At 38.8% G+C, this 68,461-nt stretch overlaps 2 protein-coding genes across 2 annotated transcripts in view; both read right to left on the bottom strand.

Moving 5' to 3' along the window:
- Window positions 1-11,380: 11,380 nt before the first annotated feature.
- LOC128607324 (alpha-2-macroglobulin-like protein 1) lies at window positions 11,381-43,466 on the bottom strand. The gene is made up of 34 exons (XM_053624058.1): window positions 43,392-43,466; window positions 42,984-43,140; window positions 42,778-42,830; window positions 42,408-42,428; window positions 41,969-42,137; window positions 41,065-41,149; window positions 40,696-40,822; window positions 40,214-40,328; window positions 38,899-39,008; window positions 36,656-36,826; window positions 35,951-36,190; window positions 35,634-35,697; window positions 35,257-35,405; window positions 33,263-33,412; window positions 32,955-33,122; window positions 32,215-32,287; window positions 31,978-32,137; window positions 31,677-31,902; window positions 30,988-31,114; window positions 30,176-30,297; window positions 29,416-29,464; window positions 28,975-29,058; window positions 24,626-24,802; window positions 24,231-24,312; window positions 23,375-23,531; window positions 22,706-22,780; window positions 22,008-22,170; window positions 21,224-21,417; window positions 19,330-19,545; window positions 14,398-14,516; window positions 13,455-13,563; window positions 13,218-13,283; window positions 12,106-12,211; window positions 11,381-11,993 (listed from the first exon to the last, which is right to left on the bottom strand). Exons 1-34 carry the CDS (start codon window positions 43,437-43,439, stop codon window positions 11,953-11,955), a joined length of 4,173 nt encoding a protein of 1,390 aa, XP_053480033.1. The 5' UTR covers window positions 43,440-43,466; the 3' UTR covers window positions 11,381-11,952.
- Window positions 43,467-55,804: 12,338 nt separating this feature from the next.
- Window positions 55,805-68,461, bottom strand: part of LOC128607269 (alpha-2-macroglobulin-like protein 1) — a 33,499-nt gene continuing 20,842 nt past the window's right edge. The window contains exons 22-35 of the mRNA XM_053623943.1: window positions 68,415-68,461; window positions 67,976-68,059; window positions 66,819-66,995; window positions 64,830-64,911; window positions 63,976-64,132; window positions 62,885-62,959; window positions 62,078-62,240; window positions 61,301-61,494; window positions 60,322-60,537; window positions 60,093-60,211; window positions 57,300-57,408; window positions 57,063-57,128; window positions 55,957-56,062; window positions 55,805-55,845 (exon numbers count right to left, since the gene is read on the bottom strand). The exon at window positions 68,415-68,461 is cut by the window's right edge and continues 2 nt beyond it. Of these exons, the coding sequence (XP_053479918.1) occupies window positions 55,805-55,845; window positions 55,957-56,062; window positions 57,063-57,128; window positions 57,300-57,408; window positions 60,093-60,211; window positions 60,322-60,537; window positions 61,301-61,494; window positions 62,078-62,240; window positions 62,885-62,959; window positions 63,976-64,132; window positions 64,830-64,911; window positions 66,819-66,995; window positions 67,976-68,059; window positions 68,415-68,461 (1,636 nt within the window). The remainder of the gene's footprint in view (window positions 55,846-55,956; window positions 56,063-57,062; window positions 57,129-57,299; window positions 57,409-60,092; window positions 60,212-60,321; window positions 60,538-61,300; window positions 61,495-62,077; window positions 62,241-62,884; window positions 62,960-63,975; window positions 64,133-64,829; window positions 64,912-66,818; window positions 66,996-67,975; window positions 68,060-68,414) is intronic.

Raw genomic sequence — 68,461 nt, 5'->3', positions numbered from 1 at the left:
TTTTCTGTTCATTTCTTCCAATAATTTCCTAATTTTGTAAGTCAGATGTCCAGTATGGAGATAATGTTGGGTATGGTACAACTGTATTGTTAAAAAAAAAATCATTAAGAGAAAGAACATTACTGAGTAGTGAACACTCACTTAGCACACACTTTCAGCGTAGCCTGTGTGTCCAGGATGGTTATGACTGGAGGAAGTTGGACCGTCACTTCAAACGTGGGCAGAACTAAAAGAGACAATAAACGCAGTGCTAAAATACAGCTGCTAATTTGAATTGTGTTGTTTAGTAGGTGATAATTTAATTTACTCTATTCTCATTTACTTCTATTACTGTGTTCAACACAGTCATCAGATTTGACAAGGATTATTTCTAGAACCCAATCGTATGTCTCTAAATGTTTTACATGGAGCTTTATAACAGATTTACTGTACAATCTAGAAAAATGCAGTCACCGGCCAAATTGACCGTCCAAACACGCTCCTGGCTTTCACATCATTAATGTTTTTATATTTTAGATCGTTAATTGAAATAATTCATTATAAAGATTTGTATTATGCATAAAAGTTTTCACTGTTTTTTCTTTTTTATTCAACCATACAGTAAACCTCATCCACATAGATTTTCTATATTTTTCTTACCATCATAAAAATAAAGATTAGATATATTTGTATTCTAAGGACACTTATAAGATAAACTGAGCCTGACCGTAGTCCTTGACTTCAAAGGATTGTGTGATTGCTTCATTTTTCTGGCTCCGGACAGTGATGACATAAAATCCTTTTGTGGCCTCAGAGTTCAAGGGATATGACAGATCCACAAGACTGCCGTACGAGGGCACGTTCAGCCACTGACCAATGCGGTTCGAATTTGGGTCCTGAAATAAAATAAAAACAAAATACAATACTCTTAGTTCTCAGTCCTGAAAAGTGCCACAAATAAGGTCATGAGTTCAAAAACATCCATTAATGAGAATACCATGTTCAGTTTTTTTTTCCTTACAACCTTATAATAAGAGCAGCGTCAGAATAATAGTTATAAGATTTCTAATGCAAAAGCCTGTGAATGCACTTATTATTGTTTTAAAGACATAGCAAGTCATAAATACACAAAGTGCCCAGTTAATAAGTGTTGAATCTTTCACACATCACCGTACCTGCACTTCTATTGTCGGAAACTGAAACAATAAGAAAAGATAAAAGCAGGTTAAACATACAATGAGAGTATTTTTTAGTAATACATTTGATGAATCCTGTGATTTTCAAGTTCAGCAGTAGCTTGGACTTAGGTTTGGACTTAGATATTTTTTACTTAATACTTTAGGAAAACAAACTTATTCACCTTAATTTATTAAACTTAATATTGAGGAACTTTAAAACTAATTACTAATTAAAACTAATTAATGCAATGTTTGCTTTAAAATTGTTTGATTAATGCTTACAAAGCAAGACAGATATAACAGTTGATGAATATGATTTTTCTTGAAAGTCCTACTGTATATTTTTTTGTAGTATTTTAGAGAAATGGTAAAAGTTGTCGTACCGTCTGATTGTAGGTGAGGAAATTGGAATCCACAGAGACGATGCGGAACATCACTACAGAGAATAAAAGATAATATCTATAATGTTGTTGCATTCTGAAATTGATTTGGTTTTAAAACAGGGTTAAATAACTTAAGGGCGGCTATGGGGCAGGAACCGAGGAAAACAGAAGGCAGGAAGTGTGAAAATCCGTGTAGAGAGTGTTACCAGTTTGTCCTGGTTTGTAGATGGGTTTATCCGTCTGAATGATAATCAGAGAAGTCGGAGGTTTGATGAGGATCTTTGTTGTCTTGTTCAGGAATGTGCTTTCTCCATTTATCTGAATGTCAATAGACGCCACTGATTCCACGCTTACGACAGGAACCTGTTAATAACAAAACCGCAAAATCATAAGTAAATAGCAACTTTAGAAAACATTACACTATTATTTATTTATATCCATTGTTTTCAATATTATACAGCAAACCAGGCTTTAAATTGCAAAAATATCACAGTCAATATTTATAGCTTGTTTATTCATATGGCATATTACATTTCCATCAAATATCAACTTGGATATTCTTTAAATCAGAGGTGTTTTTCTGATTCTTCATCTGTTAATTAACAAACCTGAACTCATGTAAACATATTTAGAGGATCAAAATCAGCAGCTCTAGAAGATGGGAAACATTTAGACTCATCACTGGAGATAAGAATCCCTGCCTGTGAGGTGAGAAATGTTTTAAGATGGCGTCTGACCTGGAACAGGATACAGCGGTAGTATTCTTGTTTAATAGATGTTTCCTTCAGAAGCACCACTCTGTCACCATTAAGCTCCAGGTTCACGTCCAGTGAGACTTCTTTATAGGGGTTCACCGTGATACATAGCGTCTCTGTGGTGCCCCCTACAGCCTGGGAGGTCACGGCCAAGAGGTAAAAGCTATTGAAAAAAAAAGGGAAAATAGTTTTATTAGTTCCTACTTAGCGACACTCTGTCCTTTTGATGTTGACCATCCCTACAGTTTGTAGCAGCAATTGCACTCTATAAGCATATATAATATATAATAATATTACTGATAGCATATTTTGCACAGGACCACAGCAGTGACAGCATGTTAATCAAAGTGGCCTTTACACCAGACAGCATGTGAAGTCCTTATTTAAAATAAAAAAGTGTATTTTTGCATGACAATGCTGGAGGTTCTAGCTAGAAACACTACAAAATAAAATGTCCATGCTATAATTTCCGTGAATCCTAATAATCTAAACAGCACATGGGTGATTTTTAAGTGTGTACCCTACAACAGCAGTTACATATCCTCATATCTCTACTAATACCTGCTTTTGTGGTTTTGGAATTTTTTTTTTTTTTTTTTAAATGGTGGTGGTGGAGGGTCTGCTAAGAATTTTGAGCCCTTTAAATGGTGTTACTGATGGTGTTGAAAAAGGTTGATAAATCCTGCTTCACTTGCACTTTGTGATAAATATTTGCACATATTTTTAAACATCCTTCACTTAAGCATATTAAGCCTCATTGAATCCCTGCATCACTAATTCAGAATATCTCAAATGTAAACATTTATATTGTTACGGTACCTGGTTGGAGGCAAGCTCGGACGGGGACTGGAGTGCGAGGATCAGGTGGAAGGTGAAACACGGAAGACAGCAGGAGGTCAGGTGATGTTCAGATGTACACATTTATATTGTTTACCTATTTTCCTCACTTAAGGAATAGTCTTGGATAAACCTTTGTATAGAGCTGTAATTATGAGGTTTATTTTTTATTTTTTCATTTGCTAGAGTTGACCAATTCTCCATCAGCCTCTTAAAACAAACCTCAGTTTATTACTTTATGTTTTGAGCCATTCATCAATCGAGCTATTTTGAGGAAATCCCATTCATACAATATTAACAAACATATCAGTTGTACTATAAATCTCTTCATATTAAATATGCAAGGCTCTCAAATTAAATCTGAAAAGTATATTAAGATCTTACGTGGCTGTGGTGGTGGTCTGTGTAGTGGTCCTTGGAAAAAGCAAAAAAAAACTCCATAAACAACTCGGCGTCTGCTAAGAATTTTGAGCCCTTAAAATGGTGTTACTGATGGTGTTGAAAAAGGTTGAGAAATCCTGCTTCAGTTGTACAATAGATGGACTTTGTGATAAATATTTACACATATTTTTAAACATCCCTCACTTAAGCATTTTAAACCACATTGAATCCCTGTATCACTAATTCAGAATATCTCAAATGTAAACATTTATATTGTTACGATACCTGGTTGGAAGCAAGCTCGGACGGGGAATGCTCCTTGGAAAAAGAAAAAAAACTCCATAAACAACTCGGCGTCTGCTAAGAATTTTGAGCCCTTAAAATGGTGTTACTGATGGTGTTAAAAAAGGTTGAGAAATCCTGCTTCAGTTGTACTTTGTGATAGATATTCACAAAGTACAGGAGTGATATTCACAAAGTACAAAGTAGATGGACTTTGTGATAATTATTTGCACATATTTTTAAACATCCCTCACTTAAGTATATTAAGCCTCATTGAATCCCTGCATCACTAATTCAGAATATCTCAAATGTAAACATTTTATATTGTTATGGTACCTGGTTGGAGGCAGGTGAGGACTGCTGCTTGGAAAAAGCAAAAAAACTCCAAAAAGAACTTGAGAAAAGCCCATCCTGGAACAAAATCAGACACGATCAGACCGAATATGATGATCTGAGATCACTCGTGGTATTTATTGACCTCCGCCCCTCCCAAAAATGTTTATAGTGGGGTTAGATGCTTGCTGCTATCACCACACTCCTGTTTCGCTTCTCCTGACCTTGCCCCGTATGTTACGCTGACATGCCTCATCTTATCAGTCTAGACCTCAATAACACTAGCATTTCTATCGTTTTTATTCTCTTAAATAAAACACCATCCGATAAAAAGAAGTGATGTCCTCGCATCTGAACGTACAACACAGAACACTGGAATGATTTTTTATTCTTTAACACAGTTCATCCAGCACTACACTATACAATTTAGCTGAAGTCCTAGCCAGGGGACATATTTGGACCTGTAGCGGACATGTAGATTGGCAGCCTCACAGCTCCAGAGTCCTCAGTTTGACCCTGAGCTCAGGTTACTTTCTGTACAGAGTTTCACATGTTCTCTTCCTGTTGGTCTGGGTTTCCTCCAGGTTCTCTGGTTTCCTCCACCCCCAAAAAAACTTGCCAATAAATGGATTGGTGGCTCTACATTCCTCCTAGGTGTGAATGAGTGTGTTAATTTAATATGTGTGTTTGTATCCAGAACCTGTAAAACATAGCACACCTGCATTTTATATGGATCCAGCACCTCTGCAGCTGGATGTAGAGTCTCCCACAGAAATAATATCAAAACAAATAGTTTCAGTTTTTAATTCACTAAATGTGAAAAATGCTCAAATACTGCTGATAGTCAAAGCTTCTTTCACATAATGTAATCATATCAAGTTCTTAGGTCACCTAAATTCGTTGTCACGAAGCGAAGCCTACAGTCACATAGTGTCACGATTCCCCCTTGAAGCAGCGTGCTCTAAGCGCGAATGTGCGAGCACCTGCTTTTCCGTTGTTGACTGTAATGACATCTGGACACTTGTCTTTTGTTTATGTTTCTGTCTCCTCCCTGTTCTGTCATTGGCTGGGATTTCACGTGGGTCTGAATTGCTCTCAGCTGCTAGCGGTTTAGGCGCTGATCATGTCCGCATATATACCGCGCGCCTCCCAGCGCACAACGCGGAAGAGTAATACTTCAGAGTTAGTTTAGTCGTGGTCCATGTTTAGAGTTAGTTCGCGCTGGATTATCCGCTTCCAGTCCCTCGTCATAGTTCGTTTCTTGTTTTGTTTATCGACCCTGTTTTCCGTGACCACGACCTAGATTCCTGCCTTGCCCCGTGTATGCCTGTTTGCCAATCGCCTGACCTCTTGCATGTTTATGGATTACGTTTTGGATTTGTCTGCCTGTCTCTCTTTCAAATAAACAACTGTTCATCCTGCACTTGCATCCGTCCTCTCTCTGCTCCGTCACGATTCGTTACACATAGCATGCATTGTAGGGTGGGTCATGGTGAAAAGAAAGCTGTTATCATTACCAGCATTTTCTAAGAACACTAACAAAATACTAAAAAAGGCAAGAGTCCCAGAGAGCGAGCAGCAGCAGGTCATTGATAAAGCAGTTTGGTGACTATTCCCAAGACTCTCAGCATTAAATATTGTTGGCTACATGAGATACTGAAAGCACTTTTACATGTCTGTAAGTTCAAGAACTGTGACCTTTCGCGTCCTTCTGACCTGCCGGACCACTACTCTTAGTGTTCTGGGACCAGCAGATATACAAATTAAGAACTATATTTATGTGTTATTATTTTTCCCTCCTACATTTTAGAATAATAATAATAAAGCCATCAAAACTCTGGAATAACACAAATGGAACTATGGGAATTATGTTGTGATTAAAAATCCAAAATAAATCAAAATATTTTCATATTTTCAAAGTATGTTCAAAGTACATGCCCTTTTTGCCTAGAATTTCCATAAATGTATTCTTGGCATTTTCTCAATAGATTTCTTGAGGAATTTCCCCGAGATTCTTTTTAAACAGTATTAAAGGATTTCCCACCTATGCTGGACACTTATCGTCTGCTTTTCAGAATATTTTGCTCCGAGTCGTCTGTTTAAACAAATATTTTTTTTGTAAATAAAATGTTAGGTTTCTAATGAAAGAAATGAAAATATTGGCACAATTATATTTTTGTCTACAACTCTGATTTCAAACATTTAATCATACACCTTCAGATATATATATATATAACACACATTACTGTGCAAAAGTCTTATGTTATAGCTTTGTCATAGATTTTTATTTCATGACTTCTACATTATTGAGTCAGTACAAAAACATTTTAGATTTGAGATTTTTCCATCATAAATTAAATGCTACAGAAAAATGTTTGTATTTCAGTAAAGAAACCAGCATATTAAGTGGTAAGAGACACTTTTTAGACAAAAAAACAATGATGGCTGCTGGATTTTTCTGCAAAAATTAGAAGAAAGTGTGACAGTCAAAGTCTCCAGAAGAACCAGAAGATCCGTGGTTCCCTTTCAAAGGGAACTTCGACGTTGCATTTAGCATAACAGTGCTATGCAACGTCTCGTTCCCTTCTCAGGGAACAGGGTTACATGCGTAACCCCGACGCTTGTTCTGCAAAATGCTCAATAAAACTTAAAGCTCATTTCCTTATAAAACTGCACTAATTCTACCCCATACTACTTTTATTTTGTTTTTTTTTAAAGAAAGGGTCATCACACCAAATATTGCTTTGTTATATTTATTACTTTAAACTGCTCTTTCTAATAATTTTTTAATAGAAAGGTGTGCTTCCCCTATTTTAATAACCACCAGTCAGCCACTGATTCCCAGTAATTAAGTTAATTTAGTGTATAAATCTATCTTCAGTCACAGTGTGCAGAGCAGAAATGTAAAACGTTAAAGATATGAAGAGATAGGAAGTTCTTGTCAGACTGACGGTCATCATGTTCCTCTTTTGTTATGACAAACATTCCTTGAAAACAAGTTGAACAGATAGAGAGCAGGAGAAAGAGAGAGAGACAGAGACACTACAATTTATTTTCTTATACAAACACATTTTGCTACTGTGTATTTAATTCTGCTTCTTACGAGTGCTTGATTTTCACATTACAGTTTTTCTCCATTGCATGCACACTGAAACCGGTACAATCAGCAAAATGTCTATATTCATCTTAAAATAATGATGCATTTCCCAGAAATATACTGTTTGTGTCTTTTCATTGATGTTCAGAGATGGGTGTAAAGCCTCTGGTATACAAATATGAATTTTGGTTCTGACTGGTATTGGACAAGAACTTATAATATATATCTTATAACTATAATCACAATCCATTTACATATAAAGCTGCTGGTTCTGCTGAAAATGCCTCATGATTTGAACTTCAATGCTTCTGTTGTTATGATAGTGCCCTAAAATCCCTCTCGAACCTCTTAAAAGGAAAGCACCAAAATGCACTGACAGGTCCATAAGCTAAAATATAATCTTTTAAATGTAAATGCAGATGCATGTTGGTGAGCAGTTCAGTGACCCATAGAGATGAACATAATTGGACAAAAATCTTTACAGATACCCGTCAGCTATTTCTAGTCTGTCTCTTGAGCATATGATAATGCATGTGTGTATAAAGTCAAACCACATTTCATAGTGTCTGCTGTCAATCAGTCCCTTCAAACAAAGGAGAGAAACAATGGTTGTCCAGTTTTTCCATTGGTGAGCAGGAAATCCACGGATTCCAGAGGTCATTTTTACAGGGAATCCTTGCCATATCCTGAGGCACCTTTACAACAAGTAGCTTGTTGAAATTCAAGCACATTTATCAACATGTGGTGCTATTAATGAACCAAAAATAGTTGACATTGTCATTTCTGACCACTATTGTGTCTTCTTTGAAATTTCAGCATGTACTAACACTGTGAGTGATAAGAGGACTGTCACTAAGTGCTATCTCACTGCTGATATAGCTGCGACCTTCATGGAGCTCATATCATCTCTCCAGCCTCTTTCACTTCCTTCATTAGACACTCTAGTGGTGAGCTTTAATGTCAGGATGACCTCTGTCAGTATTAACTCTGTTGCCACTTTAAAAATAAAAACTGTCTCTGGGATAATTAAAGCTGACCCTTGGAGAAATAGTAGCTCCATTGTAAGACTAATAAGAGACTGCAGAATAGCATTGGAAGCACACAAAGCTAATAGTTCACCAAGCTATCTATGAAAACAACTTGAAAATACTTAATAACGAAATGGGGTCTGCTAGGAAAAAAAAAGGCACATGACAGCCCGCCTTGAGTTTGCCAAAAGGCACCTGAAGGACTCTCAGACCAAGACCAAGACAAAGATTGATCTCTTTGGCCTGAATGGCAAGTGTCATGTCTGGAGGAAACCAGGCAACACTCATTACCTGGCCAATACCATCCCTACAGTGAAGCATGGTGGTGGGAGCATCATGCTGTGGGGATGTTTTTCAGCGGCAGGAACTGGGAGACTAGTCAGGATCGAGGGAAAGATGAATGCAGCAATGTACAAAGACATCCTTGATGAAAACCTGCTCCAGAGCGCTCTGGACCTCAGACTGGGGTGAAGGTTCATCTTCCAACAGGACAATGACCTTAAGCACACAGCCAAGATAGCAAAGGAGTGGCTACAGGACAACTCTGTGAATGTCCTTGAGTGGCCCAGCCAGAGCCCAGACTTGAACCCCATTAAACATCTCTGGAGAGATCTGAAAATGGTTGTGCACCGACGCTCCCCATCCAACCTGATGGAGCTTGAGTTGTCCTGCAAAGAAGAATGGGAGAAACTGCCCAAAACTAGGAGTGCCAAGCTTATAGCATCATTCTCAAAAAGACTTGAGGCTGTAATTGGTGCCAAAGGTGCTTCAACAAAGTATTGAGCAAAGGCTGTGAATACTTATGTACATGCGCTTTTTTTGTTTTTTATTTTAAATAAATTTGCAAAGGTTTCAAACAAACTTCTTTCACGCTGTCGTTATGGGGTATTGTTTGTAGAATTTTGAGGAAAATAATGAATTTAATCCATTTTGGAATAAGGATGTAACATAACAAAATGTGGAAAAAGTGAAGCGCTGTGAATACTTTCTGGATGCACTGTAAGTTGCAGTACTGCAGGCTCTGATGGCTCTAGCATTACAGCCAAGGACAGTGAGATCTAGTAGCAGGGCCAGTGATGATGAACAAGCACCTGCAGCTGCAGATGCACCTCTCTCACCAACACCTCTCTCCCTCCGTACCTGAGCCTAGCGAGGAGAATGCTAATCAAACTGATCCGGTAAACTACTTAATTGAATTTAGTAGCAGCATTAACCCATGCTAGAAAACTAGTTACTCATTGTGTCAATGATAAAAAAAGGTATTCATTTTCAGATGTGTTTATGATAAGCCTGATTAACCCTATTTCATCTTGTCTACTAAGTCACTAACATATCTTATTAGAAATAATGCTGAATAATCACTAAGAATCATTTCATCTCTCATACACACAAACAAAATCTTTCTCATATACATATACAAGCATTGGGCACAAGGCGGGGTACACCCTGGACAGGGTGCCAGCTCTTTCAAATATACTATTTGATTTTTTTTTTTTTTTTGGGGGGGGGCTAAGTCAGATTCATTAAAACATCTTTATTCCTAATGCTATTTAGCTTACATAAGGTAACCTTACAGAATCTTTAAGAGGATTTTTAAAATTACATTAAATTCATAATCTTTACAGCCGATACTAGCTAGCTAACATGATCTATCCCATTAGCATTTCTAAGAGGATCTTTAAGCCAAATTCTCAAATGTTCTCAATGTTCACTGCTAATGCAGGTTAGTTAATATGAGCTAACCTGTTGGGATTTCTGAGAGGATTTAAAAGTTACATTTTGTAGAAGTTTATTATCTTCTTCGCTAATGCTATCTGGCTTACATCAATTAATCTGACAGGTTTTCTGAGGGGTTTTAACGTCAAATTCATAATAATTCATTAAAATTATAACATTATGATATAATTTGTGCACACAAACATTACAGTAAGATGAATTCACAGTAGAATACTCAAAATCACACTGAATGGTTTTCAGCACATTATGGTGTTTTCATATTTAAAGATGATGACTTTAAATATATTAGGCATTAAAGCAAACATTAAAATTATTACTTAGCTTTCACCACTGTCTCTGATTTTCATCTTTTCTAAAATTAGAGATCCTGTTTGAAAGAAAAACTATATTATCTGTAGATGTTGGTAGGAAAATAGGTTCATTAACCTGACTGTTTTTAATCCAGTATATTTTGTCAACAGCAACCATACAGTCATGTTCTTTACCCTGAACATGACACCAGTGTGCAACAGCAGAGCGATCAATTTACAGAAAACACGTTCCGTATGAACAAACTGCATCTTGTAGGAAAGCATCAGGCTCAGTAATGAAATCCTGATAAAACTGTCGTTAATTAGAAACAAGGCTTTGCTGGATTAGTAAGCATCTGTTTATTTATTCAGGACTAGAGTAAAATCACTTAGAATTAAGTCTGAATCAGTATGTTAACAATTTAAAGCTACATATTTGCTCAAATATCAGTAATCAGCTCTATATCAGAAAGTAAAATTAAAAGTAAATCAATTAATGAGCTTGTATGAATATGTTCAATTGTTTCTATAGTAACAGATCATTCACAGGTACTTGTATGGCACATAAACAGACTTAAACGTGTTTGTAATCGTTGATATGGTGCCACTTTCATTGATACGGAGCCATTTATTTAACATTTATGGAAGGAGTCTCCAGTGTCAGCACTTTGTAACAGTCAGGGGTAAAGATGTAGCTGGGAGGAGTTCAGGCCAGTAGAGTTTATACTTTTCAGTGTCTCAGCAACAAGCTGTGGGTTTTTGTCTTAATAATAATATTGTCCACAATACTAAATGTAAATTTAAACAGCTAAAAATATATGATGTGTGATTCTTTCATATTAGAGGAAGAAAACACTTTGGGGCATGCTGTTATAGGAAAATTATCAACTTCAGTGTGGTAACAGTAACTCTGCTACACATCTGGCTACGTCACACCACCCTGTCGCTGATTATTTTCCTATAACAGCACAACCATGAGTGTTTAAACTATTAATAATGAACAAGGTTGCAGTCTAGAAGCATGGAACAAGACTTTGCAACAACAGACTATAAGTTAAATTAAATACATACATAGACGAGACGAGAAAACAAGACACAGGTGAGAATAATGATGACTGGAGCTGGAGGAAATGTACTGTATGTACACACGTTTATCTGTTGTATGGAATTTTCATGTCAGAGTTCAAATTCTAAATCTCAACAATACGGTGAAGACATTTCTGCTGCGCTGCTCAGGATCGACACATTTAATCATTTTATTAATATTTTTGCTCAGCACCTCATGAATTGCCTTGTGATTACATCTGCAGAATAAAGATTTTTAAGTAGATGATCTACAATATAAAGAAACAGGAATTTTTAACGTATACAGTATCTCAACAGTATACAGTACATATGCAAAGAATTTTAGTACATAGTAGTATTATAGACATGTACAAAGTTGAAATCTCCTGCATTGTGTCCGTTACACTCACAACAAAAGATGTACTGTATGTTTAAGTTGATCATAATAACATGACAGACTTTAAATTTTTTTTTTCACTTAAGACAGATATCATTAAGTACTTACTAAACTTTTGTGAATTTGCAGTTTTACTGTAGATGAAAGTAAAATATGGAGAAAAAAGTGAAAAGGAAAAGAGATGATGGATTAAAGTGCACGTTTTCTGTATTAAGTGCATGGTGAGGTGTAGTCAGTTACAGCCGAGTCACCTAAAGTCAAAGATAAAAATAGAAACCATGGTTAAGTTCATACACTAAGCTTTTTGGACAAAAAAAACATCTGCTTTTAATGATTGATAAAGATTAACAGAATGATACATACGGATCTCGTAGTAGTCGTAAACCTTCACAACGGCTGGTTTCAGTTTCTCCACTGCAATGTCCTGCACGATCCTCAGGGTGTACACCTTCTCCACTCCTTTTTTCAGCTGAAACAGACAGGAGATATTAAACTAAATTAATCCTCCTGTTCTGTTCAGACCATCTCATTACATTTTATAGCAGTGTAGAATAATAATAATAATCTTATTTCAATCTTGATGCAAATAAAACTGATGGACATTGAGTCTGTGATCAGGGATCCCGCTGATGGCCGATGAGGACAGATTAAGAGGCGGAGAAAATGAGATTAAAACTAACGTCACCCTTTCTAAATATTTTATTATACCATGAAGTTGTTTCTGATTGGTCAGAAGGAATTAAACTCTCTGTGGTGCTGTTATAGTAAAATACTAAGTGACAGGGTGGTGCGATGAAGCGGACTTACTGTTACCAGCCCAATGCTGATTATTTTCCTAGAACAGCACATCCCCAAGTGTTTTACTCCTCTTATATCACAACAATTTCCAAATACTGTTAAAATACAATTTTTATTAGAGAACGTCATACTTTTTTTTTGATCAAATTATATTTATATTTAATTCTGTGGAAGATGTTAGTTCCTCTTCTCACTTAGGTTATAGCAGCTATAAACAGTCATTCTCTCACCAGCCTCTTTGTTTCTCTATCAAAGTTAATAAGATAAATCATTTGACATGTTCCTGAGAAACCACAACATGTAAAACCCCTTCCTGAAGATGTTGGAATTTTTTTTTTTTTATGTTACAGCTTAACCTCGGACTGTCACAAAGCACTCATATTGGAGACTCCTTCCATAAATGTTACATAAATGTCTCTTTACAGAAAACTATATCAACAATTATACATTTTTAATCTGTTTATGTTATAGAAAATTCATCAGCACAGAGCTGTGATAATTTTTTATAACAGCAGCTCTGACAGTTTTGCAGCTACAAATCACAGGTTTATATGAATGTGCTCGTTCTAATATGCTATTGTTGTGGTTTTAGTTAAATGTTAATAGTTACAGATATGATTTTAACATGAACATCAGAGGAGCCCAGTGTTTTAGTAAAGCTGTGTGTGCGCTCTTACTCCATTCAGGTAGATATTGACTTCACCATCAGCTTGTTCCACACTGTTCACAGATCCATCAGTCGACTGTAAGAACAAAACCAAACATGTGAACATAAACTGATCCAGTAATATGATAACGAGTAAAAGTGTTGAAAACTGTGAATGAAAACTGTTCTGTCACCACGGCTGAACAACTTTTCCCTGATACTCGATGTTCAGTGTATAATAATAATTAAAGTTAAAGGTCTACATTACATCTGGACTGCTGTTCACAAGCATCACAGACGTCCCATCCGCACTGAATCCAGACAGAAGCTTGACGTTAATGATCACCATGTTGGTCTCCAATCGTTGACCGTTATACCTGAAATTTAAAGATCATTAAAGCCCTCACACTTTCTGATTTGTTCATCAAATGTTATGAAAAGTTTTCTAATACTCTAATTAACACCGCTTTCTAAAAGTAAATTCTACTAGAGAAACATTATTAACATTATACTGAGTTTATGTTTATTATTGCAGTTCAGTATTTTAACTGTGTCAGAAATCCTTATAAATATATGTATACATGCTCATATAAAACTGATATCTGAACATTATGTTTATACAATGACTCTCACAGATTTATATTTATCTAAATGAACAAGTATAGGTTATTTCATGAATAATTGTTTTGTCTATCTTGTGGCCCTACAGTAACTTACATTATAGCAGCTATGAACAGTCTTTCCCTCACCACCTCACTTTTTTCTCTCTCCTGAAGTTAATAAAACAAAAATAAAACCCAGCTTGTCATGTTATTGAAAAACCGCAAAGAAGTGTAGACTCCTCTGTCCTGAAGATGTCGGAAAACTGAAAGTTACATCATTATCTCTGACTGTTATAAAGCCCTGACACTGGAGATTCCTTCCATAAATGATGAATAAACATCTCCTTAGAGAAAACTTCGCCAAGATGCAAAGTAATAACCAAGGAATGTATAAGGAAGGATAATTAAAAGTCTTAATTTCTTTGCTGCATTTTTCCTACATGCATGCTAACTTTTGCATTCCCTGTCAACTATATTGTTGATATCAATTTAATAACTGTAGACATGATCCACAATAGTAAATAAATATGCTTGCATGCATATATGCATATATTAAAGGAATGAATTCTCCATTCTCCGTTTTTGTCACTTTGTTGATTCGGAGCTCACCTGACAGTAATTTTCACTTCCAGAGATGGATTTGGGATGCTGCATTTACCAGATGCTGAAGCTGAGATAGTAAATGAAGTGTGGTCAGGAGGAGGAGGGATGTTGTAGCACAAAGTGAACTAGAAGGGAAAAAAAACCCCCACAATATTAGCACAATTCATCCTCTTTTCAGCAGGGTTGCCAAGTTTCACGTATTTTGGCATAATACACATGCCATATATAAAATGTATTAAATATCAAGCCAACATAAAAATACAACAGTCACACATCTGCATTAAGATTATTTTGTGTCAGTATTGAGAAGGTGTGGGGTTTAATGAAGCCCTTCTTGGTTGGATCAGTCTGAAGCGGATGGGTCCTGTACCAATCAGCCAATTGAGAAATACCAATTTCTCAACATGCATTCTTATGCGATCTTTCGTGCTTGTGAACTCGTTCTATGTCATTATCCACTGACGAAGTTCAATTCCAATACTCAAGAATGCAAGTGCCGGGGACGTGCAGTATGAAATTACCAAGATTTGTCTTGATATCAAGGATGCATCGAATGCAGACCTCAGCGGAACGAACACACTTGAAGTCCCAGAAGTCACTGCAGCAAACCAATAGCATATGACGGAAGCCTGACGCATACCTGGCGTTTTAACATCTTTTTAACAACAGTAATCCAAAAAAATCAAAATATGCATTTAAAAAGAATGATTGTGATATATGATTTAGATTGAAATATAGTTCAGGTTTTTGAAAAGTTATTCCTCAGAAGTATTTTAACAAATTAAACTAGCTTACATTTTGAGGTAACGGTAAACTCGTTAGCATAGTTTTTATTTAACGTGAGGTAACAGTTGCACAAAGTGAGCTTACTACATTAAAACATACTTAATTGATCTTGGTTAATTAGCCAGTTAACAGTATATCTATTAACCAGCTGAAACATGTTACTTAGGGAGCACTGAAGAGATGAGGACCCTGTCCTACTACTAGAAATGTGCTGGGAGCTTTAACATTTTTACAGTTTTCTTAAGTTTCTTCTTTTATATTCTCATGTTCGAAAGGGCTTCAAAGTATATCTTAAGATCAGTGTTACAGAATGTAATATGAAGGTTTTTTTTTCTTTTTGTAGTTCCTCTCATCTTGTGAATGCAAAACTAAAATAATTAAAAGATTAATGATGTAATTTTGTGTTTCAGAAAAGTAACATATCACAGGGTTTTAATTAATTATTTGAAGGGTCCATTTTAACGTGAACATTAAACGAGGTAGAGAAGACAGATTTATATTTAAAACGTTCTGTCCAGGTTATAAATGGTGAGGTTTAAGCCAGCTTGATTTGCATGAAGGATTGAATCAAACAATAATGGAGTTTATTATAAAATTATTATTAAAAAGTATATCAAAAATGGAAAGACCATTTACTAAAAGTTGGGGACTTTGTAAGGTTGAATCATTAATATCTACAACTGAAGATTTGGTTAAAGTTGGTATGCCACTGGGGATAGTCTTAAATATTTTTTTTGTAATTCTTTTTTCCATTTAGAAGTGTATAATTACCCATTCTTGCCAATAATCTCGTTTACAGTTAATATGTTATGATGGAACCAATTCTCCACGGACAGTGACTTCTTGTTACATGTGAAATTACCATTGTTCCAGATAAAACATCTATTGGGAGAGAAATTGTGCATGTACAAAAGTGACCAGTACAGTAACGCTTGTTTGTCATAGTCACGCTAAAACGTGCTTGACAGTTAAAACCCATGGATTTGTATAATGTTGTGGGCGGGACACTTCAGATTCTAGACAGTATTTAATTGAACAGAAAATCTGATGAAGTTGAAGTGTAGAATGATGCCATAAAATTTGTTGATCCGTATTGGTGTTAGAGAAAGGCGGTAAATTTTGAATGCGTATATCTTCCAAGTAAACTTGTTTATAGGTAAACTGAAGGCAAACATGTTCATACGAACAGCCTGCAAAGACAAGGGCACGGTGAGGAAGAGAGAGAAACAATCAAACAGAAAAAAGTGATGACATTACACACTTTTTACCCAATAATTCTCATTTCCACCCAGAAAAAAAGTCACATTCATAAAGATTTCAGTCATATTTACACCTGAGGAACTGTGATAAGAAAGTAAAGTGGGAAATCTCTTGACCTCATACTAACATACGGACTAAGTATAGAAAATATTATCATTTTTCCGCAGTCTGAAGTTGTCTCAGACCATTATCTTATCTCGTTCATAATACGTATTGATCATAATATTTCCACCTCGTCTCGCTACCGCGTAAAACGTACCTACACATCAGCTACTGCACCGAGCTTCATAAATAACCTCGCAGAAACATCAATTAGATTTGGACCACTGTCAGATCACACAGAACTCGATCAGGCGACTGAAAGCTTGGAGTCAACACTCCACTACACGCTAGATAGAGTGGCTCCACTCAAAAGGAAAATAATTAGAGAAAAAAAATTAGCACCCTGGTATAACGATCAAACGCGAACCTTAAAACAGACAACTTGACAATTAGAACGTAAATGGCGTCAAACCAAACTGGTGATATTTCAAACAGCATGGAAGGAGAGCCTACTGAAATATAGGAAATCTCTTGGCGATGCTAGAAAAATCTATTTCTCCACCTTAATAGGAGACAACAAAACAATTCTAGATTCCTTTTCAACACAGTAGCAAAATTAACTAGGAAAAAACCACTACAGAGAGAAACACTCAATCATTACATAGCAGTGAAGATTTCATGAAATTTTTCATTGATAAGGTTGAAAATATTAGACGTGAAATACAGGCCATTAAATTAAAACCGGACAGTACTGTAACAAACCCATTACATGACAATGTAGCAATATCAGATCAATGTTTAGTGTTTTGCTCCGCTTAGAGAGACCGAACTCACTACATTAATCTCTTCAGCCAATTCATCAACTTGCATACTAGATCCCGTACCTACATGTTTGTTTAAACAGATTTGTCCAGGAGTAATTGAACCACTTCTAAATATAATCAATTCTTCCCTAAGCACTGGCTATGTACCTAAATCACTTAAATTAGCAGTTATTAAACCCTTGATTAAAAAACCTGATCTTGACCCGTCTCAATTGTCCAGCTATAGACCAATATCAAATCTCCCCTTCATCTCTAAGATTTTAGAAAAGGTTGTAGCAAAGCAGTTATGCTCGTACTTAGATAGGAATAACATTCATGAAATGTATCAGTCAGGATTTAGACCTCATCATAGCACAGAGACAGCGTTAGTTAAAGTAGTAAATGACCTTCTACTGACTTACGATCAGGGTTGTGTCTCGCTGCTTGTGTTACTCGACCTTAGTGCAGCTTTTGATACTATAGATCACACTATTCTACTTGATAGATTAGAAAATGTTGTTGGTATTAAGGGAACAGTCCTCTCCTGGCTCAGGTCTTATCTGACCGATCGTTATCAGTTCGTAGATGTAAATGGTGATTTCTCCATGCGTACTGAGGTTACTTTTGGAGTTCCACAGGGTTCTATTTTAGGCCCACTGCTCTTTACTTTATATATGCTACCCCTAGGTCAAATTATTCGTAAACATGGAATTAGCTTCCACTGTTATGCTGATGATACACAGTTGTATGTTTCAGCGAAGCCAGAAGACAGACAGAAGCTTAGTAAAGTTGAGGATTGTGTAAAGGACATTAGACATTGGATGTTAATTAACTTCCTTCTACTTAATTCTGATAAAACAGAAATACTTTTATTAGGCCCACGTGTAGCTAGAAGTAATCTTTCTGATCACATGGTTACTCTGGATGGTCTTTCTGTTTCATCATGTGCAGCAGTTAAAGACCTTGAGTGATTATTGACTCCAGCCTATCATTTGATGCTCATGTAGATAATATTACTAGGATAGCCTTCTTTCATCTCAGAAATATTTCTAAAATAAGAAACATATTGTCACTACATGATGCGGAAATACTAGTTCATGCATTCGTCACCTCTAGATTAGATTACTGTAATGCCTTACTGTATGGATGTTCCAGTAGGAATATAAATAAGCTCCAATTAGTCCAGAATGCAGCTGCTAGAGTCCTAACTAGAACTAGAAGATACGACCATATCACACCGATATTATCAATACTGCATTGGCTCCCAGTAAAATCTCGCATTAACTATAAAATACTTTTATTAACCTATAAAGCACTAAATGGTCTCGCGCCACAATACCTAAGCGACCTTTTGGTTTTATATGATCCACCACGCCTACTTAGGTCAAAAGATGCAGGCTATTTGATGGTACCTCGAATAGTGAAGGCTACAGCAGGGGGAAGAGCTTTCTCTTATAGAGCCCCACAGTTATGGAACAGTCTTCCTATTAGTGTTCGGGACTCAGACACAGTCTCAGTGTTTAAGTCTAGGCTTAAAACGTATTTGTTTACTCAAGCCTACCCTGACTAGATTCTGTTCTACTACTTCGCAGTCATAATTATCTTTTTTCTCCCTCTCTCCTTTCGCCGAGCCCCACACGAATTTATGGAGATACTAGAGATCCAGATCCTTTCTGCCTCTGGATGGAGCTGAAGTCTTCTCTAATTCCAGACTGCTGGGACTACGGCTGCTCCTAAGGCCATACAGACTTCATATAAATCCATAATGAACTTTTTCACACTATCTGTTGTTACCCAGATGAGGATGGGTTCCCTTCTGAGTCGGGTTCCTCTCAAGGTTTCTTCCTCTTAAAACATCTTAGGGAGTTTTTCCTTGCCACCGTCGCCACTCAGTGGCTTGCTCAGTTGGGATAAATTTGCACCTTTAATATCTGTATACCATGTTGATATTTCTGTAAAGCTGCTTTGAGACAATGTCTATTGTAAAAAGCGCTATACAAATAAAATTGAATTGAATTGAATTGAATTGAAATGGTGATGTACAGACCTGCACATACACACAGCCTTTCCCTTTTGCTTTGACGTTGTAATTTCCAGGAACCTCCTGCAGCTGACTCTCCTGATACAGCAGCCTGTTACTCTGATTGATGGTAAACTTCTTAATCACCCCTGATGGTGATGTTATAGTAACATTAACATCTCCTGCTGGACGGTAGGTGGTGAAACTGTATTTTGACAGAGCCTGGAGAGCCACGACAGTGTCCTGTATGGATGGATAAGAGTATAAAGAGAACAAAAATGTGATCAAACTCTATTCATGCTGGTGCTGTTTTACCCAAGTACACATTTGAATTTTAGTGAGTAGTAACCAGATGTGTGCTTCTATAATAATAATAAACTTAATAATAAATAAGTACAGTAATAGTTAGAGGTACTCGATTCGAACTAGAGTCCAATTATGAAAGAACTCGGGCATGTTTCACACTCGGGTAAATTTGTACTCGAACTTGACACGGACTCTGGAATTTTGGACTATGAAATTTTTCAGAGTACAGTCGAGTCCACGTCACGTGTAACACGAAAATAAAGATAATAAATGAATAGAAACATAAAGTTAAGGTAACTAGAAATTAATGTATGTCTCCCTCGCTCTCATCGTGCAAGTACCGGATTGAGTTCTCTTTAGCGGCTTATTACGCTTGGACGGTTACATAACTACATACACACGTCAACATGCAGGTCTGGCCGAGTATTCATGTAAACACAGTCGGTTATGTCTTAAATGAATGTAAACAGTTGGGGAAAAATCAGAGGTGTGTCAATACAGTATATTGGATCTGTGCATTAGGTAAATTTTTACACAGAATATAAATATATAGTCTAAAGCATAGTGTCATGTCCCGAGATGTAAGGGAGTAGAATACGGAAGCAAGCGCAGGTAAAGACGTTTTTATTTAAAGGAGACAGGCAGATAAATCCAAATCGTGAATCAGATGCGTAGTCAAAAACAGGCAGTGGGTCAGGCGATCGGCAAACAGGCATAAACGGGGCAAAGCAGGAATCTAAGTCGCGGTCACAGAAAACAGGGTCAAATCAAAAAACAGGAAACATAAAACTATGACAGGGAACTGGAAGCAGCAACACCAGTGTGGTCTAAATGAACTAATCTATCGTGGTAAACTAACTAAATCTATCAAGGTACGTAACATGAACTAAGACTATGACCTATACTATATCTAATACTCCGTGAGGTGTACAGGGATGTGAGCGGTATATATCCCGAACATAATCAGCACTAAGTGCTGGCAGCTGCAAACAATAAAGCCACACCCTCGAACAACAACCAGTGACAAAACAGGGAGGAGACAGAACAGAAACAAAACAAACGCACGTGTCCACAATAAGCAATGTCACGGTTATCAACATCCGAAGAGTATGCGCTCGCTGAGCACTCGTGCACGTAGCTTGTGCATGCACGTGCCCTCCGGTTCTCCGAGCGTGCTGCCAGAAGGGAAGATCGTGACACATAGGGACAGTAATTAAAGTAATTGGACAGAGTGAGATATGGGCAAGGGCTAGAAATTAAGCTAAATAAAGTGACCACTGTGTCCAAGTATAAGCGAATTATGCTTTAAATGATGCAGTGCATACAAATTGCATTCTAGACTTTGGGACACATTTGTAGATTAGCTACTAGTGCAAATTCATAAAGAATATAGGAAAGTAAATAATATAGATGTCCAGTTACTCCTTTCATTTAACTGTTCAATTCGGTACATTGTAAAAGCTTGTCACATAAGCCATGACATAGCTGTTAATCTTTGAATAGCATTTGTAAAACAATTAGGAAGTGCAGTATGTTTTTTGTGTAAAAGGTGTGAAGTTAAAGGGGAAAGGACATGCAAACTAAAGTATGAGACTGATGTGTTGAAGCTTTGTACCTGTGTAGACCTGAAACCCCCAAAGGGGTTCTGCTGCTGAGAAAGCCAACGGACGATGCTGGCGCTGTAACCCAGGCCAAACCCGGAGAGCTGGGGTCCAGACATCAGAGCCAGAAGCACATACGAGGTAATCTCCACCTCCAAAGAGTCCATCACAGACCCATCATTCACTCTGCTCCAGTACCTCCTGCCCCCTGAGGGAGATATTAGAGAAAAACTGAAGCCATTGACTCAAGGTTGTCCAACGAAAAGGTTTAAAACGCCTGAATGTGTTTGTACAGAATACATTTCCATACGGATGCTTTCAGGGTGGGAGAGATGGTATACTCATTCCCCTGTCAATCACAGCATCACTAGATGGTTGTTGGTGCCTGTGAGCTCGTGTATGCAGAAGAGGGTAGAGAGCACATTCCTCCGAGTGTGTTAAACTGCTCTGTTACGCAGCATGAACAACAGTTGCAACTGGTTGGCTTCACACATTGGAGGAATCATGTGTTAGCCTTCACCCTCTCTGTTTAATAGATGTCTTATGATAGGGGAAGGCTGGATGCTGGGTGAGAATTGGGTGATCAAATTGGGAAGAAAAGGGGAAGTAGTTCCAGTCTAGATACAGATACAGTTATTCAGAGCACGATGCAGATACAGATAGAGACAGTGTCAATGTTACACCATTATTAAATATTGGCCTACACATGTACAGCGCCCTGTGTCAGCTGTTGGAGAAGGTTTGTCAATTTTTCCTTGTGTGGTGGTTTGATAGACAGACAGACTTGGAGCATCAAACCTGAGACTATGGCCTTTGCATCCAGGTCTAAGATGAGCGTGTTCCTCATCGCCTGATCTCCAGCTAGAGTGAAGGCGTAGAAAAGGAGAGCCTTGGCGTAGGTGGAGTTCACTTGAGTGTACGCATTCCTCAGGCACGCGAGACTCCTGTTCACCACAGGATCCTGTTGTATACATATTAACATGTGTAGATCATGATCCATTCACGAGAGACAAGTCAATATCTTTGCACCACAAAATGTACATATAAATATATATTTATTTAAGTCTGTGTTGTCAATTTCTTTGTTTTGTTTACAACAAGACATTCTCAAACAAGGTGTTCAATCTACGCTTGTTATTTCATACATTATACATAAAATCATCTAAAATTAACTGGAGGTGTTGTTTTCTAGCGAACACCTTAAATACAAAACTTTAAACCAGGCATTAATGAATATGTTTTGTAAGTTGCTGAAAAACTGATTTGTTGTAAAAACAAAAAACAAAAAAAAACAACCTTATATATATATATATATATATATATATATATATATATATATATATATATATATATATATATTAAATCACCACTTGCTCCCATACGTGTTGTAGTGTATGTTTTATCATTTTTGTGTATCTTTACATTACCATCTGTGATGATCCAAAATTCACTGAATTTGTGTGTGTAAAAGTTCATCAGTGAAACAGTTTACTCACTGCACTTGTATAATTGAGCTCCAGTATTGCAGCTGCAACGTACGCCGAGAGAGTCACCTCATCATTCACCCCTCCCTGAGAGACAGAGAGAGAGATTATTACTGTAATTCTTCAGACCCAAAACTAAATATAGTTTATATCCCAGCACTGGAAGATAGTGACATTAGTGCAGCTACAAATCGCAGGTTTATATTAATGCACTCATTCTAATCTGATATCGTTTCTATAGTAACAGCTTGTTCACAGGGACTCGTACAGTGGATGATATACATAAATGAGTTATAAAATGTGTAATCGCTTATGTGTTGGTGTTTATGTAACATTTATGGAAGGAGTCTCTAGTGTCAGAGCTTTGTAACAGTGAGTAAAATGAGTTTACTCTTTTATGGATTCTCGGTAACATGACAAGCTGTGTAACTCAAATGTTGTTTAACGAACATTAAATGTAACTATAAACTGATTAAAAAAGTGTCAACCTTTAATACACAAAACAATGTAATTGTTGGCACACAGCAGTGTTATAAGAAGAATAAGACACTCCAGAATGTGCTGTTAGAGACAAATAATCAACATTAAGTCTGTGGCACTAACTCCATTTCATCACACCACCTGCTGTTAATTATTGTCCTCTAACAGCACATGGTATTGGTCTCAGACTGGTCTCCTGACCTTCATGGCATTGTTGGAGAGTTGTCCCACTGAGGCAAAGCATCCGTTAGCCTGCTGCTGCTGACCGAGCCAGGCCTTCGCCTGATCTACAAACATCTGATCTACAAAGATGTATCTCTTGGCACTTCCGAAAGACTTCATCACGAACGCCGTCAACCTGAGAACACAAACATGATCAGGTCTGTAGTCTGAAATCAAAACCACAATATTATTTGGAATGTAGAAAACATTGCAGGACTCTTTTGTGTTTCAGACATCAACTTAAATGCATCTATATATAAATTGATGTAAATATATAAACATCAGATTAATTACAACTGAATAAATATATAATATATAATGATTTAATATGGCTTTTAATTGTTTTCTGTGAGATGTTTATTTATGGAAGGAGTCTCCAGTGTCAGTGCTTTGTAACAGTCAGACAACCGTTTATAGCCAATATAACAGTGAGATCAGGAACTTTAGTAGGCTTTCCACAACATTAAATATAACTATAAATTAATAAAAAGTATGATGTGTCATTCGTATTCATTAGTAATTAAGACTATATGTAATTATTACATTTTCATTGTTGGCACTGTTGTGGTATAAGAGGAATAAAACTCTTCAGGGTGGTAAGAGTAAATCCGCTTCATCACACTACGTTGTTATTGATTATTTTACTGTAACAAAGTGACACACATGTTATTATTTACATGACCACTAGTTTTTCCAGAATTGCTTTGAAATTTTACATTTTAGACATTCAGCAGGTGAAGCAGAAATATGAGTGCTGGTTTATTGGGGGGATGCGTATTTCAGTCTTTACTTGTTTAGATTCAGCTTTTTTACAGCTGCATTCTATGAGACTCACCATGTGTTGCCTGATCGATCACTCATCCCAAAAGCACTGTAAGATCCATCAGTGTGTTTGTAGGTCAGTTCTCTCTGATATCCTGTACAGGAAATGAAACAAACAAGGAGTTGTGTGATGTTAATGCAATGTACATGTATTTTTGTTATTTAAATGTAGCTATTTCCACCCACTATCTAAGTCTTGGGAGGGGAAGAGAGAGAGAAATTAATTGGATGAACACAAGACTAGTACAGTCATCAACAATAAACTATAAAATTAAAGCCGAAATATCTAAAACTATTTTTATGCACCTTTTCCATTGAAAAAATATTAGCAAAAGGGACCCCTGGAGGAGAAATGGTAGAGGAGGGGTAGGTCAAAAAGGTCTTAGCTGAAACACTCAAAGTCCTCACCGCTCACGAGGTAGGTCTCGGCTGTGCTCCTGATCTGGGGCGTGAGCTGGTTGGTGCTCTCCAGGTACAGCAGGATGAAGATGTTGGGGGCAAAGCGCAGCATGTTTTGCTCTCCACAGCCGTACGGCATCTCCAGGAGACTCGCCAGGTTCTGTAGAGCTCGGCCCATCAGATCTCCTGCACAGAAAAGATTATTTAAAGGCAATGTGCAGTGGAAATCACAGTGAATTTTTCCACTGTGAAAATTTTTATTTATTTGTGAAATAATGCAGTTCTAGACTTTACTTTTGATTAGATTGTGAAAAGTTACTAAAGATAGCACTTTTTGTTTCTGCTTGAGTTAATATTTTATTTTAATTTTTAGTTTAACATACTATTTTAGTGTATTTAATATGTCTAATACTTTTGCTATAAAAAGGTCGGTGGTTATTTGATTTGTCTCTCTGCTAGAATCAATACCTCTACATCAGATTTATGTTCCCTTTCAAAGGGAACTTGAAGTTGCCTTTAGCATAACACTATGGGAGCGCCCTTGCGTGCACGACCGGTATCTGAAGCTTGTGTAAAATCATGCCTCTATTTATAGGCCTGCCATGATCAGGTGACGTGGCAATTAAACGCGTCACGTGATATATATATGGCACCTGTGAACCGTGCTGTCAGCCTTATTATCTTCAGTGAGACTGTATGTCGGTTGTTTGTGTAACAAAAAGATGCTTCATTTCTCCTCTATATTTTCTCAAAATCTCTGAACTTTTCTATCCCTTTTTTACAAGAATAGAAAAGAGAAAGAAAGAATGAGTGAGAAAGAATTCAGAAAGTGTGTTACGCCTTGCTCCCGTTTTATGACGGGAGGAGACGGACACGCTTTCTGTGTGAAGTGTTTAGGGATGGAGCACACGATGGCATCTCTTAAGGGGTCTAACTCTGAGCATTGTGAACGTTTTATGATTAGGCAGCTCCGTTCGCGAATCTCTCTCTTCTCGTCCGAAGGGAGATGGGTTTCAGAGCCTTGCGGATCCTCAGGTCCTGGGGATCTCATATGGGTTTGGAAGAGGAGCCGGAGATGAGCGTGGTTCTATCTCTTGCTCTGTCTTCCGGGTCAGGCTCTCTGCCTGACTTTGGACCTCGCATCGCGACTCCTCCTTCCCATATGGAAATCCAAAACACCCTTGCTGACTCTGAGGAGTTGGTAGGGGGTGCCACTGCACCAAAAACCGAGAGCAGCTCTCAAGCATATAAAAAGCTGCTTCAGGTGATCACTAGGGCAGTTGAAAAGCGTAATATAGACTGGCCCGGGGAAGAGGAAGTGGCTCATAGCAGGCTGGATGAGCGCTTCCTCTCCAGTGAAAATAAATATAAATCTCCCTCACACCACAGAAAACTCGCCTTTTTTCCAGAGGTGCATGATAAGATATCACGCTTCTGGAGAACACCATACACTACCTGTGTTTATAACCCTTCGACGTCTGATTACTCAGCCATCATGGGGAGTGAGCAGCACGGCTATTTAGCGATGCTGAAGATGGAGGAGGCGCTTGCAAGCCACCTCTCTCCATCAATGGCAGGTAATTTAGGGGGGCCGACTTTGCCTTCCAATCCATGTAAGGCCACCTCGGTGTTGGTGGGCAAAGCCTATGCTGCAGTGGGTCTTGCTTGTGGGTCACTGCATACAATGGAAGTGTTGCAGGCCTACCAAGCAGACCTGCTGAGTGAGCTTGATACTGGGGAGGGAATTGGGCCTGAGGCAGTGGCAGAGATTTATATCTCTGGGCGACCAAGCGAACAGCCTGTCATATCGGCCGTTCAATGGGTAGCTTGGTTGTGGCAGAGAGGCACAACCTCCAAGGGATGGGGGACAAAGATAAAGTCTCCTTGCAGGGCGACCCTATTAAACCTGTTTGGCGGTGCGGTTAATGCCATCGCCGAAAGGTTTCATGAGGCAAAACAGCAAACGGCGGCATTCAGCCAGTTCCTTCCCCGTTGTGTTCAGTTCGCCACTCAGTGGCTTGCTCAGTTGGTATAAATTCACACCTTTAATATCTATATACCATGTTGATATTTCTGTAAAGCTGCTTTGAGAGAATGTCTATTGTAAAAAGCGCTATGCAAATAAAATTGAATTGAATTTAACTTTTCTGTGGTCCTGGAAGGTCTGTCAAGGGCCCCAATTGAGCCTTTAGAGTCAACCTCTGAGAAGCTTCTGACTCTAAAGGTAGCTCTTCTGCTGGCCCTGACATCTCTCAAGCGAGTAGGAGATCTACAAGTTCTCTCAGTTGCCCCTTCCTGCCTTGACTTTGCCCCGGGATTAGCCAAGGCCTTCTTGTATCCTAGGCAGGATTATATTCCTAAGGTGCCTACATCGACTGCCCACCCTGTGGTGTTGCAGGCTTTCTGCCCTACTCCGTTCCTCACACCGGAACAAGAGAGTATGCACCTTCTGTGTCCAGTAAGGACTCTCTGTACTTACCTCCACTGCTCCAGCCAGTGGCGTAAGTTGGAGCAGCTGCTGGTCTGCTTTGGCGGCGACAGTAGAGGTGATGCTGTGTCAAAGCAGCACATCTCTAATCAAATAGTGGAAGCAATCTCTATTGCTTATGAGGCACGCGGTCTCGCTACGGCTCTGTGCATAAGGACTCATTCCACCAGGGAGGTTGCCTCCTTGAAGGTTTTGTCCAAAGGGGTATCCTTACAGGATGTATGTGCTGCTGCATGGTGGTCTACGCCACACACATTCATTCATTATTACAGCCTGGATATTCATTCCACCCCGGGCTCGAGTGTCTTGCAGTGACCCTCGGCTTGGGTCTTTTTAAACAGGCCATACCATCGTTATGACAGAGTGGGTATTCTCGTTCCCATAATGTTCTGCTAAACGCAACGTGGAGTTCCCTTTGAAAGGGAATGTCTAGGTTACACATGTAACCCTGTTCCCTGAGAAGGGAACGAATCATTGCGTAGCTTTGTCATACCAGAGCAGGCCTGTGAATTGCGTCTTTGCTTCAGATAATAGAGGCTGACGGCGCGGTTCACACGTCTCATATATATATCACGCAACGAGCTTAATTGCCTGATCATGGCAGGCCTATAAATAGAGGCATGATTTTACCCAAGATTCAGATACATGCGCAAGGGCGCTCCCATACTGTAATGCTAAATACAACATCTCGTTCCCTTGTCAGGGAACAGGGTTACATGTGTTTCAGGGAAGATTTTAGGGTTAAAGCTAGAACGATTTTAAACCCTTTAAAGGGAGAGAACCATAGCCTTAGACTCGCTCATTTTCATCCCAGCCACTTCACATACACCAGTGAAACATTCAAGTGCATGTCAGAGGTCTAGTTCAGATGCTGCCAAATGAACAACATCATCGTTAAATAACAGAGATGTTATTTATAGGCTCCCATACCAAATACACTTCCAGCCTTAGCTGTGTATTGATATCCTGTCCATGGAAACCAGAAAAACAGAAGCGAAGACAGAGTTCAACACTCCCCTGCAATTCCTTAACATAGTGGTTTGCCAGAACATTTTTAGGGACACCCAAACATCTTTTCATGGACTCATTGAATGTCCTATTTCTCAACTGCTTGCATTTCTCTTCAACTTGACAGCTTCCTCCACCACCGTGTCCTAGGTTACCACCAACAGGCACAGACAGCCTCTCAGCCATAGCAGCTGCTCTCAATCACACCCCTCCAAGTATCACCATCATTTCCAATATGAACGTTGAAGTCCCCCAGGAGCACTATGGAGAGAGTAGGACGTACCCTCTAAGCACAAGTACCACCTTCTCCAAGATGACTTCATGAATAATACTCTGAATTCCTATTCGGTGTTATGGGACGGTTCAGTGTGGACCCAACTGCAGCATGAAAACTCCTGCTAGTAAAAGAGTGGTCAAGAAGAGTTTATATAGAATTTTCACCCCCACCCTCAAAAATAAATAAAATCATTTTATACATCTGTTAGTTGTGCAACCCTTCTTGCATCTTTTATCTTTGTTGTAGGATCTTTCTCTTTTCCTGGCCATGCCTAAATTCTATCTTGTCCCTTGTTTCCTCCACTTTTATTCTTATTTTCCTTTTCCTCTTCTTTTTTCCTTTTTCCTTTCACTCTTACCTGGGGCATAGCTCTGACATACCATACCAGTCACCCCTCTACAAAGTTGTGACAAAAGGCTGCATCAAAGGCTGGCCTTAAGTATCCTGCCTGTCAGGTGCAGGCAATCCAGGTTAATCAGCCTGGAGGATTCCTTATTTATTAACTTGATTTCATGCTGTAAGTTACACTCAAATGCTACTAATAATGGTCCAAACTGATGAAATAGAAACGGTTCTTCAACTCACCCAGGACAGAGACTGAGGCCATGGCTGAACCTTCCACGAACACCTCAGGCAGAATCAGTGAGACAGTCGTCTGAACAATACCATCTACCAAAACAAAAGCCAAGGGGAAAACATGTGGTACAACTGCATAAACCCAGTGTTTAGTTCTTAAACAAGACCCTTAAACTGTCGTCAGTGTGTTTGGATCACATCCTGTGCAAGCATTCTTTGATTAATTAGAACTAAATGTCATGTAAATGTAACCGTATAGAATTAACCACATGCCTCCTCCTGAGCAGTGAACCCTATACCAAATAATCCATCTATTTCTGAGCAATGAAATCATAAACTGCTCTGTACTGAAGCACTAAATGATCAGTGAACAATTTTAAAACACCAATGATAATATGAATCAGATGGTTAAACGTTATAAATAAGGTGAAGGAATGAAGTGAGTCTGACCTGGACAGAGAAGTTCATTGTAGCTTTTACATAGTTTGGTTCCCTCAGCCTGAAAATGGCAACAGAATAATAATCCAATCATTAATCACAATTACATCATCAGTCAAAGAGCTGTATTAAGAGCGACAACTTAAGTTAAAAAATATGAACTTAATATTTATTATACAGTATATTATGAAGAAGTTTTATGAAGTTTTATGAAGTCCCTTAAGTTGAGCGTTTCTTAATAGCATCAACTTTAAGCCCTTGTCTTTAAACTGTAAAAACAAAAACAAAATCAGGATAGAAAATGCATTCTACAGAAGTAAACTTATTACAAAATTGAAAAGTTTTTCTCTAAACAAAATACACTTGTTCTATAGACAACAGGAACGCTGCACGTTTATATGAGTGGTTATCAGAGTGGGATCTGTAGGACTTTTAAGAATTTTGTTAAGGAAATGAAAATCATTCATTTATTATTGAGTACTATTGAGTTTGTTATATTTGCCTGTTTGACTAGTCATTTGAGTTGATTAGGGTTTAATCCAAACCTCAATAAAGGGACATAATGTGTCCTGTGAATGTAAGTTCTGAAATATAAAGTTTCATATCTCCAAGAAACAAACAGAATATTACTGTAAACATTTAAACAATGAGGTTAATATTTGAAAGGTTGGATTATGTTCAAAAAATAAATCTGTACTGAGAAATGCATGTTACAGTTCAAGTGGTCTCTGGCTGGATTATATGTTAGTAGTAGTAATAATAATGTAATCACCTTCACTTGCAGTGTTTTAATGACCATGTCGATGCGTCCTTTCTGTGGTACAGTAACCGGTCTCGTCCCACACCGAGTCGATGATCTCACAGCCTCTGCCGTCACATTAATGCTCACCTCCCCTATAACACACACACACACACACACACACACACACACACACACACACCATCCATAACTGGAGAACCCACTATTGCTAACGGGATAGGTATAATACATGATGCATCAGTTAGCTCTACGATTAACACCCCTGATAAAGGTTAAAAAAAAAAAAAAAAGGCTTTTGAAAAATGTATATGTGGTTTATTAGCTCATGCTGAAAATCTGAGCAAAATCTAATCTTTGATTAACAAAAGTATTGTAGAAATTCAAATGAACTAAACATAACTAAGAAAGGTTCTCAATTTATATTTTGCTCTTTAAAGTTCAGGAAAAAGATCTAGCAGGGAGCTTTAAATTGTTTCTATTATAAATATAATGTGGAAAATGTTTATATTTTTTGTTATTATCAGGCCACTCATGAAAATCTCTAAGAAAAAATAGTGTATGAAGTTACACTTTTATGAGTTTATAATATATAATCTGCATTTTCCATTGGCGGTGAAGTGATGACCTTGTGATAATATAAAAGTCAGAAATTAGAATGTATCTTATGTCTGGTTTTAGTGTGCTGTTTGTAAATGTCAGGAGACAGCTGTGGAACAGAGCAGAAGCTATTTTAAACTATTTAATATTTAACTATATAATTTGAGAAGGTTTACATTTCCATTTCAGCATTTTCTGTGAACTTTAAGTTGAAAAGTTTGACGTACCCAGAACCAGTGGTGTGATGGTCCAGGAGAAGGTCTGGCTCTCGTCAGCACACAGGCAGCTTGTGTAACGGCAATTTTCACACACTTGTGCTGAGAATTGATTTGAGCCAGCCAAACTCACCTTCACCTTTAACAGAGTTTTCATTCCATCAGCTATCGGAAAACTAACCATACTTTTTCCTCAGTTGATCCTTATTCAAGGAAAAGTTGTGTGACACCAGATGACGCCACAGATGACATCACAGAGTAATTTGCATATTCATTGTATCACATTGACTGTAATAAAACATGTTCTAAGGAGTAGGAGGTGTCCAGAAAATGTGCCAGTGGGATAAACAATGCTAAGCAGTGATTTGCTGTTGGCTTTACACACTGGTGGAGTCAAGTGAACCCTGCTGTCTCAGCTCATAACCAGCAACTGTGATGTGAGCTGGAGAGACATATCAAGTGCAGGACAGTCACTAATATGTGCTCAAAAATCTCTACATTTGTCACTAGGCTCTTTAAAAAAAAAATAAAGTTGCTAAAAGGATCTAAAAAGTCACAAACTGTAGATCTAACACCAGTTGGCAATAATACACATGCGGAATCCTTGTAGGAAATTAAAACCCATGTCATTTTCTCTTAACACTGTGATGTGACCATATCTTTTTTCAGAAAATATTATTAGACCAAACATGTCTACTCACCATCATACAGCTTTGAAGGTAGTTGAAGACGGTGGCTTTGAGCGTGAACACTTCTCCTCGAATGACGGAGCTCGGCATGGTGAGGCTCACAAAGAAAGGCTGGAAGGCAGTGAGCTGGGTTTTCGGTGCGACTCCGAACCCAACAGATGATGTACAAAATGCACCAGCCTGCCATGTAGTGATGGAGTCTGGAACCGTTTTAATAACAGTCGTTGATCCAGTCTGACTGTAGAGGAAAAAACACTGACTCAGTAACACAGACTGAAGAAAGTGGAAACAAAATTCAGTTAAACATGCACACCTGACTGAAACGAGATCCCAAATCCACGTCTCTGGGAAATATTTGCGGATCGTAATGACTGGGGCAGCTGAAGCAGTTGATGGACTCGAGGTAGCTGAAACATCTTTGACAACCATGGCTTCCATTCCTGGTGCAGCCATGGCTGCATCTGTGGATGCAGCTATACATACACACACATGTGTTATAACATACACATGTACATGTCAAAAAGGAAATGACTGAAAAATAAACACTCACTTTTCCTAAGCGGGATAAAACACTCAATAGGTTTCTTGACTATGGCATTGGTGAGGATCTTGATTCCAACATCCTGAAAGAAAAATGGGAACACAAAATTATTTTTGCATGTTGAAGATAATTAATAATAAATGATGACATTTTCACAATATTGTTTTATAGAATTACTACAAGTATAGATCTACCTGTATAGGCAAAACAGGAACAGAATTATGTCAAAAAGCAGTTCTCCATGTAATTTTTTTCAATTTATGTCTACCCAAAAATACTGCCCTAACTACGCAAGCCTTCTCATGAAGGTACTGCAAGGGGTATGGTATAGTACTGCAAATGATATTTGGAATCATCCACTATGAAACTTAGTATACTACTAAATAAGTAATGAATAAATCACTCAATGTCATGCTGTAAACTAATTAATGATGGAGTGGTGTGATGAATCAGGATTACGATTACCACCCTGAAGTCTTCCTCTTATACTACAGCACTTTGCCAAAAATGACAGTTTTTAATGTATTAACTCATACTGTTTATAGGTCCATTTGTGAAAAAAGTTTGTTCCTGTTCTCACTTACATTATAGCAGCTATGAAAAGTCATTCACTCACTAGCCTCACTTTTTTTCTCTCTCTGGAAAATAATAATACAATAATGTATATGCAATAGCGTCAGTACAGCACAGGTGCTGACTCCGCCCCCACATCCCACTCCCTCCCAACACATTTCTATATGATGTCTTACTTTAAAGGTGTTGTACACGTCGATTTTTCCGTAGGTTGGTATAAAAATTGGCCGTAGTCTTGCAAATATGTTGATGATGGGTGGGTCCCCCGAGCATTGGGATGAATCCTCATCATCGATGTTGTATGGATATCCTGATAACGTCTGGACAGGAAGCATGTTGAACACCTGGAATAATCGGGTGTGATGTAATTCCTCAAAAGGAGTGCCATTGTAATAACTGTTACAATTAACAACATTGCAACTATTGAAAACAAGTTATTATGTAAATGAGTAAACTCAAAGACATTTTGTTAGAGTAAACGCACAGATTCCGTGTTGAGCTCGTTCTCCGGTTTCAGCAATAACAGACTCTGATCGATGGCCCTCACTGAACACAGTGATCCTGGGGTGGCTCTCAGGATCAATGACACTTTAGCACCAGGAAGCTCAGACGATTGTGAGAAATTCAGAGACACCTGAAAGACCAGAACAATGTAATTAAGTAAGAAAGAAAGTAAATAAATAAATAAACTTCTGGTCAATGCAAGAATTTGTCATTTATCAAAACCAACATACCAATATTTTATTCAGGTATTGTCAAGTCCAATACTAAATGTAATACTTATTAAACTGTTGCTTCACAGAGCTGGCTTGTTGCTATGTTAAATGGAAAATCTAATGTTTATCAGTATCTTAATAATAAAACTCTTTAGCCTCAGCAAAAACCTCTGCTTTTGGTGGAAATTCAACACTGTGAATCACTATAAAATAATAACCTGTGAACACCATCCCCACTGTGAAGTATGGTGGTGGCAGCATAATGTTGTGAGGATGCCTTTCATTAGCATTTGTGCAATCCTAGAAAGAAATCTTGAGACTGGGGTGGAGGTTCACCCTTAAGCAGGACAATGTCTTTTTGCAAACTGCTAAAGCTACATTGTGGTTCAAAATCAGGAACTTGATTGTGCTAGCATGGTCCAGACAAAGCCTGGACCTCAATCTGATTGAGAATCAGTAGCAATACCACAAACTTGCTTATGTTTTTCATGCAATCTGACAGTAAAGTTCTGAAATTAAAGCATTTTAAATTCCAGATTGTAATGGTACAAAAAGAGGAATAGTTCAAGACAGGTGAATACTCATGCAAGACATTATTGGTGTAATAGGTGACTGGTTCAGAGGCAGATAGAAATCAACTGAAAATTGATGTGCACAAGGTGCTAACCAGGGTATCAAGAGTAGAGAAGTGGGGCTAGGCCTTTGAAAGAAAACTTAGGACATAGTTGAATGATAGTTGAGTAGCATTTTGAGGAACTACTTAACCTATGAACATTTTTCCCTTCAGGTGGCAGTGCCAGATATCTCTGGTCTGAGGTTAAAATGGCGGGTAGAATCCTTCATTCTTCAGGCCAGAGATGAGATTTGGTCAGATATGAATTGAAAACTGTTGAAGGCTGGACATGCAGTTAACATGCTCTTTAATGTTGCATGGGGATCTGGGTTGGTGCTCTTGGACTGGCAAACTGGGATTGTGCTCATTATTTGAAAAAATTAAACTTGGATGAGAAGGTGTTTTCCAATTAAAGGGAAATCACACTCCTCAGCCTTTGAGGGAAGGTCCATGCCAGGGTTCTGGAGAGGATACTCCATCTTATAGTTGAACCTACAATCTAGGAGGAATTATGCAGTTTCCTCATAAGCCATGGACCAGCTCTTTACTCTTGCACAGCTTTGGGATAGGTAATGGTCATATGCTAATTCACTCTACAGGTGTTTATGGATTTGGAGAAGGCCTATAGTCATGTTCCTTGACATTGATGGGGAAGCTATTGCAGGAGCTGAGGTATGGTATGTTGCTCCTTCAATCAAGTCTCCGTATGAGCACAGTGAGAGTTCTGTTGGCATTCTTGGTGTTAAAGTAGACGTGGAACCTCATCAAGGGTGTGTCTTGTTTCAAACCCTTTTTATGGTTTCAAATCCTGGTCCATGGTGTTGAAGAAGAAGGTCAGTTTTTGGACAAAGTGGTCTGTTTACCAGTCAATCTACTTCCGTATCCTCACCTATGGTCATGACATGTGGGCAGTGCCTGATTTCAGTGCCTGATATGAGGTTCCTCTAAATGGATGCTGGCCTTACTCTCTGTTAGCCTAAGGAGCTTCACATTCTACTAGAGCCCCACACAGGGGCCACTGCTCTGTCTCTATTGAAAAAAAAAAAAACTTTTATCCACATATCTATTTGAAATTGGGTCATTTTGTAGACCTAGGTATTGAATAGGGCAAAAACAAAGGCTTGCAACCAGCAAGGATTCATTTCTGACCTTGTTAGCCAAACACAGCTGAATGGGGAAGTTCATGCTGTCTGCCACAGCCTCACCACTGGAAAGGATTGTGTACAGGACCACCTGAGCAACCGGGGACAACTGTAACATGTTCCTCAGTGACAGAAACAGTGTGCCTCTGATCTCCACTACAAAACGGAGAAATATTCAAAGTTTAAGTGCATCAGCCACCAACACAGTGCCATTTAGGGGTTAATAATAATAGGACAAAATCAAATAAAAAAATGTAAACAAATATCCCAATTAGTATTTAGGATATTTTAAAACAAAGTTTTACAGCACTTACATATTGCAAAACTACATTGGTTTAAAAATTCATGGGGAGTTAATATATGGATGGTGTTATGTTTACTAACCTCTTCCTGAGGGCATAGCCACCAAAAGACGTCCTTGCTGAACCAAATGTCCTCTGGACATCACCTACACATTAAAATGAAGATGCATAAATTGCTATGGATTAATTGGAAGGTCTAAATGAAAATCTGAAAACATACAAGGATTGAGTATTTGAGTAAGTACAAGTGTTCAGTTCAGTAAGTACAGAAACTGTAGTTTCCAACTCTGTTAGTGAAAATTCCAACAAAGGCAAGCATCATACAATATATGCTGGAAATCCAATGAGTTACAAAGTTTCTTGATTATAAATAAAAGTTAGAGTGAAAGCCAAACGCACCATGTAGAAGAAGGATATATACGATCGTATGCGTGTTTCGTCACGTATCATGTACTCCGCTTCAATCACAGTATTTTTATCACAGCTGAAAGGCATCGAGCTGCTCCTCAATTTAATAAAACTCAGGCTCTTGGAGTAGAAAGGCTGAAGATAGAGGTAGGCTGTGGGGTAGTATGGTGTGAGCTGATTTGTCACATATAATGGTCTTATATCTGGTCTTTTAGTCATTTCATACTCTGCCTGTTTAAAAGAATAATTAGAGAAAAACAGAAAAATAAAACACTCTAACATATTACATATAGTTAAACCATAGTGCTGCTGAATTTTCAATTTTTTTCAAATTTGTTTATAAATTATTTAGTTGAAGGCACTACATCATATTAGAAGCTAGCAAGAGAAATTATCTCAGAAAAATAGAGAGTTCACAGAATTTATTAGAGTTTAATTTCATTGGTTCATTTCATTAGTGGCCGCTTTCTGCCCAGTAGGCATGTGCCACGCCTTACAAAGCACCCATGCTTTATGAATAAAAACAAAAAACTGCTAATCATTGTGGCACCTGTAAAAAACACTCTATAAACAATAAATCTCTATTGCAGTCTTAATCTGCAAGCGGATGGAGACAACACTCTCATTTCACATAAGAGTTCGCTTTTGAAAAATAAAATTTAAAAAAATGAAAAGAAAAACAAGGACTCCACCCACCTGAAGAGAGACTTGCTGCATACCCCATTCTTGAGTTTCGAGGGAAAAGTTTGCGATGCCTTTGTCATTTGTAACCAGCCTTTCGACTGAATTTTTAACATTACCATAACTTACAGTCAGAAACACTACTTTATTTATCATTGGACTGGTGTTTGGGCCGGTCACTTTAACCTAAAGAAAATGGACAGGAACATCAGAGGACAATATCAGAAACAAAAACATCAAATCAATTAAGTTATCACAGACCTGGAATGAGCCCAAAATACTGCTTTTAATTACATAAGAGTTGGCACAATATTAAATATCTGGCTAGAAAACGTTAAGCATGTCAGGGCCAGCAGAAGAGCTACCTATAGAGCCAGAAGCTTCTCAGAGGCTGACTCTAAAGGTTAAAATGGGGGCCCTGACAGACCTTTCAGGACCACAGAAAGGTCCCAGGAAAGTATGCAAAGCCTGCAGAAAGTCCTCAGCCTCCTGACACCATGCATAAACCTCGAAGTTAGAGGATGTTGCCCCACAGGGGCTCCATCAACAGGGGCATGGCTGGCCAAAATGGTGGCCACATAAACCCACATAAACCCACATAAAATTGTCGAAGGAGCCCACCCCACTGAAAAACGTTCTTGTAAGAACTCCAGGACTGTATCTATTGCACAGTTCACTGGGTCTACAGTGGATCCCTGTGGATGGGAATCTCCCAAGGAGTGCCATCTAGCAGGGATATAATCTCTGAGAACCATATTCGAGCTGGCCAATATGGTGCTCCTAGCAGCAGACATAGACTGTCTTGGCAAACTCTCACTAGAACTTGTGGGAGCAGAGCGATCGGGGGAAAAGCATACAGATATGACTTCGGCCACATGTGCACTATGGCGTCCAGCCCTAATTGTGCGGGAGGAGTGAGGGCAAACCACAGCGTGTCGTGTGTTGTCTCCATGCAGTCCTGCTTGGGCAAACCTCACCTTATGGACTCCACCACTTGAGATGGAGCCAGCAATTCCTGGACCATGCACTTCTGGAAAAAAGGGGAATTTTCTGCAGTGTAAGGGATTTACTGGGGAGAAAAAGGCTCATCCATCCTTAGCAATCAATTCAAGCAGCTCTTTACATGCTGCTCTTAGTTCAGGAGTACAGGAGTTAGCACAGGAGAGGAATTATTACTATTATTTTTGGGTGTGCGTTTTTTCTCTCTCTCTTTTTTCCCCTTTTGGCTTTCCATAGTGGGAGGAGGAGTCGCAACGCGAGCTCCAAAATCCAGCTGAGAGCCGGACCCAGAAGACAGAGCAAGAGATATAGCAGCGCTCATCTCTGGCTCTTCTTCCGGATCCATAAGAGATTCCCTGGACCTGAGGTGGCATGCTGTCTCGGCAGCGGCCGGCCCAGATCCGTGAGGCTCTGAAACCCAACTCGCTTTGCCTTTCGAGTTGCGAGCGGAGCTGCCTGAGGTAAACGTTACAATGAGCAGCCTCTCGAGGCAGCCATCGCATGCTACATCCCTAGACACTTCACCCAGAAAGTGTGCACTATTCCCCGTGATGAAACGAGAGCAAGCCTTAACGCACTTCCTGAATTCTCTTTCCCATATATTTCTCTCTCGCTCGTTCCTTTTTTTCTACTCTTTTTTTTATTTTACAGGGATAGAAAAGTCCAGAGAGCTTGAGAAAAGATAGAAAGCGTCTTTTTGTTACTTTACACAAACAACTGACATGCAGTCTTTTGTTAAAGATAATAAGGCTGATGGCGCAGTTCAGAGGTGCCATATTTATTTATGCGCTTAACTGCCACGTCACCTGATCATGGCAGGCCTATTAATAGGCATGTTTTTATACAAGCTTCAGATACCGGTCATGCATGAGAGGCGCTCCCATAGTGTTATGCTAAACACAACACCGAAGTTTCCTTTGAAAGGGAACTTATTTTATGATATGGATTTAATTACAAAGTAACACAGTTAGTTTAGTCTACTACTAATTTGCATTACACAGTAAAATAGTTATCCAAACATTAGCTAATCTGATATTGAATTTGGTCACTGGTTTTAATTACACTAGCTAGCATTTATAGCATAGATTTTTAGGAACAAATGACAAGATTTTACCAAAAAATTTGCACACTTGCTTGGCTTGCTATGTAATAACAGATAGCTAGGGGGTGTTCATGTTAGCTCAGTGCCTTTATTAATGTTTAACAAAGAAGCCAATTAACAAAAAGTTATAATTTTTAAAGGTCAGTAATGAACTTACCTGTCCTTCATACGTCATTCCGAGCCTAAACACTGTTGGTGAATTCTCAAATGAAATGGTCACGATATTAGATGATATCAAAGAGCTGGCTGAAGCAGGCAGAGTCACACCTACAGGGTAAACACAGAGTTAAAATGATGTTTAAATAACCCAACCCACAGTCTTTTCACATTCTGCTTTCTGTCAGCACAAAATACACTGGAAGTTTTTGTTTTCCCCGGACAGATTTCTTGTATGTACAAACTCAGCCAAAACCTTGGCCATTCTGTGTCTGTGATTTATACAACCCCCAATTCCAAAAAAAAGTTGGGATGCTGTGTAAAAGGTAAATAAATGTAAATAAAAACAGAATGCAATGACTTGCAAATCTCATAAACGCGTATGTTATTCACAATAGAACATAGAAAACATAGCAAATGTTTAAACGGATTAAATGTACCATTTTAGGGAAAAAATAAGGCCATTTTTAATTTGAGGGCCGCAGCACGTTTCAAAACAGTTGAGACGGGGCAAGAAAAGGCTGGAAAATAAGTGTTCTAAAAAAGAAACAGCTGGAAGAACATTTTGTAACTAATTAAGTTAATTGGCAAGAGGTCAGTGACATGATTGGGCATAAAAAGAGTATCTTAGAGAGGCAGAGTCTCTTTGAAGTGAAGATGGGGTGGAGTCTGAATGGAAGCATATGTTGCTTTAAAACCTTTCCAGATGTGCAAGCTGATCATTCAATAGGCACTAATGCACCTCCCTACCATCAGAGAGTTTAGTCCTATTTAGTTTAGAAGATACGTCGTCCATGGTTTCCAAAAAAGAATTTCAAATTTCGATTTGTCCTACCACAGAACAGTTTTCCACGTTGCCAAACGAGCTTTGGCCCAGAGAAGATGGCGGCGTTTCTGTATCATGTTCACATGTGGCTTCTTATTTGCATGATAGAGCTTTAACCAGCATTTGTGGATGGCACGGCGAACTGTGTTAAATGCAATGAGTTCTGGAGGTATTTCTGAGCCCATGCAGTGATTTCCATTATAGAATCAGGCCTGTTTTTAATGCAGTACCGCCCGAGGGCCTGAAGGTCACGGGTATGCAATATTGATTTTCACCCACGTCCCTTGCGCAGGGTTTCTCCAGACTCTCAGAATGTTTTGATGATATTATAAGGGAATCCAACCCTTAACCCTAGAGGTGTGAGACATGCACACTAACTACTAAGCGACCATGTCCCCTCCTATGTGTTTATAATAATAATAATAATAATAATAATAATAATAATAATGAAAGCATTTTTACAAGAGGCTTGATTATAGGAATATCTTACCAGTGCCATATTCTTCCACTTCACACTGAACGTTGATTACACCTTGATAGCGTGAATCAGTTAAAGCATATTCATTCAGATTTAAGACAATTTCTCCACAGCCTGTCCTGTCAGTCTAAAGCAAAAATAAATAGTAAATGAATGAAAAAAAAACAAATGGTTAAGAAATACATCCTTATTTAATAATCCCTTTTCATAGTAGTTTTAATACTGATGCATGCACTGTTTAGTTCATTATTTAAGCTGAACAAACCATGAACTTCAGCATAATAACACCATCAGTAACATTAACTAACATTGTATTACATACATCCCAATTCTGTCCAAAAGTGAATTAAATGTTTTATAATGAAGGTAATGCAAAAGGTAACTTTGGAAATATATGCAAAAAAAAATGTCTTTTGATTCAGAAGAGTAACTAAGGAGGCGTTATTGTTTCACTTATGAGCATATTCTGTTGGTTTCAGAGTAAGCTGATTAACCTTGAATATATAGTCCTTGCAGATGTCTGGTAGGGTTGTGCTTCCTGGTGGGATCCAGAAGTATCTGTAGCTGTTATGACAGACTTTGGCCTTCACCGTCCCATTCACCGGCTTCCCGTATGTATATCTGCAGAGAATGGAAAAAAGTATAACAACATAAATGACGCATTTTTAAAAAAAAATGTAAGTGAAACAATAGTAAAAATAACTTTTCCAACATAAATGTTTGAGCTTTGCTCATTTCTTCCAATAATTTCCTAATTTTTTAAGTCAGACTTCCAGTATGGACATCATGTTGGGTATGTTACAACTGTATTGTTAAAAAAAAATCATTAAGAGAAAGAACATTACTGAGTACTGAACACTCACTTAGCACACACTTTCAGCGTAGCCTGTGTGTCCAGGATGGTTATGACTGTAGGAAGTTGGACCGTCACTTCAAACGTGGGCAGAACTAAAAGAGACAATAAACGCAGTGCTAAAATACAGCTGCTAATCTGAATTGTGTTGTTTAGTAGGTGATAATTTAATTTACTCTGTTCTCATTTACTTCTATTACTGTGTTCAAAACAGTCATCAGATTTGACAGGGATTATTTCTAGAACCCAATCGTTTGTCTCTAAATGTTTTACATGGAGTAGAAAAATGCAGTCACAGGCCAAATTGACCGTCCAAACACACTCCTGGCTTTCACATCATTAATGTTTTTATATTTTAGACCGTTAATTGAAATAATTCATTATAAAGATTTGAATTATGCACAAAAAGTTTCACTGTTTTTTAATTTTTTTTATTTAACCATACTGTAAACCTCATCCGAATAGATTTTCTGACCAGGTGGTTTGACCCCTAAATACAGAAATGAGTGGCAACCTGGTAAATAAGTAAAACAGCAACACACAGGTGAAATGTTTGTTGTTGTTTTTTTCACTACAGAATAATTAGTAATTTAAGAATATGATATTTGAAATCTAGAATTTGATAAAACTGATATTTTCCTGACTTTTTTGTCAAAAAGGAAAAAAAAAACCCTTTAAACATTATACTATTTTCATAAAACAGGTTTGGATCAATTTCTCTACTGAATAATAAGTAAGTAATTTTTAAATTCATGCTTACTGAATATTACAAACTTTGTAACCAGGGACATATTAAGAAAATAAAAGTACTAAATAACTGGTATTTCCATCAATATTGTTCTTACCAATCGTTAAAATAAAAATTAGATATATTTGTATTCTAAGGACATTTATAAAGATAAACTGAGTCTGACCGTAGTCCTTGACTTCAAAGGATTGTGTGTTCTCTTCATTTTTCTGGCTCCGGACAGTGATGACATAAAATCCTTTTGTGGCCTCAGAGTTCAAGGGATATGACAGATCCACAAGGCCGCTCTGTGTGGCGACGTTCAGCCACTGACCAATGCGGTTCAAATTTGGGTCCTGAAATAAAAACATAACAACAAAATACACTATTCATTGATCTCAGTCCAGAAAAGTGCCACAAATAAGGTCATGAGCTCAGAAACATCCATTAATATAATTTATTATATTTTATTAATTTAATAGTAAGAGCAGCATCAGAATAATAGTTATAAGATTTCTAATGCAAAAGCCTGTAAATGCACTTATTATTGTTTTAAAGACATAGCAAGTCATAAATACACAAAGTGCCCAGTTAATAAGTGTTGAATCTTTCACACATCACCGTACCTGCACTTCTATTGTCGGAAACTGAAACAATAAGAAAAGATAAAAGCAGGTTAAACATACAATGAGAGTATTTTTTAGTAATACATTTGATGAATCCTGTGATTTTCAAGTTCAGCAGTAGCTTGGACTTAGGTTTGGACTTAGATATTTTTTACTTAATACTTTAGGAAAACAAACTTATTCACCTAAATTTATTAAACTTAATATTGAGGAACTATAAAACACAACTAATTCCACGTTTAATTTAAAATTGTTAGATTAATGCTCACAAAGCATATAGATATAACAGTTGATGAATATGATTTTTGTTGAAAGTCCTAACTGTATATTTTTTAGTAGTATTTTAGAGAAATGGTTAAAGTTGTCATACCGTCTGACCGTAGGTGAGGAAATTGGAATCCACAGAGACGATGCGGAACATCACTACAGAGAATAAAAGATAATATATATAATGTTGTTGCATTCTGAAATTGATTTGGTTTTAATACAGGTTTAAATAATTTAAGGGTGGCTCTGGGGCAGGAACCGAGGAAAACAGAAGGCAGGAAGTGTGAAAATCCGTGTAGAGAGTGTTACCAGTTTGTCCTGGTTTGTAGATGGGTTTATCCGTCTGAATGATAATCAGAGAAGTCGGAGGTTTGATGAGGATCTTTGTTGTCTTGTTCAGGAATGTGCTTCCTCCATTTATCTGAATGCCAATAGACGCTACTGATTCCACGCTTACGACAGGAACCTGTTAAAAACAAAACGGCAAAATCATAACACATAGCAACTTTAGAAAACATTACACTATTATTTATTTATATCCATTGTTTTCAATATTATACAGCAAACCAGGAATTAAATTGCAAAAATATTTATTTATTTGGCATATTACATTTCCATTAAAATCAACTTAAATATTCTTTAAATCAGAGGTGTTTTTCTGATTTTTCATATGTTAATTAACAATGAGGTGAGAAATGTTTTAAGATGGCGTCTGACCTGGAACGGGATACAGCGGTAGTATTCTTGTCTAATTTGCATTTCCATCAGAAGTACGACTCTGTTGCCATTAAGCTCCAGGTTCACTTCCAGTGAAACTACTTCATAGGGGTTCACCGTGATACATAGCGTCTCTGTGGTGCCCCCTACAGCCTGGGAGGTCACAGCCAAGAGGTAAAAGCTATTGAAAAATTAAAAGGGAAAATAGTTTTATTAGTTCGTATTTAGCGATGCTGTCCTTTCGATGTTGACCATCTCTACAGTTTGTAGCATCAACTGCACTCTACAAGCATATACAGTATCTCACAAAAGTGAGTACACCCCTCACATTTGTGTAAATATTTGATTATGTCTTTTCATGTGACAACACTGAAGAAATGACACTTTGCTACAATGTAAAGTATTGAGTGCACAGCTTGTGTAACAGTGTAAATTTGCTGTCCCCTCAAAATAACTCAACACACAGCCGTTAATGTCTAAACCGCTGGCAACAAAAGTGAGTCCACACAAAATATTTACACTTTGGGCCCAATTTGGACATTTTCACTTAGGGGCGTACTCACTTTTGTTGCTAGCGGTTTAGACATTAATGGCGGTGTGTTGAGTTATTTTGAGGGGACAGCAAATTTACACTGTTACATAAGCTGTACACTCACTACTTTACATTGTAGCAAAGTGTCATTTCTTAAGTGTTGTCACATGAAAAGATATAATCAAATATTTACAAAAATGTGAGGGGTGTACTCACTTTCATGAGACACTGTATATATATAATAATATTACTGATTGCATATTTTGCACAGGACCACAGCAGTGCCAGCATATTAACCAAAATGGCCTTTACACCAGACAGCATGTGAAGTCCTTATTGAAAATTAAAAAAGTGTATTTTTGCACGACAATGCTGGAGGTTCTAGTTAGAAACACTACAAATTAAAATGCCCATGATATAAATCCTTTGAATCTGTGGGGGGTGGGGGGTGGGGGGGGTTTTTGGGGGGGGGGGGTTCTGATAAGAATTTTGAGGGCTTAAAATGATGCTACTGATGGTATCGAAAAAGGTTGAGAAAGCCTGCTTCACTTGCACTTTGTGATAAATATTTGCACATATTTTTAAACATCTCTCACTTAAGTAAACCTCATTGAATCCCTGCATCACTAATTCAAAATATCTCAAAATGTAAACATTTATATTGTTACGGTACCTGGTTGGAGGCAAGCTCGGACGGGGACTGGAGTGCGAGGATCAGGTGGAAGGTGAAACACGGAAGACAGCAGGAGGTCAAGGTGATGTTCAGATGTACACATTTATATTGTTTACCTATTTTCCTCACTTAAGGAATAGTCTTTGATAAACCTTTGTATAGAGCTGTAGTTATGAGGTTTATTTTAAATTTTTTCATTTGCTAGAGTTGACCAATTCTCCATCAGCCTCTTAAAACAAACCTCAGTTTATTACTTTATGTTTTGAACCATTCATTCATTCGAGCTATTTTGAGGAAATCCCATTCATACAATATTAACAAACATATCAGTTGTACTATAAATCACTTCATATTAAATATGCAAGGCTCTCAAATTAAATCTGAAAAGTATATTAAGATCTTACGTGGCTGTGGTGGTGGTCTGTGTAGTGGTCCTTGGAAAAAGCAAAAAAAAACTCCATAAACAACTCAGGGTCTGCTAAGAATTTTGAGCCCATAAAATGGTGTTACTGATGGTGTTGAAAAAGGTTGAGAAATCCTGCTTCAGTTGTACAATAGATGGACTTTGTGATAATTATTTGCACATATTTTTAAACATCCTTCACTTCAGCATATTAAGCCTCATTGAATCCCTGCATCACTAATTCAGAATATCTCAAATGTAAACATTTTATATTGTTATGGTACCTGATTGGAGGCAAACGGGGACTGCTGCTTGGAAAAAGCAAAAAAACTCCAAAAAGAACTTGAGAAAAGCCCATCCTGGAACAAAATCAGACACGATCAGACCGAATATGATGATCTGAGATCACTTGTGGTATTTATTGACCTCTGCCCCTCCCAAAAATGTTTATAGTGGGGTTAGATGTTTGCTGCTATCACCACACTCCTGTTTCGCTTCTCCTGACCTTGCCCTGTATGTTACGCTGACATGCCTCATCTTATCAGTCTAGACCTCAATAACACTGGCAATTCTATTGTTTTTATTCTCTTAAATAAAACACCATCCGATAAAAAGAAGTGATGTCCTCGCATCTGAACGTACAACACAGAACACTGGAATGATTTTTTTTTTTTATAACACAGGAATTGTTTTCTTACTCAAACAGTTCATCCAGCACTACACTATACAATTTAGCAGAAGTCCTAGCCAGGGGACATATTTGGACCTGTAGCGGACATGTAGATTGGCAGCCTCACAGCTCCAGAGTCCTCAGTTTGACCCTGAGCTCAGGTTACTTTCTGTACAGAATTTCACATGTTCTCTTCCTGTTGGTCTGGGTTTCCTCCAGGTTCTCTAGTTTCCGCCATCCCAAAAAACTTGCCAATAAATGGATTGGTGGCTCTACATTCCTCGTAGGTGTGAATGAGTGTGTAAATTTTTATGTGTGTGTTTGTATCCGGAACCTCTAAAACATGCCACACCTGCATTTTATATGGATCTGGGACCTCTGCAGCTGGATGTAGAGTCTCCCACAGAAATAATATCAAAACAAATAGTTTCATTTTTTAATTCACTAAATGTGAAAAATGCTCAAATACTGCTGATAGTCAAAGCTTCTTTCACATAATGTAATCATTTCAAGTTCTTAGGTCACCTAAATTCGTTGTCACGAAGCGAAGCCTACAGTCACATAGCATGCATTGTAGAGTGTGTCATGGAGAAAAGAAAGCTGTTATCATTACCAGCATTTTAGAACACAAATTAAATACTAAAAAAGGCAAGAGTCCAAGAGAGCAAGCAGCAGCAGGTCACTGATAAAGCAGTTTGGTGACCATTCCCATGACTAGCAGTGATAATGCTAGCGTGAATGTGGAAGAATTTTAGAAGTGCTTACACGGCTAAACGTTGTCAACATGAACATGGCTTTGAAAGTGAGATTGACTTCCCGGAATTAAATAGAGTTAACAGTCCACGTACAGTCATTCTGGCTATTAGGGAGTACTGGGACTGAGGCAGTTGATGGCTACTGTGAATACCATACTGATCTCGAGTGGAGCACGAGCAGGGTTTCTCCATGCTCACACAATCTCTTCTCTGATGTTTTTGAACACTGTGGGTCCACCGTTTACAAAGTTCAATCCTGAGCCATTTGTGTGCTCTTGGATACGTAAGGGACACAGGGAAGAGTAGGAGGACACTGACATGACGGCTTTGTGGAATATTTTGTCTTAGACAAAATGATTTTTTCTTGATTATGCAGTGCAGGTAATGTTTATTGTAAGTACACTTACTGTATGAAACCTAGCTTTGGGTAAGTGTGTTCTGTAGTTAACTTGGGTGGCAGCACATAAGCTGAAATAATGTGCAATCCATAAATGTTTCCCATTGTAATGAGAACACTCATTGCTAATAAGTTCAATATGCTATTACACCGCTATACGTAATAGCATATATATATATATATATAAATATATATATATATATATATATATATATATATATATATATATATATATATATATATATATATATATTCCAATAAAAGCCATCAAAACTCTGGAATAACACAAATGGACCTATGGGGATTATGTTGCAATTAAAAATCCAAAATAAATAAAAAAAATTTATATTTTAGTATCTTCAAAGTACACAACCTTTTTGCCTAGAATTTCCCTAAATGTATTCTTGGCATTTTCTCAATTGATTTCTTGATGAATTTCCCTGAGATTATTTTTAAACAGTATTAAAGGATTTTCCACCTATGCTGGACATTATCAGCTGTTTCTCGGAATATTTCGCTCAGAGTCGTCCTTTTAAAGAAATATTTTTTTTTTTTTTAATAAAATGTTAGGTTTCTAATGAAAGAAATGTAAATATTTGCACAATTATATTTTTGTCTACAACTCTGATTTCAAACATTTAATCATACACCTTCAGATCAAAAGACTTTTAGGATCATGAGAAACATTTCAGTCAAGTGTCTCCTATATATATATATATATATATATATAGTCTTAGGCACCAGACTACTTTTGTTTTGTTTTTTTAAACAATAAACACACCAAATATAGCTTTGTTATATTTATCACTGTTAACTGCACTTTATAATATATATATTTTTTAATAGAAAGTTGTGCTTCCCCTATTTTAATAACCACCAGTCAGTCAATTTAGTGTGCAAATCTATCTTCAGTCACAGTGTGCAGAGCAGAAATGTAAAACATTAAAGATATGAACAGATAGGAAGTTCTTGTCAGACTGAGGGTCATCATGTTCCTCTTTTGTTATGACAAACATTCCTTGAAAACAAGTTGAACAGATAGAGAGCAGGAGAAAAAGAGAGAGACAGAGACACTACAATTTATTTTCTTATACAAACACATTTTGCTTCTGTGTATTTAATTCTGCTTCTTACGATTGCTTGATTTTCACATTACAGTTTTTCTCCATTGCATGCACACTGAAACCGGAACAATCAGCAAAATGTCTATATTCGTCTTAAAATAATGACGCATTTCCCAGAAATATACTGTTTGTGTCTTTTCACTGATGTTCAGAGTTGAGTGTAAAGCCTTTGGTATACAAATATGAATTTTGGTTCTGATTGGTATTGGAAATGAACTTAACATTAACCTAGGACGATGTCCTGGAATGGGGGCAGTGACTCAATTATGATTAAATCCTTCAAAAGAAGTGTTTCAGATGGCATAATGTTTTATATACACCATGTCAGTAGTACCATTAAGTGGCAAAGAGTCTACAACTTTTTTTGCCTAAATGTTAACAAATTCAGCACTATAATCACAATCCATTTACATATAAAGCTGCTGTTTCTGCTGAAAATGCCTCATGAGTTGAACTTCAATGCTTCTGTTGTTATGATAGTGCCCTAACATTCCTGTCGAACCTCTTAAAAGAAAAGCACCAAAATGCATTGACAGGTCCATAAGCTAAAATATAATCTTTTAAATGTACATGCAGATGCATGTCGGCGTGCAGTTCAGTGACCCATAGAGATGAACAAAATTGGACAAAAATCTTTTACGAAACGTATCGGGACTGGAGGCGGATGCAGGTGCAGGTCAAAGTCTTTATTAATTAGCAGACAAACAAAACACAGGGAGCGCGGCCTCTACTGACTATACTTAAACTCAGGACATCTAGCTACGACCACTAGCATGCTACATGTTAGCACATACCGTCATACTTCCTCGACATGACAAATGTAAACCAAATAATACTGCGCGAAGAGGGTTTTAAATAGTCAACATAATCAAACCAAAACATGGGCAAATCAGAGACATGATCAGACTTAAATCAATGTCCAAGCAGGAAGCAAACGAAAACAAAAGAGTCACGTGACCAGTCAGAAGCCGTGCCGCAGTGCCATCTGCTGGCCGTGGTGTAACAGAACCCCCCTCCAAAGGGTGCTCCTCCTGGAGCACCAAGAACCCCCCTCCAACGGGGGTCCCAGGCCCCTGTGCGAGCTGTCTTTCGCTGCCACAGAAAGCGACGCAGCCTCCGTCGGGCAGCACCCCCACCGGGGTTGAAAGTCAGAGCACCGCCCCCGGCGGCACAGGAAGTGGAAGCAGGGCGCCGCCCCCGGCAGCTCTAGAATGCAGGGCACTGGAATTTCGGGGCGCCGCCCCTGGCAACACTGGAACTCTGGGCGCCGGCTCAGGAAGCTGGGCGCCGGCACTGGAATGCTGGGCGCCGGCATTGGAATTCTGGGCACCGGCTCTGAAAACCAGGGCGCCATCCCCGGTGGCACTGGAGGGCTGGGCGGCGTCCCCAGTGGGACTGGAGGGCTGGGCGGCCTCCTTGGCTGGGCTGGACAGCAGGATAGCTTCCTCGGTTGTGCAGGGCAGCGGGATGGCCTCCTCGGCTGGGCTGGAGAGCAGGACAGCTTCCTCGGCTGGGCTGAACAGCGGGACTGCCTCCTCGGCCGTGTAGGGCAGCGCAACGGCCTCCTCAGCTGCCTCAAGCTGTCCCTCTGAGGTCGCCACGTTGACCTCAGGTGGGAGCTCCACAGCTGAGACCTCCCCGTAGGCCATAGGCTGGAGCTCTGCTGTCCTCATTGCCCCCCCAAAAAAAATTCTGGGTCAGACTTCACCTCTGGACTGCGCAGTGTGGTGCAACTCCCCTGCAGTGGGAAGCCCCAGATTTTCAGGTCACTTTGCTGGCTGCATGGCGCTGTACACTTCCCCTGCAGTGGGAAGCCCAGATGCTCAGGTCACTTTGCTGGCTGTGGTGCACGGCGTCGCTCTTCGGCTGTGGGGACGGGGTAAATGGCACAAGGGTTGACGCGGCGCGCAGCTCGGCTTTGCACTGAGCAATTTCATCTTCGAGCTGTTTGCTCATCTCCAGGGACAAACGGTAAAGCGCCCAAATCCTGGCCTGCTGCTTCCACATTTTTGGGCGCAGTATTCTGTTACGAAATGTTTCGGGACTGGAGGCGGATGCAGGTGCAGGTCAAAGTCTTTATTAATTAGCAGACAAACAAAACACAGGGAGTCCGGTCTCTACCGACTATACTTAAACTCAGGACATCTAGCTACGACCGATAGCATGCTACACGTTAGCACATACCGTCATACTTCCTCGACATGACAAATGTAAACCAAATAATACTGCGCGAAGAGGGTTTTAAATAGTCAACATAATCAAACCAAAACATGGGCAAATCAGAGACATGATCAGACTTAAATCAATGTCCAAGCAGGAAGCAAACGAAAACAAAAGAGTCACGTGACCAGTCAGAAGCCGTGCCGCAGTGCCATCTGCTGGCTGTGGCGTAACATCTTTACAGATACCCGTGAACTATTTCTAGTCTGTCAATGTCTGTCTGGCTCTTGAGCATATGATAATGCATGTGTGTATAAAGTCAACCACATTTCATAGTGTCTGCTGTCAATCAGTCCCTTCAAACAAAGGAGAGAAAAATGGTTGTCCAGTTTTTCCATTTGTGAGCAGGTATTTTTACAGGGAATCCTTGCCATATCCTGAGGCACCTTTACAACAAGTAGCTTGTTGAAATTCAAGCACATTTATCAACATCTGATTGTTGATAAATTAAGCACACCTTCTGGTGCATGTGGAACTTCAGTTGACAGCATGCTTCCTTCATTAGGCATGCACAATTTCCCCTCATGTGGATTGCAATAGTTTCCTGTTATAAAATAAAAATAAATTTAGAATCATGCAGAATAAATCTTAGTTTTTCTGCTCCATTGAGCAAAGTTGAACAACAACCAATAGAGTCCAGTCATCACAAACAACTTGATAAAGTAGTTGGTTGGTGCAAGGGTATACACTGTACCCCCACTCATAGGAGCTCACACAACCTGGTTGGTATTACAACAAAAGAGCATCTGAAGAAGACAGGAGGATCAGTCCCTCTTGGAGGGACCGGTTAAACTGTTCACACTGACCATTGCCAGCTGGATGGTTTGGAGTCATACTGGACTATTTGATCTGGTAGAGCTTGCAAAGTTGTCATATGAGGGCCAACCTAAAATTACGACGGTTCCCCGAACTTAAAAAAACACTCAGCTACCAACACTTGGGCTACAGTCTCGGCCCGCTGATCTCTTGTGGGCACGGCTAGAGTGTACTTGCTAAATACATCTGTCATGACCAAAAGGTTTTCGTGGCCCAAATGGACTGGATCCAACACCATAAAATCAATGGCCACTATTTCTATGGGATTAGCAGCTAATACATGGCCTATGAATCCTCCAGCCAATGGCTGAGTATCATTAGTCATCTGGCAGCACTCACATTTTCTACACCTTTGGGCCACAGTTGATGAAACCTGGCCAATAACACTGTTGGCATAACCAATTCCATCATCCGCTCTACGCTCTGATGCCCATGTTGCTATTTAACCCCCCCCCCCCCCCCAGGGTTTTAAATTCTTCTGTGTCCCTAGAATGAATAAGCAGGGTGGGGGTGCTGCCTGTCTATACCACCATGCTATCTATCAACTATCATGTATCATCTTCCTAGACTTTAAGGTTTTCTTGCATTTTGGGGTCAAGGACATATGAATATGTGTTAATTACCAGTGGTTTCAACATCCATATGAATGTAATCTCTGATCCATCGACTGTCAGCTTCACAGGGTTAATAGACTCTTTTGGCCTTATGCAACATGTATCTGGGCCCACACACAAACATGGCCATACACTGGATCTGGTGATCTCATATGGTTTTGCTATTAATGAACCAAAAATTGTTGACATTGTCATTTCTGACCACTATTGTGTCTTCTTTGAAATTTCAGCATGTACTAACACTGTGAGTTATAAGAGGACTGTCACCAAGCGTTATCTCACTGCTGATAAAGCTGCGACCTTCATGGAGCTCATATCATCTCTCCGGCCTCTTTCACTTCCTTCATCAGACACTCTTGTGGAGAGCTTTAATGTCAGGATGACCAAATGTATTAATTCTGTTGCACCCTTATAAACAAAAACTGTCTCTGGGATATTTAAAGCTGCCCCTTGGTACCTCCAAATAGTAACTCCTTCACACTCTGAGATAGATTCGGACAGCAGAAGTGGGATTATTTTTGCTAAATTATTCCATATATTAGTATCAAGTCAAGAGTGTGACCACCATTATGAATGGGTCCTATTACATTCTGATTGACCTCTACTGAATCTAGAATAGACATCCGCTGTTCTCAGAGGGGCTTCCGAGTTATCAAATGAATATTAATGTCACCAACAATTAAAGCTGTATCTAGAGAAACAAGACATTAAATTTGCAAATTCACTAAGGAATTCAGAATATGGTCCTGGAGGTCTGTAAATAATTATTAGCGGAATCAACCTGGTAGATTTATTTTTTGTGCCTACATATGTTATACGAGTATGAAGAACTTCAAAAGTGTTGAATTTATGACTAGGTTTTTATGTGACGCCTAAATCATCGTTATAAATAAGTGCAACAGCTCCTCCTCTGCCAGTCAGACGGGGCTGATGTATATAACTGTATCCAGGAGGACTGGCTTCATTGAGGGCGATGTACTCATTTGATTTAATTCATATTTCTGTTAAACACATTATATGAAACATCTGATCAGTAATGGTTTCATTAATAATAACTGCTTTAGACGTAAGAGATCTAATCAGCTCAAAGCCAGCTGTGCATTCAGCATGATGTAATTTTATGTTAATTAGGTTACTAAAACAAACTTTCTGAAAATTTCTACATTTTTGTTTAAAAAAAATATTACCAATGTTTGTAAAACAGCATATTATCACCTTCATAACGTCTCTAAAGTTTGTGATATTTTCTCCCCACAGTGGGAAACTCATACATGCATTTGTTAGACTCGACTACTGCAACAATGTTTTGGTTAGCTTACCAAAGAGCTCCATTAAACACTTACAAAGAGTTCAGAATGCAGATGTAAGAATGGTGGCACATACTAGACATACTAGACTGAAGATTCATATCACTCTGGCACTTATGTCACTGACTACCTGTATCTTACAGAATTGATTTTAAATTCCTGTTATTCATTTTCGAATGTCTTCATGGTGGTGCTGTTACATACCTTTCTAACACGATCACTAAATATACTCCTGCTAGATCACTTAGGTCATCCAAAACGTGGCTGAAAAGCGGGAGTCGGCCATTAGTCACTATGGGCCTAAACTGTGGAACTCTCTCGCTGGAAACCTACGTGCAGTTGATTTAATTAGGACTGGGGCCTTTCCTCAAACCAGTTAATTTTTCATACTTGATTTTATTTGTATTCCTTTATTTATTCTATTTTATATGCTGAGCCTTTTGTTTCATTAGTGTATTGTCTTTTATTTTTTAATTGCTTATTTTTATTTATTCTAACTACACTGGATCTGGTGATCTCATATGGTTTTGCTATTAATGAACCAAAAATAGTTACATTGTCATTTCTGACCACTATTGTGTCTTCTTTGAAATTTCAGCATATATTAACAGTGTGAGTGATAAGAGGACTGCCACCAAGTGCTATCTCACTGCTGATATAGCTGCAACCTTCATGGAGCTCATATCATTAGTCACTATGGGCCTAAACTGTGGAACTCTCTCCCTGGAAACCTACGTGCAGTTGATTCAATTAGCACTTTTAAAAGTGTCTTAAAGACATTTGACTAAAACATTTGTTCACTGGGGCCTTTCTTCAAACCAGACAATTTTCCATACTTGATTTTATTTGTATTATTTTATTTATTTAGTTTTCACCATCAAGGTACAGGAGCAACAACTGATACTGCTGATCCCCAAACAATCTCTCCATCAAATGTTGGAAAGTTCTTGCGGCATTGCACAGGCCAAAGGGCATATGGTTCCATTCAAACAACCCAAACAGAGTACAAAAGGCAGCCTTAAGGTGATCCCATTCCATGACAGACACCTGGTTTTAAACACTGGCCAAATCCATCGTGTTGAACCAACAGGTCCCCATCAGGGATTCTACGGTCTCCTCAATGCGCAGCAAAGGGAAAGCTCCAGTCCTGGTTTTTGCTTTTAATTGACAGTAGTCAACATACATGCAGAGACTACCATCTTTTTTCTTCACCAATACGATATGCTATGCATATGCTTACAACTTTCCCTCATAACATGTGCTTCTATTAATTGGTTATTATATGCCTTGACAATGCGTTGATGGGGCTGCCAAACGTCATCTACAAGGAGGTATTTCATGCGAGAGCAGGTGTCCCTGTTCTATTACTGACAAGCTAGACAAGTCAACTGCATCAACATGCTCCTGCATTACTGCATCTGCCTTCCTCAGCACCCTGGGAGTCACAGAGGGCGAAATAAGTATTGGATGCGTCAACATTTTTTTTCAGTAAATATAAATGATCACATATGACTATAAATGAATATAAATGATCACATATGACTACTTTCCCCTCTTCTCATACACATAAACAAGCTCTTTCAAATATAATCTCTCTCTCTCTCTCTCTCTCTTTATTCATTTAACAGATGGTTTTATCCAAAGCGACTTACAAGTGAGAAAATACAAACAAAGCGATATCAAGCAGAGAACAATACAAGTAGTGCTACCATACAAGATCCATTAATTGAGTTCCAGATGAAGCAAAGTGTGCAAAGTAGAGGTCTAGTACAGATATATATATATATATATATATATATATATATATATATATATATATATATATATATATATATATATATATATATATATATATCACTGCTGACCTACTACCAGAAGATGCTCTGCAGCCTGTGGACATGATAATAGACAAGTATAATGTCACTTCTAACCCTAAACCTAGAAGTGTGAAGTTGATGATTTTAGGTGAGATAGTCTTCAATAACTTGTTCAACTCTTAGCAGAGTTTACTAAATAAAATAATGGTTATGTGCCAAACATGTCTTGGCTAATTGACTATATTTGAGATAAGTGGAACATTATGTACATTTCTTTTTCTCTTCAAACCATCCCTCATGATAATAGATCTTATAATAGAGGTATAGATGAGCTTTTATTTATGTTTCCTGTCTGTATTTAGTTTGTTTATCCGCTGTAAAGAACATCATGTCTGCTGCTAATCATTCCCAGTCTTCGCTGAAATCTTCTCTGAAAATCCGGTGTCGATTTCTGAACTCCACAGATTTTAAGAGCCAGACGTAGACGTGAAGTCCATCGCTGATGTAAATAACTGTATCTGTGTATGTAAATATGCCACAGTGATATAACCGATGGCCTTAACAATGCTATTTATACTATGATACTTGTATCATACCTTTAAATTGTTAGCACAGTGGATTAATTACAGTGATAGAAATATAAATCTACAGTATGTACAGGGAGGGATGTTCTCAAATGATTTTTAAGCACCAAATAACCTTTTTTTTTGTCAGGTGGTATACAGATTTTACACAGTCTGAAGGGCACACATTTAATCATTTTATTAACATTTTTTCTCAGCACCTCATCAATTGTGATTACGTCTACAGTATAAAGAATTCTAAGCAGATGATATACAATGTAATGTTGAACAAAGTTGAAATCTCCTGCATTGTGTCCGTTACACTCACACCAAAAGACGTACCGTATATTTAATTTGATTATAATAACAAGACAGATTTTCCTTTAAGCTAAAAATAAACTGTCCTTTAGTACTTACTAACCTTTTGTGAAATTGCAAAGTTTTTACTGTAGATGAAAGTAAAATATGGAGAAAAAAGTGAAAAGGAAAAGAGATGATGGATAAAAGTGCACGTTTTCTGTATTAAGTGCATGGTGAGGTGTAGTCAGTTACAGCAGAGTCACCTAAAGTCAAAGATAAAAATAGAAACCATGGTTAAGTTCATACACTAAGCTTTTTGGACAGAAAAACATCTGTTTTTAATGATTGATAAAGATTAACAGAATGATGCGTACCGGTCTCGTAGTAGTCGTAAACCTTCACGATGGCTGGTTTCAGATTCGCCACTGCAATGTCCTGCACGATCCTCAGGGTGTACACCTTCTCCACTCCATTTGTCAGCTGAAACAGACAGATATTAAACAAAATTAATCCTCCTGTTCTGTTCAGACCATCTCATTACATTTTATAGCAATGTAGAATAATAATAATAATAATAATAATCTTATTTCAATCTTGATGCAAATAAAACTGATGGAAATCGAGTCTGTGATCAGGGATCCCGCTGATGGCCGATGAGGACAGATTAAGAGGCGGAGAAAATGAGATTAAAACTAACGTCACCCTTATATACCATGAAGTTGTTTCTGATTGGTCAGAAGGAATAAAACTCTCTGTGGTGCTGTTATAGTAAAATACTAAGTGACAGGGTGGTGTGATGAAGCGGACTTACTGTTACCAGCCCAATGCTGATTATTTTCCTAGAACAGCACATCCCCAAGTGTTTTATTCCTCTTATATCACAACAATTTCCAAATACTGTTAAAATACAATTTTTATTAGAGAACGTCATACTTTTTTTTTTTTAATCAAATTATATTTATATTTAATTCTGTGGAAGATGTTAGTTCCCCTTCTCACTTAGGTTATATCAGCTATAAACAGTCATTCTCTCACCAGCCTCTTTGTTTCTCTATCAAAGTTAATACGATAAATCATTTGACATGTTCCTGAGAAACCACAACATGTAAAACCCCTTCCTGAAGATGTTGGAATTTTTTTTTTATATTACAGCTTTACCTCGGACTGTCACAAAGCACTCACATTGGAGACTCCTTCCATAAATGTAACATAAATATCTGTTTACAGAAAACTATATCAACAATTATACATTTTTAATCTGTTTATGTTATGGAAAATTCATCAGCACAGAACTGTGATAATTTTTTTATAACAGCAGTTCTGACAGTTTTGCAGCTACAAATCACAGGTTTATATGAATGTGCTCATTCTAATATGTTATTGTTGTGGTTTTAGTTAGATTTTAATAGTTATAGAGATGATTTTAACATGAACATCAGAGGAACCCAGTGTTTTAGTAAAGCTGTGTGTGTGCTCTTACTCCATTCAGGTAGATAATGACTTCACCGTCAGCTTGATCCACACGTTTCACAGATCCATCAGTCGACTGTAAGAACAAAATCAAACATGTGAACACAAACTGATCCAGTAATATGATAACAAGTAAAAGTGTTCGATTTGTGGAATGAAAACTGTTCTGTCACCACGGCTGAACAACTTTTCCTTGATACTAGATGTTCAGTGTATAATATTAATTAAAGTTAAAGGTCTACGTTACATTTGAAGTGCTGTTCACAAGTGTCACAGATGTTTCGTCCGCAGTGAATCCAGACAGAAGCTTGACGTTAATGATCACCATGTTGGTCACCAATCGTTGACCATTATACCTGAAATTAAAAGATCATTAAATCCTTCACATTTTCTGATTTGCTCATCAAATGTTATGAAAAGAATTCTAATCCAATTAACTCAGCTTTCTAAAAGTAAATTCTACCAGAGAAAATTTACTCACATTATACTCAGATTATGTTTATTATTTAAGAATGCATTATTTAACACTGATGCAGATCCAGTGTTTTAACTGTCTCAGAAATCCTTATAAATATACATATAAATGCTCACATAAAAGATATCTGAACATTATGTTTATACATCTCACAGATTTTTATTTATCTAAATCAATGATTATAGATTATTTAATGAATACACTATAATAAATACTTTGTTTCATTTTGTGGTCTGTCTTGTGACCCTACAGTAACTTACATTATAGCAGCTATAAACAATCGTTCCACAATACACACGGTGTCTCCACCATCCAGTAGCCAAAAGGAGAGTATAAATGGGTGATCTTCCGCTAGTAAAGGACTCTCCTGGTGCGCTTACTAACTTGGTGTATTTTTTCAGAAAGCTCGAACACGACCGAAAGCTCCACCCCTTGGCTATATACATGATGAAGCTGAAAGGCCGAACCCAACTCCAGGCTCTCATGGCCCGTTCTGCTCAGTCATCAACTACATGCAGGAGATGCAGAAGATTGACCAGGTGACCCTAAAAATTCAGGAGCATATGCGAGCCGCCCAGGAAGAACAGAAAAGGGTGTACAACTGTCCCACCCAGGCTCAGGAGTTCCAACCTGACGATCGGCTCAGTAGCTCCTGCAAGTGTCTGGCTCAGTGGCAGGGCCCGTACACAGTCCTTGAGCCGAAAAGCACCGTGTACTTCCTGCAGCAGCCAAGTAAGCGAGAGGAGACAAAGGTCTACTACGTGAACCTGCTGAAGAAGTGGATAGAACTGGCGGCGGTAGTGTCGGCGTTCGCGGCCCTAAGCACAGATCACAAAAAGGGTACCTTGGTAGAATTGGGGGAAGATCTTACCCCCACACAAAGACAGAAGCTAACAGAGTTGGTGGGCCAATTTACTGATGTGTTTTCCACCTCCCCAGGAATGACGCAGCTGGTCCACCACGAGATCAAGACCCGTTCAGGAGTAGTGGTAAGACAGCGGCCCTACCATGTCCCAGGGGCCCGTCAAAAGGCTATCGAGGAGGAGGTCGGCCGAATGCTGCAGGACCACATCATAGAGGAGTCCAACATCCCCTGGTCCAGCCCCATTGTCATTGTGCCAAAGCCGGATGGAAGTATGCAGCTCTGCAATGACTTCCGGAAGCTGAAACAGGTCTCCGAGTTCAATAGCTATCCCCTCCCCTGAGTGGACGACCTCGTGGAGTGACTGGGGAGGACCCGGTTCATATCTACCCTGGACCTAACGAAAGTCTTTGGGCAAGTGGCGCTGGCACCGGACACAAGACCGAAGATGGCCTTCAGCATGGCCACCGGGCATTGGCAGTACTGGGTTCTCCTCTTCAGGCTACACGGAGTGCCCACAATGTTCCAGCAGCTGATGGACATTGTCCTGCGACCCCATCGTATGTTCGTGTCCACCTACCTGGACAGTGTGGTCATCCACTCCTCCACTTGATCAGCCCACCTATTCCACCTAGGGGAGGTTCTGAAGGAACTCCAGAAGGCCGGGCTGATAGCCAACTCCAAGAAATGCCACCTAGGGCTGACCGAGGTACAGTACCTGGGCTAGTGTATTGGCCGGGGTATGCTGAAGCCACAGGCGAAGAAAGTTGAGGCAGTGAAGGACTACCTCGGGCCCACATCGAAGAAACAGGTACGTACCTTCATGGGGTTGGCAGGGTATTACCACAGGTTCGTGCCTAACTTCTCCTCTGTAACCCCCCCCCCCGGACCTTTCGAAGGAGGACCAGCAGGACCGGCTGAAACAGTCTGCGGAAGCAGAGCAGGCGTTGCAAGCCCTGAAGGAGGCTCTCACCAGCGCCCCAGTGCTGCGGAACCCTGACTTCACCCTTCCCTTCTCTGTGCACACCGACGCATCCGAGACCGGGTTGGGTGCTGTCCTCTCACAGACCTTCAAGGAAGAACAACACCCGGTCCTCTACATCAGCAGGAAGCTGTCACCCGCTGAGAGGAGATATGCTGCTGTGGAAAGAGAGGCACTTGCAATAAAATGGGCCATCGAGGAGCCCTGTTACTACCTGGCCGGTCGGCACTTCGGAGCGGCCGCAATACACGGCTGTCGGCCGATAAGCAGCGTGTCCGATCTCCACCATCCAGCAGCTGAAAGGAGAATATAAAAGGGCAATCCTCCGCTAACAAAGGGAGAGAGGACTCTCTCGGTGCACTTACTAACTTGTGGTGTGTTTTTTGCAGAAAGTTCGAACGTGAACGAAGGCTCCATCCCTTGTCTGTATCCGCGACGAGGCTGAAAGAGAGAACCCAACTCCAGGCTCTTGGAAAACCTCCAGCATGGCACGTACCGCCCCACGGATGACCCCAGCACATTAGCACTTCCCCGTAGGGACCACTCCTACATGCACACACTACCACAAAGTGTAAATAAATTCACTACGTTTGACACTTAGCCTCGTGTCTGTCTGTGCTTTCCCCACTGATGGCTAAACTCGCTACAGCATGTATGCACATATTAATAGATCTAATTCTCCATTCTTGATTTATGTCACGTTTTTGATTTTGGCACTCACTTGACAGTAATTTTCACTTCCAGAGATGAATTTGGGACGCTGCAGTTTCCAGATGCTGAGGCAGAGACAGCAAATGAAGTGTGGTCAGGAGGAGGAGGGACGTTGTAACTCAAAGTTAACTAGAGGGAAAAAAAACCCCACAATATTAGCACAACTCATCCACCTTTCAGTCATATTTAAACCTAAGGAGATGACGTGTCAGTAATGTGAGAAATGGTGATATACCGACCTGCACGTACACACAGCCTGTCCCTTGTGCTGTGACGTTGTAATCTCCAGGAACCTCCTGCAGCTTTCTCTCCTGATACAGCAACCTGTTACTCTGATTGATGGTAAACGTGTTAATCAGCCCTGATGGTGATGTTATTGTAACAGTAACAGCTCCTGCTGGACTGTAGGTGGCGACACTGTATTTCGCCAAAGCCTGGAGAGCCACGACAGTGTCCTGTATGATGGATAAGAGTATAAAGAGAACAAAAATGCGATCAAACTGTATTCGTGATGGAGTTGTTTTACCAAAGTACACATTTTAATTTAAGTGACTACTAACCATATGTGTACTTTAATAATAATAATAATAATAATAATAGCTTTATTTTTTAGTATATATCAAAAAATATTCATACATAATAGAAAAGTAATAGTAAGGTACCTGATTTTCTCTATTTTTACACGATTAAAATATTTATTTAAATATTTAGAAAATGTTACCTTTAAATACTAAATTTTGATATTTAGTTCATAATTAAAATAGTTATAATTGTATAATTATATATTTTTTTATTTTTTAAATTTGGAAACCCTAACATAAAGAGAAAAGTAATTGGACAGAGTGAGATATGGATGAGAAATTAAGCTAAATAAACTGACCATTGTGTCCAAGTATAACTGAATTACGCTTTAATGATGCAGTGCATAAAAAATGCAGTCTAGACTTTGGGACACACTTGTAGATTAGCTACTAGTGCAAATTCATAAACAATATTCCAAAGTAAATAATATAGATGTCCAGTTATTCCTTTCATTTTACTTTTCAATTCAGTACATCAGCTGGTCACATAAGCTATGACATAGCTGTTCATTTTTAAATAACATTTATGCAATAATTAGCAAGTGCTATAAGTATATTTTTGTGTAAATGGTGTGAAGTTAAAGGGGGAAAAGCCATTCAAACTAAAATATGAGACTGATGTGTTGAAGGTTTGTACCTGTGTAGACGCGAAGCCCCCGAAGGCGTTCTGCTGCTGAGAAAGCCAACGGACGATGCTGGTACTGTAACCCAGATCAAACCCGGAGAGCTGGGGTCCAGACATCAGAGCCAGAAGCACATATGAGGTGATCTCCACCTCCAAAGAGTCCGTCACTGACCCACTATCCACTCTGCTCCAGTGCCTCCCGCCCCCTGAAGGAGATATTAGAGAAATACTGAAGCCATTGACTCAAGGTTGTCCAATGAAAAGGTTTAAAAAGGTCTGAATGTGTTTGTACAGGGTACATTTCCATACGGATGCTTTCTGGGTGGGAGAGATGGTATACTCATTCCCCTGTCAATCACAGCAAGACTAGATGGTTGTTGGTGCCTGAGAGCTCATCTATGCAGAAGATGGCAGAGAGCACATTCCTCCGAGTGTGTTAAACTGCCCTGTTACGCAGCATGAACAACAGTTGCAGCTGGCTAGAAGAATGTGTTAGCCTTCACCCTCTCTGTTTAATAGATGTCTTATGATAGGGGAAGGCTGGATGCTGGGTGAGAATTGGGTGACCAAATTGGGAAGAAAATGAGGAAGGAAAGAAGTTCCAGTCTAAATACAGATACGGTTATTCAGAGCACTATGCAGATACAGATAGAGACAGTGTCATTATGTTACACCATTATTAAATATTGGCCTACACATGTACAGCGCCCTGTGTCAGCTGTTGAAGAAGGTTTGTCAATTTTTCCTTGTGTGGTGTTTTGATAGACAGACAGACTTGGAACATCAAACCTGAGACTATGGCCTTTGCATCCAGGTCTGAGATGAACGTGTTCCTCATCGCCTGATCTCCAGCTAGAGTGAAGGTGTAGAAAAGGAGAGCCTTGGCGTAGGTGGAGTTCACCTGAGTGTACGCATTCCTCAGGCACTCGAGACCCTTGTGCACCACAGAATCCTGTCGTACACATATTAACATGTGTACATCATGATCCATCCAAGAGAGTCAAATCAATAGTCCAAGTCCATGTTGTTAATTTCTTTGTTTTTTATACAATAAGACATTTTAAAACAAGGTGTTCAATATACATTTGTTTTTCCATAAATTATCAGACATAAAATCATCTGAAATGTACTCAATGTGTTTTTTTGTTTTGTTTTGTTTTTAGCAAACATCTAAAATAAATCCATCCAGTTTCTATACTGCTTTTCCTACTGGGTCGTTGGGAGCCTGGAGCCTACCCCAGGCAGCATGGGGCACAAGGTGGGGCACACCCTGAACGGGCTGCCAATCCATCACAGGGCACAATCACACACACATTCACACACCCATTCATACACTACAGACACCTTGGACATGCCAATCAGCCTACAATGCAGGTCTTTGGACTGGGGGAGGAAACTGGACAGCCCCGAGGAAACCCACACAGCACGGGGAGAACATGCAAACTACGCACACACAGGGCAGTGGTGGGAATCAGACCCCAACCTTGGAGGTGTGAGGTGAATTGAAATTGGGCATTAATGAATAGTTTTTATATTTATTTCAATTCGCCGAATTTGTGTGTATGGAAACTTTCATAAGTGAAACAGTTGACTCACTGTAAATGTATAATTGAGTTCCAGCATTGCAGCTGTGATGTACGCAGAGAGGGTCACCTCATCATTCACCCCTCCCTGAGAAAGTGAGAGAGAGAGAGAGAGAGAGAGAGAGAGAGAGAGAGAGAGAGAGAGAGAGAATATTACTGAATATTACTTTTCAGACCAAAAATTAAATATAGTTTATATTTACTGGTAGATTCTGACAGTAGAGCAGCTACAAAATGGAGGTTTAGATTAATGCACTCATTCTAATCTGATATCGTTTCTATAGTAACAGCTCATTCACAGGGACTTTTACTATGACAATCTACATAATAAATTGATTAAAAAATGTGTAATTGCTTATGATGAAGTTTTCTCTAAACAGAAGTTTATGTAACATTTATGGAAGGGGTCTTTAGTGTCAGCACTTTGTAACAGAGGAGTTTACTCTTTGTGGATTTAATGAGATAACAGTCCAAAGGGCAAAGCAAACTCAAAAATGAGTACAGGCAAAGGACAAAAGGTCAGGCACACAGTCTAGAGCAGGTAAAGCAGATAATCACAGTCAAGTGCAATGCAGAATCAAAACAAGTAATATCAACACAGAAAGGCTTGGTAATGACGGAGATTAGGGCAACTGAGCGTTTACTTTGCAAATGTGTAATGTGTGAGCAGTCTCTTTTAAAGCATGGTGTGAGTGTGACCGGGAACAGGTGTGTCTCATTAGCATTCTGGAGAAGGTTAATGTGTCTGTGTGTTCGTGGGTTTGAGAGTTGTAGGCAACACTGGCAATGTTTATAGTCTTTGGTGCATTCTGGGAAATGGAGTTGCTAGCTTGCTGTGATATGACAAGCTGTGTCAAGTTTCTTGTGTAACGAACATAAAATGTAACTATAAACAGATAAAGTGTCAATCTTTAATACACAAAACAATGTAATTGTTGGCACATTGCAGAGTTATAATAAGAATTAAACACTCCAAGATGTGCTGTTAGAGGAAAATAATCAACATTAAGGTTGTAGCATTAACTCCATTATTCATCACACCACCTGCTGTTAATTATTGTCCTCTAACAGCACGTGGTATTGGACTCAGACTGGTCTCCTGACCTTCATGTCAGTGTGGAAGAGTTGTCCCACTGAGGCAAAGCATCCGTTAGCCTGCTGCCGCTGACCGAGCCAGGCCTTTGCCTGATCTACAAACACCTGATCTACAAAGATGTATCTCTTGGCACTTCCGAAAGACTTCATCACGAACGCCGTCAACCTGAGAACACAAACATGATCAGGTCTGTAGTCTGAAATCAAAACCACAATATTATTTGGAATGTAGAAAACACTGCAGGACTCATTTGTGTTTCAGACGTCAACTTAAATGCATCTATATATAAATTGATAAAATTTTTAAACATCGGGTTCATTACAACTGAATAAATATATTATATTTAATGATTTAATATGGTTTTTAATTGTTTTCCGTGAGATGTTTATGGAGTCTCCAGTGTCAGTGCTTTGTAACTGTCAGACAACCGTTTATAGCCAATATAACAGTGAGACCAGGAACTTTAGTAGGCTTTCCACAACATTAAATATAACTATAAATTAATAAAAAGTATGATGTATCATTCGTATTCATTAATAATTAAGACTATATGTAATTATTACATTTTCATTGTTGGCATTGTTGTGGTATAAGAGGAATAAAACTCTTCAGGGTGGTAAGAGTAAATCCGCTTCATCACACTACGTTGATATTGATTATTTTACTGTAACAAAGTGACACACGTTATTATTTACATGACCACTAGTTTTTCTGTTTGTCCAGAATTGCTTTGAAATTTTACATTTTAGACATTCAGCAGGTGAAGCAGAAATATGAGTGCTGGTTTATTGGGGGGATGCGTATTTCAGTCTTTACTTGTTTAGTTTCAGCTTTTTTTACAGCTGCATTCTATGAGACTCACCATGTGTTGCCTGATGGATCACTCATCCCAAAAGCACTGTAAGATCCATCAGTGTGTTTGTAAGTCAGTTCACTCTGATATCCTGTACAGGAAATGAAACAAACAAGGAGTTGTGTGATGTTAATGCAATGTACGTGTACAGTGCATACAGTAAGTATTCACAGCGCTTCACTTTCCCCACATTTTTTATGCTACGGCCTTATTCCAAAATGGATTAAATTAATTATTTTCCTCAAAATTCTACAAACAATACCCCACAATGACAACATGAAAGAAGTTTGTTTGAAATCTTTGCAAATTTATTAAAAATAAAAACAAAAAAGGACATGTACATAAGTATTCACAGCCTTTGCTCAATACTTTGTTGAAGCACCTTTGGCACCAATTACAGCCTCAAGTCTTTTTGAGAATGATGCTACAAGCTTGACACTCCTATTTTTGGGCAGTTTCTCCCATTCTTCTTTGCAGGACCTCTCAAGCTCCATCAGGTTGGATGGGGAGCGTCGGTGCACAGCTATTTTCAGTTCTGTCCAGAGATGTTCAATCGGGTTCAAGTCTGGGCTCTGGCTGGGCCACTCAAGGACATTCACAGAGTTGTCCTGTAGCCACTCCTTCATTATCTTGGCTGTGTGCTTAGGGTCGTGGTCCTGCTGGAAGATGAACCTCTGCCCCAGTATGAGGTCCAGAGCGCTCTGGAGCAGGTTTTCATCAAGGATCTCTCTGTACATTGCTGCATTCATCTTTTGTTCGATCCTGACTAGTCTCCCGGTTCCTGTCGCTGAAAAACATCCCCACAGCATGATGCTGCCACCACCATGCTTCACTGTAGGGATGGTATTGGCCAGGTGATGAGTGGTGCCTGGTTTCCTCCAGACATGACGCTTGCCATTCAGGCCAAAGAGTTCAATCTTTGTTCAATCTTTGGTCTGAGAGTCCTTCAGGTGCCTTTTGGCAAACTCCAGGCGGGCTGTCATGTGCCTTTTACTGAGGAGTGGCTTCCGTCTGGCCACTCTAACATTCAGGCCTGATTGATGGAGTTCTGCAGAGATGGTTGTTCTTCTGGAGCGTTCTCCTCTCTCCACAGAGACATGCTGGAGCTCTGTCAGAGTGATCATTGGGTTTTTGGTCACCTCCCCAACTAAGGCCCTTCTCCCCCGATTGCTCAGTTTGGCCGGGCGGCCAGCTCTAGGAAGCGTCCTGCTGGTTCCAAACTTCTTCCATTTACGGATGATGGAGGCCATTGTGCTCATTAGGACCTTCAATGCTGCAGAAATGTTTCTGTACCCTTCCCCAGATCTGTGCCTCGATACAATCCTGTCTCGGAGGTCTACAGACAATTCCTTGGACTTCATGGCTTGGCTTGTGCTCTGACGTGCATTGTCAACTCTGGGACCTTATATAGACAGGTGTGTGCCTTTCCAAATCATGTCCAATCAACTGAATTTACCACAGGTGGACTCCAATCAAGTTGTAGAAACATCTCAAGGATGATCAGTGGAAACAGGATGCACCTGAGCTCAATTCTGAGTGTCATGGCAAATGTAAATGTGCTTTTTTTTTTTAAATAAATTTGCAAAGATTTCAAACAAACTTCTTTCATGTTGTCGTTATGGGGTATTGTTTGTAGAATTTTGAGGAAAATAATGAATTTAATCCATTTTGGAATAAGACTGTAACATCACAAAATGTGAGAAAAGTGAAGCGCTCTGAATACTTTCCTGATGCACTGTATTTTTGTTATTTAAATGTAGCTATTCCCACCCACTATCTATGTCTTGGGAGGGTAAGAGACAGAGAAATGAATTGGATGAACACAAGACTAGTACAGTCATCAAAAAAAAACTATAATATTAAAGCAAAAATATCTCAAACTATTTGTATGTACTTCTTTCCATTGAAAAAAGGATTAGCAAAAGGGACACTTTAAGGAGAAATGGTAGAGGAGGGGTAGGTCAAAAAGGTCTCATTTGAAACACTCAAAATCCTCACCGCTCACGAGGTAGGTCATGGCCGTGCTCCTGATCTGGGGCGTGAGCTGGTTGGTGCTCTCCAGGTACTGCAGGATGAAGATGTTGGGGGCGAAGACCAGCATGTTTTGCTCTCCACAGCCGTACGGCATCGCCAGGAGACTCGCCAGGTTCTGTAGAGCTCGGCCCATCAGATCTCCTGCACAGAAAAGATTATTTAAAGGCAATGTGCAGTGGAAATCACAGTGAATTTTGCTCCCTAAATATAATTGGATATTTGTTTGTGAAATAATGCAGTTCTAGACTTTACTTTTGATTAGACTGTGAAAAGTGGGTGTTACTAAAGCTAGCACTGTGTTCCTGCTTGACTTATTCTTTTATTTTAATGTTTCATTTATCATAATATTTTAGTATATTTAGTATGTATAATACTTTTGTTTTAAAAAGGTCGATGGTTATTTGTGTCATATCACAGCAAACCAGTGACTACATTTCCCATCCTGCACTGTGGCCTACAAACATGGCCGCCATGAACTACACTTCCTACACGCACGTTCACCTTCTCCGGAATTCTAATCACATATACCTACACGCACGTTCACCTTCTCCAGAATTCTAATCACATATACCTGTTATCAATTTCACACTCACTCACTCCACAGTATATAAGAGACTTTTTGAACCTCATGACTTTGCCTAGTATTGAGTGTATTCTCGTTACCAAGCGGTTGTTCCTCGTTTATTGAGTTTGTTTCTCATTTCTTGTTTTGGTTTCTAGCCTTGCCCAGTTTATGCCTGTTTGTAGATTGCTTGACCCACTGCCTGTTTTGACCACGCTCTTGTATCATGATTTGGATTTGTCTACCTGTCTCTCTCTATTAAACGTCTTTTACTTAAACGACAAGCCCCTTCACCATGATAAAGTCTCAATTCAAGAAAGGATTTTGATGGAAGTGTATACAAAGCACAATAATTTTGATCTCTAAGTGATTGATGGAGAATCAGATGACAATTTGTTGTTTTCTTTTGTATTTTGGGATGTTAAATTGAAATCTATTGTAATATATTCTTCACACATTATTTGCCTCATTGATTAGCTTGCTCTGATGATGTAAGTTATACTCAAATGCTACTACTAATGGTCCAAACTGATGAAATAGAAACAGTTCTTCAACTCACCCAGGACAGAGACTGAGGCCATGGCTGAACCTTCCACGAACACCACAGGCAGAATCAGTGAGACATTCTTCTGAACAATACCATCTACCAAAACAAAAGCCAAGGGGAAAACATGGTACAACTGCATAAACCCAGTGTTTAGTTCTTAAACAAGACCCTTAAACTGTCGTCAGTGTGTTTGGATCACATCCTGTGCAAGCATTCTTTGATTAATTAGACGTAAATGTCATGTAAATGTAACTGTATAGAATTAACCGCATGCCTCCTCCTGAGCAGTGAACCCTATACCAAATAATCCATCTATTTCTGAGCAATGAAATCATAAACTGCTCTGTACTGAAGCACTAAATGATCAGTGAACAATTCTAAAACACCAATGATAATATGAATCAGATGGTTAAACGTTATAAATAAGGTGAAGGAATGAAGTGAGTCTGACCTGGACAGAGAAGTTCATTGTAGCTTTTATATTGTTTGGTTCCCTCA

This window comes from Ictalurus furcatus, chromosome 5 (assembly GCF_023375685.1).
Source record: "Ictalurus furcatus strain D&B chromosome 5, Billie_1.0, whole genome shotgun sequence".
Classification (NCBI taxonomy): Eukaryota; Metazoa; Chordata; class Actinopteri; order Siluriformes; family Ictaluridae; genus Ictalurus; species Ictalurus furcatus.
Note: the sequence above shows the minus strand (reverse complement) of the source record. Positions and strands in the feature narration are given on the sequence as shown.

What these genes read in the sequence shown, in the direction of transcription:
- LOC128607324 (XM_053624058.1), bottom strand. Translation starts at nt 43,439, where the DNA reads ATGGAAATGCAAATTAGACAAGAATACTACCGCTGTATCCCGTTCCAG. An exon ending in GGCCTCAGTCTCTGTCCTGG is followed by an intron (nt 24,803 to 28,974) that starts GTGAGTTGAAGA and finishes TTTTCTGTGCAG; the next exon opens with GAGATCTGATGGGCCGAGCT. An exon ending in GATCGATCAGGCAACACATG is followed by an intron (nt 23,532 to 24,230) that starts GTGAGTCTCATA and finishes TTGTGTTCTCAG; the next exon opens with GTTGACGGCGTTCGTGATGA.